The sequence below is a fragment of the Silurus meridionalis genome, chromosome 5 (assembly GCF_014805685.1).
Source record: "Silurus meridionalis isolate SWU-2019-XX chromosome 5, ASM1480568v1, whole genome shotgun sequence".
NCBI lineage: Eukaryota > Metazoa > Chordata > Actinopteri > Siluriformes > Siluridae > Silurus > Silurus meridionalis.
Genome location: NC_060888.1, coordinates 23,374,977 through 23,432,359, shown reverse-complemented (window position 1 = coordinate 23,432,359; position 57,383 = coordinate 23,374,977). Strand labels below are relative to the sequence as shown.

Below are 57,383 nucleotides of genomic sequence, written 5' to 3'. Positions count from 1 at the left end.
AAATAATAAAAATACATTTTGTTTAGATCCAGATTGAAGCCTTGCTTTCACACTTTAAATCAGACACTATACTGATGTGAAGTTTACAGACTGATGTGTAATGTATCCTACCTGAATGTTGAATTTAATACATAAGTATAAAATGTACAATGGCGCCCCCAAGAGGCTGTTGCTGATTACTGCAGCAAAAGGAAGTGTACTGAACTAACAACAAAAAAGAATTAATTCTTTTTTTCAATTAGCATATAAAAAGACATTTTATTTGTAATACAAATAAAAATATTATGATTTTTTTATATTTAGTGTGGATTCCAGAGCCAATTCAGGCCTGTTAAAGGACTGTCTAGAATATATTATCATCTGCTGTAGTGTTTTTACGGTAATTACTGTGTAGTTGGATTATTGTTATTATTAATATTGTGGGTTTCTTTTTTTTTTTTTTTTTTTTTTTTTTTTGCCATGTCCCGTGAAAAAAGAAGGTTTTTTTTATTTACTTATTTATAATTGGCTGGCGATAAATCGTCTACTTTGCCTATTGGGCATACAGGTATATAGGACATGTTACAAGCCTGCAGGTTTAGAGAGCATTTTATAAATGTCTTTACTTAAAGATTTCAATAAATAAAACAAAACATATATAACCTGTTCTTGAACTTTGAAATTTAGAGGTTAAATGCATTTCATTACAATAAACCTTCACCCAAGAACAATGGGGTTTCAACTTTTGTAAACTCTGTAGCTTATATTATCCAATTACTCATTGTGTTTCCTAAACAATATCCATGTAATTATTCATTGTGCTTCCTGTTCAAGTACATTATCCCGAACAATCAGCTATTATATATTTAATCCAGAAAAACTATACATAATGTTGACACTTGATATCAATTAAACTAAAAACCAATTAAACAGCATAATCTGCATGGTTTATATTTATTGCATTTGTTACAAAAAAAATTATATTCACTGTGTAGAACCAAATAACAAGAGATTAATAAAATTATGTAAACAATACAATCGATGCAGTGGAAGATACTATTCTCTAACTAAGGGGTGTGTAAAGGTGTAAAGGTATAGCGTTTGTTTTAAGTTTAGGATCCTATGAATTATATGTATATATTGTAAATGTACAAATATCGATAAGTGATTTACTTTTGTTTTTATCCTTACATTTTAAAATACTAAACGATTAATGGTAAATTTATTCTACTTCCCCTTCAAATGTGCCAAATGGTTTCTCCACATTAATTTATAAATTGGGTTAAAAGCAATTTAGAACAGTTGGATTTCTGAAAGGAGAAACCATTTTATTAAAAAGGTATATTACAAATTTCAAGAAAATAATGAACTAGAAAATGAAAATAATTATATATATATATATATATATATATATATATAGATAGATAGATAGATAGATAGATAGATAGATAGTTGGTAGGTGAACGGTCATGTTGCTAGCCAACAAACCATTAATGCTACATAATCAGTTACCTGCTTTACCTCACTCAGCATGTAGCTTTTACAATGGAGTCTTTTGGTGGAAGAGGAAAATAACAAAAGGTAAGAAACAGAAATGAGTTGAAATGTATTAATTCGGTTTTAAAATGCATGTAATGCAGCAATAATATCTGTCAACTTCATAATTTACATTTTTTAGACACAGCCCATTGTTTATACAAAAATGAGCTTAATGGTTGTTTGGGTATGTAACAATTATCTAACAAACTAAAAGCTACATATTTATTCTATAAATATTAGTGTATGTTAAAAGTAAGGTCATATAGACGTGGACAAAATGTTTGGTTCTCCTCCATCAATTCTTTCAAATAAATGCTGAAGTCATTGTTTTTTTTCCATATTTAATAACAATTAAATTGAATGAAATATTTGGAATAATAAAACAAATAAAAATAGCATGGACCTAAATGATAATATTTTGTTGCACAGCCTTTAGTTTAATCAATAAAATCATGTAAATACTGTAGCTCACTGAGATTCCTGCACCTGGCCACAGGGACCTTCTCCAGCTGGGTTGAAGGGTTGAAGTGCTTCTTCTCCAGCCTGCAGAAAGGTGCTGGAACCCTGTTGTTTTTTTGTTGGAATAATTTTCTATACTTTGTGGAATTGTGCAGCCCAGTATCAGTCAATATTACTGGTAGTACTCTATGCCCCTACCCAGGTGAGTAAGATGGGCCGAGGAGGCCTGGTGGCTCTGTAGTGCAAATAGGGTTGCAAAGCTCCAGGAACTGGAAACTTCTCATGGTATTTAAATGGAATTAATGGGAATAAACTGGGAATTTGCCTATAACAGAGAACTTAAACATAGTCTCATGAAGGATAAACTAGGTTTTTAGGATTTGATGCTATTTCAGTTGAATTTCTATCCTGCACATACGTCAGTCACATGCACACAGCACACTTACTGCACTTACTACACGCCCCCTACAAGCACTGTGCATTCCTCCATTACATATAACACACATCATTTCTCCAAACCTGCACACAAAATAATGTCCAAGAAATGTCCATCTTGGTGAGAATTCACATAAATTACATAAACATTACATGCATTTATTAAAAAACAAACTTCCTTGTGCTGTGTGTAAGCTATTGATATAACCCAAGATTATATTAACAATTAAATCAAAGTGTCATTTAAAATAAAATCTGTCTTAGTTTGCATGAATGTCAGCTTCTGACCAAACAAAATTTTTATATTTATGGTTTTTTTTTTAGAAGTTTCCCCAATTTTTTTTAAATTAATTTCCATAAATTCCAATAAATCCCTGGTTAGTTTCTGACTTGGAAAACTTCCAAAATTCCCAAGAAGGAGTTCCCCATAGAAAGTTTTGGAATATTACTATTATTATTTAGTTTGTTAGATAATTGTTACATACACTAAATTACTTTTTGCAACCAAAAGTGCAAACATGCCCCTTAAAAAACACCTCTTTGGGATTCTGTTTTCTTTATTCTTTGTGTTTATTTTTTGTAGCCTATTAATTTACAGAGGAAATACTTTTAGAATTTGAAAATCCGTATGGCATTACCACGTGACTCATTACCACATGACTCATTACCACGTGACTCATTACCACGTGACTTGAAAGCCTCAATGTGTTGGCGGAAAAAAAGGTCATGAAAAGAACAAACTTTCTGTGTGAAATTGGCAACATTAAATATGTTAATGATTTAATAAATTTTTATTTAAAATGAAAGTTATTTAAGTATCGTAGTGGTAGAGCTCAGCTCGGCTCGGTTCTATTTTGCTGCATGTTACATGGAATACAGACCATATGAGTGATTAATACATTGCTGAGGAATGTGTTGATAGAATATGAATTTTCAACATATTAAAAGCATTGATTCTTGAGTTGGATTTATTATTTTATACTGAACATTTAATCTTTATTTTTTTTATCATTTCCCTTTCTTTCATTTCACTTCCTTTCTTTGTGTGTGTCTATGTTTCCGTCTGTCTGTCTGTCTGTCTGTCTGTCTGTCTGTCTGTCTGTCTGTCTGTCTGTCTGTGTATTATGACAAAGAAATGGTAGGCTGTAGGACCCAGAGGATGCCACCAGACGAGGCAAACAGAAGCGCACACTCCTGTCCCACCCTAAAGCAAGGGAGGAGAAGTTGAACTGCATTCCAGCTGTTAACAATCCTTCTGCTGCTGCGACCACCGGTAGGGTTTAAGGGGAAAAACTGCACTTTAATTTGTGTCGTGTGTGTTTTTTTGTGTAATCCGGTCAGATTGCAATCTCACTGCGGACTGTGCATCTGAGTTCGCCTGCTTTTATGTTTGTTTTCAGTAAACAGTAGGAAGGTGGAGTCGTGTGATCGAATAAAACAGGACCAGGCATCCACGAGGAGCATTAAGTGAAAGCAGGTACCCTTTCTGCACCTAAATTTCCTCTTAACTGACCAGTCTTCTTCTCCTCTGTGCCTCTCGTTCTCTCTCATTGTTTCTCTGCTGCTGTTTTTCCTGGTTGACCGAGTTGTTACATTTTTGGATAATGTAAACACTGAATGCACATGCACATGCACACCCAGGGCACACGTACTGTAGCAGAAGAGTGTGTTGCACTTCCGGAAACGGTTCTTTTCGATTTCATTTTGAGCCAAACACAGGCATTGATTACCATTATTCATGGAATTGAACCATTATTTTATTTGGTACAAGATCTGACTCGAATCTCTTGTCTTCCATTCTTCCACACACTGAGTATGTGGCAGGTTTTTTATGTAATGCAAGTCATTAATGAGACAAAATCCAGTTTAAACACTTCTGTGCATTAAACAGGCATTGCACAACTGCTGCTGTATCACTTACAATTACAAGACTAGTTTAGCGAATTGCAGTCAGTCAGCCAGGAGGTGTGCAGGTGTGGGACTTATTTCACTAAAAAATAATAATGAAGTGCAAAAGTCAATGATTAAAGAGAGTTTAGCTTTATAGGAAGTTTTGAATAGGAGTGATTTATGGCAAATTATTATGTATTTTTGTAAGAAGAAAAGATTGTTTACAGTTGATTTTATAGCAAATTGTTTGATAGCTTACTACAAGGTATTTCATATTTACATACCCTGCATAAATATGAATTTATACATTTGCATATACATCCATATTGTTCTATATTGTATATACATGTACAATGTACAACAGTCAACACAGGGTGTTCGGAGGTTTCTTCTTTGGATGAAATCCATGGCATCTCATGGCAATTATTTTTTAGACAAATCGTGTGATGGATTTCAGTTTCTGCTGATTTAGATTTCAAAATGTCTTATATAATATTATTGCTTTAGTTCTAATTGTATGCTAATGTGCAAAACATTTTTAAAGATGTTCTGTTACATTTTTATTTGTATTTTAATTTTTTTGCTGATTTTCGTGTTATTGAGATTCTGAAAGCCTCTGAACCTTATTGATCTCCAGATTATTTTGTTTATGTATCTTATAAAGTGTTGCACAGGTACATCAGGATGTCTTCTCCAAAGCAGCAGGACACCATCTCCAGCATTGCAGAGGCAATGGCTCCTCAGTCGTGGTCCAAGGTTAGCTGTCCATGTTGTGTGTCATCCGAGGTAGAGCCGCTGGTTATAATTCAACTGGCCGATAATGTGGAGTCCAACACCAAAGAGTGGATCATGGCCATGATCTCGGCATCTCATAAGTCCGGAGGTAGGAGAAGACTGCAGATCGTTTACATGTACACTTTTTTGTCATTCCGATTAAAATCATTCCGATTAAAAGATTCGGCGGACTGTTCACATGAGACATTGTCTAATCCAATATGCTGTTTACACGTGTCGGTGCTTCAAATCGAAATGACATTAGCCTATGTCCTGTTTGCCACCTTTTATTCCTGTCGACATGGAGTTATTTTTATGTCAAGTGTTGCTCTTAATTAAGCAAAAGCGTGGATTTGTAGGTATACTACAGCTGGAAATATGAGGTATAAGGAACAGGCAGGAGCAGAAGGCTTTGTGAATATCTTCTGCCAGTAATCGGTTTAAAGCGTTTACATGGCAGAATGTTTATTTTGTTCGGTTTATAGAAGGTTCATTCGGTTTGGGCATTTTTATTACGATTGAGGTGCTTATATGGAGCATTTTCATTCTGATTGGACTTTTAAACCGATTACAATGCTGCATGTAAACACGGCAAGATTCTGCAAACAAACATTCAAATTCTGGATTATTATTATTATTATTACTATAACCATGCGTAATGTACATAGAAATACATGCGTCCTGAGGTGACGTCAAGGTTATAGCGGTGGGTCGTTTGTGAAAGATTCATTCATTTTGAACGAGTCTTTAATGTGACTCAGAAGAATGAGTCGTCTCAAAGAGTGATTCGGATTACTGGATGCACATGCACAAAGTTTGATCTTTGTGGCATATGTACAGGAAACAGAATCAAGTAATTTACCTCCCTAGTCCTCTAGTCCGAGTCGTTAGTTCTTTTATCACTTGACTCCCATATACTCTATGCTAATATATATATATATATATATATATATATATATATATATATATATATATATATATATATATATATATATATATCTGTTTATTGAAAATTTAACATTTTATTTTTGATTAATGGAACGAAATGAGAAAATTACCTAAAAAATGATTTGTTCATTGTGACGACAAGATTTAAAAGAACCAAGTCACTAAAATGACCTGATCTTCCCATCACTACAAGATTGGTACCAGTAGTCTAAAGGATGCTTGAAATTTAAGAATCACAACTGATACTAGATGTGAAATGTTTTTGTGCTTCCTTTGTCTTTATTACATTATCATTACAGAGTGTTTTCTGGGTGCATACGAGCATGCTATGGGGCACACAAGAGGGTGCTGTAGCCTTCATTAAATAAAAAAAACGTCAGGAATCCACCTGGTAAACAGTCATACCTTTTCTACAATGAACCCTATTATGTAAATTCTAATATCCATAAAATCCATCACATAATTTGCCATCAAACCGATATTATTATCGAGGTAACTTACACATAGCGAGGAAAGAAATGCACTGACGATCAGCATCAACCAGTGAACTTTGAATGCAAATTCCAGGGTTTTACAGAAAGGTTCGTGGCAGACAAATGACTTTGTGGTAATCCATTACTGACCCCCTTACTGTGGCCTGATTACGCATGGATACCGCGTAACCCTAACTTTTCACTCTTTTAACCCAGTGTTTAAACAGGGAGTCATGATTTTATCTGCATAACATTAACTAGACGTCTGGTATGGTTGCAGTTTGAGTTATATATGTAAATACGATTTATAAAATACAAATTAGCACATAAAAATATGTATTTAACAGAAATTCACTCTTGAATAGTAACAGCAGTATAAAATCTGTAAAAAAAAAAAAAAAAAAATAGTAAATTTATAGTAATTATGCAGTAAATAAGTACTGCTTTAAATAAGTGTTTGAATGGAAATGTAATTTATGTACTGTATTTTTCCAAACCACTAAATATGTACCTATAAGTCATGAATTCATTAAAAGCAAAATAGAAATGTATGCACATTACTGTGGTGAGACCTGCGATGTTGTAGGGTTTAGAGACAGTGGCATTGAGTAAAAGACAGGAGGTGGTGCAGGAGGTAGCAGAGTTGAAGATGTTGAGGTTTTCGTTGGGAGTGACGACAACGGACAGGATTAGAAATGAGTTTATTAGAGGGACAGCGCATGTTGGACGTTTTGGAGACACGGTGAGGGAGGCGAGATTGAGATAGTTTGGACATGTGCAGAGGAGGGACATGGGGTATATCGGTAGGAGGAGGTTTATGGATGTGGTGAGGGAAGACATGCAGGTAGTTGGTGTGAAAGAGGCAGATGTAGAGGACAGGGGGGTATGGAGACGGATGATCCGCTGTGGCGACCCCAAATGGGAGCAGCCGAAAGAAGAAGAAGAAGACTGTATATTCTACATAGATTAGTGTGTTTGGTTGTTTTATGTAACAAGGAAGGTCCCTTTCTCTCTTCTCTGCTGTATGTTTTAGGAGCACACCTACTCGCACATCCTGGAGAAGATGCCAGCTGGGGTCGGATTGTGGTTGCGGCGCCTCGCTGTACCTTACTCAGGTCCACTGAAGAATTAGGACTCTGTAAAGCTGACAAAGAGGGGAATATGTTCTTGTTTTCCTTTCATGACCGTAACAACTTTATTAACATCGGTAAGTAATACAAGTAACAATTAAGTCATTAACAATACGCAGCAGTTTCCTGAAAAGGGAATGTTGGCTATGAAACTATTATATCGATAATCCGCCATGGTCATTGGATTTAGAACACATATTAAAAAAATAAAGGAAATCGTGGTGAGTTATAGAACAATGCACAGACAGAAGAAAAAGAGATGAATGCACTGCTGCGATACTGTAATTAAAACGTTATAATTATATTTGCATTATTTGGTATTTATAGCTGCAAGGCTGTTTGTGAAGCAGCTGTGTTCTGTGTGTAGATGACATGCAGAAGTTCCTGACTCTGGCTGAGAGACAGTACATCGTCCAACATGAGCTGGAGTCCATGAGAGCTGTGAAAGACCAGCGCATACCTGGAATACCTGGAGACAAGGGCATCCTTAAATCCAGACAGAATATAAGTGAGTTACAGTGTAATTGACAATATAAAGAGAGAGGGAGAGAGAGAGAAAAAGTGAGAGAGAGAGATACTAAATGAATAAAATACTGGGAAATTTGATACTGAAGTTCATCTTGTACCAGCACCAGTGGGAAAATAACTGAAGAGAGCTATGTTCTGATGGTTATTAGCACGGCATGAAAATGTGAATATGCGGATTCTGGATGGCTGCAAGTTTAAACAAAGCCATTATTGGTAAAGGAATGCAAATAATGTTCTGGTGTGTGTGTGTGTGTGTGTGTGTGTGTGTGTGTGTGTGTGTGTGTGTGTGTGTGTGTGTGTGTGTGTGCGCGTGTGCGCCTGTAGGTATTCATCTGCCTTCAGTCTGTCACTGTGAATTGCAATATAGCACATGCGCAGAGTGAAGACTGAAACTGAAAGAGTGTGTGTGTATGTAAATCTGTAAAGTATTGTATCTCTCTTTTTAAAAAAGTGCCATCCATAGACTTATAAATAGAATGAAGACAGACAGGGAGAGTATGTATGTGTGACCTTAAGAGTCTCTGCTCTTTCTCTCTCTCTCTCTCTCTCTCTCTCTCTCTCTCTCTCTCTCTCTCTCGCTCTCTCTTTCTGTCTCTCTAGCTTTCACTATCATTGAATTGCTTAGTCATGCTGTGCCCAGTCCCCTCCTGCTCAGTGCTGCTAACATAGTCATTCTCTTCCCCTCCCTCTTCTTTCTCTTTTTGTGCTGTAGTGCAGAAGCTGCAGAAAGCAGGAGTGATCCAGGATGTGTTCCCCCTGTGTGATGAGAAGAAGTTAAAAGCTCTTGGCAAAGAGTGGTATTTAAAGAAAAGCTTATGGGGACAGCCTTTAGGTACACACACATTTCATTTACTGACGTTTTAGGACAGAACATTACATATGTCACACACAAACACACACACACACACACACACACACACACACACACACACACACTTTTATAAAATGCAATTTATAGGTAGAAGTAAGTATTCGTTTTTTTGTTTAATATTTTTCTACTGCAAACAAACACTCATTCATACACTTAATGTCTATATAAGTATATATTTATAAATATAAAGCAGGTAGACAGAAAACAATAAGCACAAAACACAATCTTATCGATTGCTACCAATCACGCAAACCTCCCCAGAGCAGATCAGAAGAAAAGAATCAAAAGACTTTTCACGGACAAAAGTCTGTACTCAAATAACAGTAGATTCTCTTTGGCAGTAATTCAGCTCTTCATATTTGGACAAAGAAGGGTTGGGCATGTGATCCCATGCAGTGAAATGGGATAAATGATTGCAAGAAACTGAATCTGGGGAAGGAGATGGAAGTTTTTAAAAGACAAAAATCTGAAAAAAACGTACAGTCCAGTTAACCTAAGATCGTGCATTGCCAGGCTCATTTACTGAATTGAATCGCATTTATATATAAATATAAAAATAAAAGAAATTTTAAATAGCGGCTCCATCAAATGGACCCTTTGGCGTTAATGATTAGCTGACGCATGAGTCGTACGAGCCAAAATGAAAGTATTTTAGTGCCTTCGATACTAATTATTTTATTATTTCTTACAATAGATATCTTATCATTGTAACTACAAACCAGCTGTGCAACAAAGCACTAGTGTTGTTCATTTGTGGTGTCTGGATTATGCAATGTAATGTTTAATTTAATATATTATAATAATTCTAACGATTTTATAATGGATTCATCGAGTAATCGAATTAAAAGTAAATTTTCTTAATTGAAAAGCAATACTAGATAAGAGAGAGGAAATAATTCAGACTCCTAAAAGTAAAGTAATTTCTTTTTCTTTTTAGAAAATTTTTATTTGTATTGCTGAAATTACATACAAGAATATCGGTGAAAACTAAATTAATGTAGTGCATTTAATTGCAATATTACATCAAAAAACAAATACAGTTGCGTTCAAAAAGATGAAACTCATAAGTTTAAATATAAATTAAAAAAATCAATTTCAAATGACTTTAAAAACGGTTTAAAACGATCCCAAACTTTGGAAACTTTCTGCTGTTTTTTTTTCTTTTTTTGGCCTGAATCTTTTCCTCACCCTTCGCTATTTTCTCCCCGTTCCTCCATTTTTCATTCTACAGCATCTTCTGTGTTAAACCTATCCAGAGCTACAGAGTTTATCAGGTGGTGCGTCAGTAATAATGGTCCTGGGGAAACAGTGCTCCGTGTTTAGTTAAATGTATTAAGCGAAGCACTTAGAAGAACTTGAGGAACAGTCTGGATACGTTTAGCACTTTTTTACTATTCTATTTCTTTCATTGTAGGTATATTAATATTTGTATTTCAATATATACATTTTGATTAACATTTATAATAAAATCACATAACATTATGTATTAGAGGTTGAAGTGGATACATGCACTGGAAGTATGTAAAATAAATTAAACAATTGTAAAAATAGAGTTTTTCTTTGCCACAGTCACCACTTGCTTGCTCACTAGGGATAAACTTATATTTGAACTCAAACTTCAAAATTTATAAGAATTTTAACTTATATTTAAACTTATATATAAATTATAAACGTATAATTATTATAAGGAAATAAAAACTTATAGGCACTAAACTTTACACTCTTTTATACAACTTCATAACCGCTTTATCTCTGTAAAGCTGCAATGAGACAATGTCTATTATTAAAAGCGCTCTACAAATAAAAATGTATTTAATTAAATAAAAAATGTCCCCTAAATGTTTTCTTTGTTGCCTGTAATTATGAAGAAGCTTAACCTTCTGGTCTGGACAGTTGACAAAAAAACGTAGTTCTATAGACATGATTACACAGCGTATACACACACCCATGCTTGCACATATGTGTAAACTGTCAAATAAAAACATGCAAATACTCCCACCAGGCGGAAGGGCAGAGGCACCTATTATCTTGTGCTGAAACAGAAACGGCCTTCAAAGCTTTTTTATCCTCATTTAGACTTTTGTTTAGATTACAAATACATTATGAAGAGTGAAAAGCATTCCGTTTATGGAAGAATTTTGTGGGATCATCTAATTGTGAAACAATATAAGCTCTACTGCAGCATGCTAGCTTAACTTCTTATTTTTTCGCATCTTTTTAAAACCCTAATGTGCCCTATTTGATTTTACGCTGTATTACGTTTATCCTATATATTTTTTTCTAGAGATGTTTTAATCACTCCAATGGAGAAATCCTGTGTCTAATTCCATCCCCTCTCTCTACCACAGACACCATTAATGATTACTTCGGTTGCTCCATCGCTTTCTACTTCAGCTTCTTGGACTTCTACACATGGGCTCTGGTACCTCCAGCAATTCTGGGCTTCTTAATAACTTTCTTTCTTCCTGGAACCCCACCCACTGATGAACCTAAAGCAGAAAATTCAACCTCTGGCCCAGGTCTCTTGAGTGCTGATGATGACCATCTGTCCGTGAGTTCCCACATGGTGCAGGCTGCGTTCAGCATGGTCTGGTCGACTGTGTTCATGGAGCTGTGGAAGAGAAGGAGCGCAGCGTTATCGTACCGCTGGGGTACACTGACACTAACCGAGCATTTCCAGGATCCACGGCCAGGTTTCCAGGGAGAGGTGGGAATCAATCCTGTGACGGGCAGAAGAGAGCCGCTCTTTCCCGATTGGAAGAGGCAAATGCGAGTGGGCTTAGTATCTATTCCTGTGGTGGGACTTTTCCTCGGGCTTGTTGTCCTCGGCATGGTGGGATTTTATTACTGCGAAAGCATCACGGCTTCGATTCACAAGACTTCTGGATCGATTATAACGGCCACATTGTCCTACCTGCCCTCCATCATACACATCGTTTACACCAACATGCTGGGGAATGCCTACCGCACTGTAGCACTGAAGCTCACTGAGTGGGGTAAAGCATATGAGATCTTTCTTGATGATATTGGCATGCATTAGGGGGGTGGTAGCTTAGTTTTTAAGGCATTGCACTTTGGATCTGAAGATCGTGAGTTCAAATCCTAGCCACACCAAGCGGCCACTCCAAATGCTGTAAATGCATCGACTTTTACTTGTTTTGCACACTATAACTTTCAAAGCCTCATAATCACTGAGCCTTTCATTTATTTCATTAGCTTTAATCTACCGCAGTCAGTTGTAAGGGTGGGAATGCTACATGATCACTCATGAAGATGAGGTACTAACACTACTCATTTTTTCACCTGGAGAGATCAAGCACACCTAAACTCCGAAAATAAACTTGCGCTCAGCCTATGTGACTTTGTTACTTTTGAGTAAATAAATGTGAGGAAAAGATCGATTGACTTTTGAAGTGCAAAGCAGGGGTCAGGTCATATTTTCCCTTATTCTTGCTGTCCCGAACAGCCATTTGGTGTGACATTGATTTCTTCTCAGGCTCTCATTGACTGTTTTCTCACTGTACTTCACAAAACTATTCTCAGAAGGGTTCACAGTATTCATTGGCAAGAAAATCGAACATGTTGCAAAAATATCAGAGCCTCAGAGAAAACTGCAACACTAAACCTGAGACACTGAATGCTCAAATGAGGGCACACAGGTGTGAAAATCCGGTAGTGTGCACCAGGATCAGGAACTGGACACCAGAACCTGATCACATTAGCTTTGGGTGCAATGCATGTATATATAAGTAAAAAATGTGTGATTATAATATAATCAAGATAATTGTTGAAATAATGATTAGTAGTGATGTTTTAACACATACGTTCGCTCTCAATAACCCTCTCTTTATGTATCTCATTACTCAGAGAACCACCGAGAAGAATCTGCTTTTCAGACTAATCACACAACTAAAGTTCTGGTGGTGAGTCACACGTCTAAATTATCACTCTTCTCTCACAGTCAATGTTTTTCACTCTCATGAGTTTAGGAGAGAGAAAACAGGAGGCGGGTGACAGGTTTCTTTATAAAAAAAATAGGCTTTATTTTGGTACATTCAATTTTCTTTTTTTAAATGTTTAATTTTAAGGCGCAGATACACACACACACACACACACACACACACACACACACACACACACACACACACACACTCAACACACAGACGTACAGTACAGACCAAAAGTTTGGACACACCTTCTCATAGAGTTTTCTTTATTTTCATGACTATGAAAATTGTAGATTCACACTGAAGGCATCAAAACTATGAATTAACACATGTGGAATTATATATGGAATTATATACATAACAAAAAAGTGTGAAACAACTGAAAATATGTCATATTCTAGGTTCTTCAAAGTAGCCACCTTTTGCTTTGATTACTGCTTTGCACACTCTTGGCATTCTCTTGATGCCTACTTTGAAGAACCTACAATATGACATATTTTCAGTTCACTCTTTTGTTATGTATATAATTCCACATGTGTTAATTCATAGTTTTGATGCCTTCAGTGTGAATCTACAATTTTCATAGTCATGAAAATAAAGAAAACTCTTTGAATGAGCAGGTGTGTTCAAACCTTTGGTCTGTACTGTATATATAATATATATACAGTACAGACCAAAAGTTAAACTTTTGGTCTGTACTGTACGTCTCATGCATTTAATTTTCTCTCTTGCGCATGCACACGTGACTTTCGTCTCCCCCCTTATCATCACTGCAACAGAACACATTCATTAATAATCCTATGCACAGATGTGTGATCCTTAGCACTTTCCTCTGGCTTCCCCCCCTTCATTCACCAACTGACGATTGACCACGCCCTAGCCTCCATATTTTCTCTTTCTTTACCTCTCTCTCTCTCTCTCTCTCTCTCTCTCTCTCTCTCTCTCTCTCTTTCTCTCTCTCTCTTTCTCTCTCTCTCTCTCACACACACACACACACACACACACACACAAATGCTGAGGCAAAGAAGATTAGTTTTCTGTCCTTTCGTTTTCACATTTATATCTTTCGAGTTTCATTCACAAACTTAATCCGTAATTGAAAGAAATGAAAGTTTGTATAATGCAAATTCTAGATTTAAAGTGAACACTGACCATAATACAGCTTAAAGAAGAAGGCTGTCTGCAAAAACTGTCCAGAAAAATATGTCAATCCCTAAAAAAGTGAAAATCTTCGAGGAGCAAGAAAGATCCACAGCACATGGTGTAGCTGTTTGCAAGGGGAACAAAAACCCCAAACATTCCTCTCATGTTGAATTCATGTTGCAGTCTATCAGACATGTGGAAGGAGGTTCTTTAGTGTATTAAGTCTGAAAACTGTCAAGTCTACATAACTTAGGGGGGGAAAACCTACTTATCACCCTGAGAACACCATCCCAGTAAACCCTGGTAGTCTGCATGCTTTTTTATTAAAAGAGTTTGGGAGACTGGTCAAGCTTGGAAGCAAGATGATAGAGCTAAAAACAGGACAATTGATGCTTTGAGACGATGTCCATTGTAAGAAGCGCTATACAAATACATTTGAATTGAATTGGACAATCATTGTAAGTTTTCTATAGAAGCTAGTGATACCTACCAGGTGTATTTTCCTTTCATAAATACACTTCTACTAAGCAGTTATTACAATCAGTTTTTCGTCTCTAAATCTCCGATTGAAACTGAATGCCAAAACTCAAAGGACATTACAGGGACATCCAGAGCAAACGCATTAATTTCCCACTCTCTTTCTTCCAGTTCACCTTTTTCAACAACTTTGCTGTGCTGTTCCACATTGCCATCTTCAAACAGGACCTGCACCTCCTACGCAAGGTACACAAGACGAGTCCGCTGTTTTTTTTTTTTTTTTTTATGTACCGTATTTTCCGGACTATAAGCAGCTACTTTTTTCCCACTCTTTGAACCCCGCGGCTTAAACAATGAAGCGGCTAATTTATAGATTTTTCCGGGTTTTTTCCCGGTTTCACAAACTTCAAGCCAAAAAACTGAGCCCCATAACATTAGACCAATGAAATTGCTGTTCAGATGAACCAATGAAACTCTTTATATTAAATCAGACGCGCTCCCACTGAATCAGGCCGCACCACATCATAAATATGGATGATGTTTCTCTGACGTTTGACCTGCCGCTCACACGGATTGTCTACAGGAAATGCGAATCATTCGTCACGCTGAAAACAACCGGGCATGAAAACACACTTCACCTGTGTTCTGAGCTGCACGGCATCGGGAGAAAAGCTTCACTGATGGTGATTTTTAAACGCACAACGATGCCAAAAGATAAACTCTCGAGAGAAATTATTGTGAAAGGAAGGAGGAAGACAGTGAACAATGACTTTCTTGGTAGGCTACTGTTTAGATACAAGCTGTGTAACAGACACTGTCTTTCATTAAAGCCTGTGTAAAGTTCATTAGTTTCAGTGTAGACACCTGCGGCTTATAGACAGGTGGGGCTTATTTATGTTCAAAATAAAAATCTTTGACAAATTCAGTATGTGCGGCTTATATTTGGGTGCGCTTAATAGTCTGGAAATTACGGTAATCTTTGTGTTTTTTAAATACATGCATTATTAATATTAATGTGCCCATTTTCATGTCCTGTGTGTGCGCAGAGGCTGTCATCGCTGCTGATCTTGTCTCAGGTGGTAAACCAGTTCACAGAGGTGGTGGTGCCGTTTGTAGTAGATCGTTTCTACAGCTCTTCACAGAAAGAGCTGAAGGAGGACGACCCGGCCGCTGATCACATGCAGGCCGAAGGCAGTCTGCCTCCATTTCCTGTGAGTTCTTTCTCTCACACAATAAAACTCTGAATTAGAAAGGTATGTAGGCGTACAACCTCTTTTTTTTTGTACATATCAGCATTTTTTTAAAAGGCTGATTTATGTTGTATTTAATTAATCTATAAACTTTGGAGTATATACTTATTTAGTTATCAACGTTTTGCATAAATAAACAAATCTGCTCATTTAATGGCAGTTTTTGCTGAACATATTGAAGTTTTTCTGGTTTTTTTTCTACCGTATTTGTCTACAAATATAATCATTATTATTTCCCATTCATTACTTGAGTCTTTGTTGTTGCTCGAACCTGTTTGTACAGCAGTGGGTAGACCAAAATCTCCAAAACACGTAGGAAGCTGTCGCATCTTATAGAAATACTCTTCGTGCCATGTTATAGTGCACCTAAAAGCATTGCTGCCTCGTAGCTCTAGGGTTCCTGAGCTTTGGTTAGGTAGAATCTTTACTAAATTTGAGCAAATGAGTGTGAAATGCTGCCTTTCCCAATGTTCTCTGGGGTAAATCCCATCTGGGATGATTTCTCCCTGGATCCCCTGTGACCCTGACTAGAATTATAGAACATGATGGAATAAAAGCACTAGAAGAAGATACAGATAATTAGATTGACTAGAGGTTTTCTGTGCCCTAAGCAGAGAGGAAGGCAAATATGCTTTTTTTTTTAAACCTGTCATAATCAGAATCTTGCAGTAAGATAAAATGATATGCTTTACTGCATATCGTTGTGCATAGCACCATTTCTAGGCATTGGCAAACTAGGTGGTCACCCTAGGGCGCCCCCTACCTGTTTTACAGTATACATTTACATACTTGAATTCAGGCAATTTTGCATTGACACTTTTAACCTTTTTTATGGAACGTTGCGAATGATTTGTATGGTTTGGCGGTGGAGTGGGAGGTCGGAGCCATGGAGGGAGGTGACAAATCGAATCTCACCGAGGGTGCCGAAAAGTCTAAAAACAGCCCTGGTTGTGCATCTTGACATTACATCCATTTTTGTGATCACATGGACAAAAACGAAGACTGGAACTGTTTCAGGTTCTTCACTGCTGTTTGGGCTAAATATGTTCAGAACCATGACTGTGTGTGTATTTGCAGGGTCTGTTTTTGGAGTACATTGAGCTGCTGGTGCAGTTTGGTTATCTGAGTCTATTTTCCTGCGTGTACCCACTCACGGCCGTGCTTCTACTAATTAACAACATCACCGAGATCCGAGGTGATGCATTCAAGATCTGCCGCCTCTTCCGAAAGCCCTTCTCTCCACCTGAGGCCAGCATAGGCGTGTGGCAGGTGAACCAAACACATTCATACTTGGCCACAGGGTCTCGCTGCAAAGGACCTGAGAATCTTGTTTTTTAAAAACTGCTGTGTTGATTTAAGAAGGGGTGTGATTGTATCAGCAGAGCCACCACTTCCTCTTTTGTGTGGATATTTCTTGGTGTCTTTGCTTATTCTCCGTGTGTGTGTGTGTGTGTGTGTGTGTGTGTGTGTATGTGTGTGTGTGTGTGTGTGTGTGTGTGTGTGTGTGTGTGTGTGTGTGTGTGTGTGAACACGCCACAGGCAGCATTTGAGGTGTTGGCGTTTTTCTCGGTCATGACGAACTGTTGGCTGCTGTTTTTAGCTCCACGAATAAAAGCATACACTCAGGACGTCGGTCTAAACCCAAGCACTGTGCTGGTATTCTTCATCATGGTGGAGGTTAGACACACACACACACACACACACACACACACACACACACACACACACACACACACACACACAGACACATACTAGGGCTGTCAAATCTTATTATTAAAGATTGTGTTTTAGACCTAACAGATGGAACAGAAGGCAGCTTGAACATTAGCAGTAGAATTACACTGTATTCACAAAGCATCAAACATCATAGATGAACAATATACAGATAATAACATCATTCCAGCATAAACATTATTAGTGTCTCTTTATTAAATAGTTTAACTATAATTATATATCCTTTTTTTAATTTATATATTTTTTATTATGCAAGCTGGCATTGATGTACAAACCATCATCTTCAACTCATCTTAACAAAATTATTTTATTTATGGCTTCGCCAACAGGGTATATACACTGCTTTTATAGCCTGTTTTATTAGATTAGATCAAATAAATGATGCCATAATTCACACGTATTTACTCTGACTTTTTTTTTCACATCAAGCACCTCAGGAACATTCAGCAGTCTTATATTAGGGACAGGGTTCCTCCACATTAAGGAAATCTTTGTAGTGATTTCCAGGTCTGGATTAGTATGGGGAAAAAAAGAACACCAAATACTGAAAAAGATTTGTGTTACCGTACTATTGCCCTGTTCGGTTTTCTAAAATAAAAAATGAAGTATTGTATAAAGATATTTTGTAAAACAAACCATATGACCCTTCGACCTGCATTATTTCCACCCGCTGTTTGCTTACGTCTCGGCAGTATTTGAAAACGAATTTGTCCACTTTGGTGGGCGCTTTCGAAAAGCTACGTTTCCGTTGACTGAAAACCTCGTCTCAGTGTGGAAGGACGGTCAAAACGTAGAGAAAAAATATGCGGTTTTAAACAAAAACTTATTAATGTGGAGATGCTCAAAAGGTGTTTTTTTTTTATTGAGTTAAGAGCAGACTCTCAACGCTGCCAAAAGATCAGCACTAGACTGGATCTGCACAGCTGCGAGTGGTTGTTACGTTGTGAGGCAGCGGCCCAAACCTAAACACACAAACACACACAACAAAAATCTGAGATTTTAACATACATCAGAGATTGTAACATAAAGCATGTTAAAGTTTTGAAATTATTATTTCAGATGTTAAATATGATCTTAAAAATCTTTAGTCTGCATATTTGAGTGGGTAAAAGTATGGAATTTCGAAATGAAACGCTAAAATGGACTCCGCGTGTTAAACATTCATGCGGAGTTTTTGTATTTCTATTATACAACCAAAAGGTGGCACTCAAGATGACTAACTCGGGGGTTTGTTCCTAGAATATTTGTTTGTTTTTCAAAACCATTTTAAAGTAGTGACAATGTGCAGTAGTAGACTTTAAATAAGTTATACATTAAAACCCTGTTCCAGCATCCCATTCACTCGCAATGAAGTATCAGATTATTTTAATAGACCCCTAAAACTATTAGGACATATTTCTGTCAAAAGCTGAGCGTATTCACTACTGCATTCAGAGTAGCAAGTTAAACTTATCGAACGTGATATCTGCACCTGCTTCATACAAAGTACAGAGTAATTTGCTTTTGTAACTGAAGTGGAGAAACTGGAAATGTCATATCTGAATCTAGAAATCCTTCCTCCTAACACTATCCAAGATGTCAACGAAGAAACGGCTTTCACTGAATCATAAACTATTATAATCGTTGTCAAACCTTGGAAATCAAAACTCTTCCAGCAGAAACACACACTGTACACACACCACATACATTTCTGTTGACCTGTATGAAGAATATGACCCGAGACCAGGCTGACACTCATTAACAGTGTTGTGTTTTTGTTTCTGCAGCACGTTTTGATTGTGGTGAAAATGATTCTGGCTTTTGTTATTCCTGATGAACCAGACTGGGTCCAGATCAAGAGGCAACAGATCGAATATCGCACCATGAAGGCGCTCACAGGGCAGGTAATGCACCGCAGAACATCTCTGGCCAACAGCAGTTTTGTGGTCACAATCTGAATAAAATACGTTTCGAAATTGGAGAGAAAAATTATTATCAGGTGTAAATGTGGTGTATGTATATTGAAATTTGGCCGATATAAAACAATACAAATAAGAAACAACATTGATGAAAATGTCAAATGGACTGAAATAATGAGTCCCATAAAAAAATAATAAATAAAAATCGTTAACAAAAACATTGTCTAAAAACAATAAATGTTCCTGATGTAGTGTATTACAGTATATTACAGTATATTCTGCTTCTTTGCATTTAAAGGTTGTGTATATGTATATTTGTTTCTGGTCTGTGCTATGCCTCGGCTTGCTGATCTCAATAGCTGTGTTTCTGTTTCTCTTCCATCTTGCAGACAGTAAAACATTTCCAGACCACTGAACTCCCTCGCTCATAACAATGAGACAGGAAAACAGAAATGTGGCATCGGACCACACGTTCACTACACTACCTTTAATGATTAAAAACTTGGTTTGCTGTTGCACCATGAGGTATGGGGTTGCCAGATGGTGCCTGAATACGTTTGGGAAATTTGGACCACACACGGCGTCTTCCCCTAGAGGACAGCTGAAGTGGATGGAAAAGGTTTCTCAAAGAAGCTAGTAAGATTAAAAAAGGCTTTTTAAAGGCAAGTGGTATATAAATAGAGAGATATAGAAGTTAGCGAGCTTGGAGGGCAATTTAAGGCATGTCCATTTGCTAGCTCATAAATCTGTGTTCAGAGTATGCACACATATGCCCAGGTGTGGTAATTTACATATTTAAAAATTTTTTTTTAAATGTTTTATTATATATATATATATATATATATATATATATATATATATATATATATATATATATAAATATATGACAAAATGGCACATATGTAATACATAATGCTTGCACTGGTTGTCACAGTAAACAAGACAAATCACATCCCTTATGCAGTACATGCATAAGTACCGTTACACTGTATCTCAGATCGCATCATCTGACCTCCTATGTGTGCTATAGCGTTGGTTATATTGAATTTCCTTTTAAACGAGTCCTTCGTTAAATTTATGTCCGTGATAAAATTATATAAAATTCCACCTGGTACGATTATGTTATGGTCCAGTGTAAGGTAGGTTAATGCTAAAGGTGTAGATTTTACTATTGACTTAATTTGTTTAGTAAATGCAATCCAATGTCTGACTAGTTTCTCTGCAATTTTTCAGATATATCAGTGTAAACACACTAATAATTTATGCTTTCCCAAGATGTCTAGAATTGTAAATAAATATGCGTTCCGAGTCCCAACATATACCTTGCACTATAAACTTTTATCGTCTGGCAACCAAAGATTTTAGCTTGCAGCAATGACTACTTATATAAGGAATGTAATGGCCTTTGATGCCTTTATGAAACTTTTACTGCTGAGTGATGCTTTATTGTGCAGCTATTTTATATATATATATATATATATATATATATATATATATATATATATATATATATATATATATATATATATATATATATAAACCTAAAGAACCAAAGAGTAAGATTACTATTCTTGCCAAGATGTTGTGCACTGTACTGATTATAAATAAACAAATAATTCACAACAGAGACATTCATTTGGTTTACTCTGTTTTAATAAATAAATACAAAAATAAATTAATCTCATTGAGACAGAGTCATTGTTTTAAGAAGGGTCAATGGGACTCTAGACATAGCCAGATGTCATTCTACCCCGGTCGGTAAACTGGAGACCCGAGACAATGAGAATGCAAATGAAAAAGTGTAGAGTGAGTAAAGAATGATAATCATGATGTGTACGTCTGTCTCCTTTTCTAAAGGTGTAGTCGAATGTTTAGAGCAGGCCTGCAGTCAGGAAGTGTCTGTGAGTAAGTGCAGTACATGTTTGTGCTTTACAGACAAAAATCTAATGCACACAATTGGTTCATTATCGAAAAACTGTCATCGATGCTTCTCTAGTTTTTTTTTTTTCTTTTATACTTAATTGTAAATATAAAGGTATATTATCTCCCACATAACAACCAGCCTTCCAATACATCATGTGGCATTTATGTAACAGATAAAGGTCTTTGATTTTGCTTGTCCATGTTCCCCCCAGCATATATAGTTATAGTGATCACACTGTGTCCTTCACCACTTCAGTGAGTGGATGTGGTTCTGGTGCAAAACTATAAAAGCAAATGTCAGGATATGGAAAATTGTGCGCATTAGATTTTTTTTCCACCTAGCCATTCCTTTTCACTTTACAGCCTGAAGAACAAGTGATGACAAATTCTCCAGGCAAAGTTAATGCACTGACCTTCAATAAACTTTGTTTCACTATCGACATTTTATTTGCTCTAAAACACTTCATGGCTAAAGGCCGTAGTCAGGCTAGAGCTCTGTGAAGAAGATTTTCCTGTGCCGTATCTTGAATACAGAACAAAAAAGTTTAGTTGATGGATTAAATGAATTCTATAATATGTAGGTTTTAATGCACCGTATACGTTAGAGATACGCTGCACTATAGCTATTAAGCATTAGCTCAGATCACTGTGTCTAAGCTGAAGTTTGGCCGACTTGGGCATTCGACATGTCACAAAACAGCATCTATGTTTTTGTATGATTGATGAAACAGTACCGTATATTCAGGACTATAATTCATACTCCAACCTGTAATTTTGACTTCTTAGAGATAAAAGTCAATTTGCTTTTTGCTGCCACATTTTGTATACAGGATTTACTGCGTAACCTTTTGGATTCTGGCGTGCAGTTAAAAGTTTCTATGGAGCTTTTGAGAATCCTATTTTTTTCCCATTTTATAAATTAAGTGTAATAACTGATATTTTTGCTGTAATGACTGTATTTATATAAATAAGCAGACATTAAGTTGATGCAAATGTTTTAACAGCAATGCACCTTCAGTATTGCTCAAATTTTTTGTACTAAATATTCAATTCAACAGTGAATAAATAGGTATTCTATAAGACGTCGTAAGCATGCCTGCGGATATTTGTGCTTGATATGGACAGCAGAACACGGTTTGAGGCGGCAGTATGAATGAGATTGTGAATCTGTTCAATACGGACATATCACATGCGCATGTACCGTAAAGTGTAAAGAGAAACAGAATCTGTTTACTAAAAAATGTCCTATGACCAGCAGACAGCATGAAAATCACGCCAGTAATAGATATTAATAAACTCTGTTGTAAAATGACAACAACAAAATCGTCTTATAGTCCAAAAAAATACGGTTTGTTTCAGACATTTGCTTTTGTTAAAGTGAAATCATTTTTGTCCTTCATGCTTCAGAAGACCTTAATAACAACAACCGCTTTGACAACGTTACCAGTGAGTGAATGGATGTTATTTATATGTATAGTTAAGAAAGTTATTTATCATTCTACATGTGAATGGTCTAATATTGTAGTTGATTTCGTCTTTTTTACGCGATAGCACTACCAAACAGCAAAACACTTCTGCTTTAGGAGAACGTTTATACGTCTATACGTAGCCTGTCGTTAGTACGATTTCTAAACGTTTTTCTACAACCTCATCGTTTTTATTATTTAGAAATTCCACTTTTCTTTGCTGTTTGATGCCTAGAGCTAGTTTTCTATTTGGTTTGTTAGGTGAAAAACACGATATCAGGTCAATAGCATATACATACTGTAGATAATAGCACACATGCTCAAAAGAATATATATACACACTGTACATGTCCAGATGTGTCCCAGAGCTTATACCGACAGACTGCTTGCTCAGCAGTAAACGTGCACCGCGAGGAGTTCGATCAAGCCAGTCTCACTCTCTTCTGATGGTCCTCTTAAATACAGTTAAATAAAAGTGAAGTAAAACAAACATAAAAAAAAAAAACAAACAAAAAAAAAACACAAGAACAATGAATGATATGAAGTCACCATGTTTCCACCATGCCCCTAGTAAGACTCTGATATGATAACATTAATCAGAATGTACACCTTTTGAAACAAAAATAAAACAAAACATAGCTTCAGGAAGACCAGTCTTCTCTCGTCGGCTTTTTAAAAAAAAAAACCTCAGTCCAAGTTTCTGTATCACAGATACGTTCTGCATCTTTTCCATGGTCGGTCCATCCAGCGTGACGCTAATACTACTTTGATCAGTGCTGATGCAGCATGCTCATGTACTGTATGCGATCAAACGCTTTGCGCGTCTCTCATGCTTGGTGTAACCCGACACACAGTTCGGGTCAGTGGAACAGGGATGTACAGTATGTCGTTGTACCGGTGAGTGAGGCTTACTGTCATTTGTAAAGTGTAATAGTGATGCTATGAGGCTCGACCACAATACACAAATTGGTTCAATTTTAGTATGAATTGTTAGTAAAATGAAAAGTCTATTAGCTGCTAGTTAGCAGTATTTGGAGTAACTACTTTGTTTCCATTGTTAAAAGCACTAAACTACAGTATGATGTTTTAGAGTTTTGCAAGGTGTGCATGTTCTCAACCGATTTTTATCTGAATTTATGATCCTGTGATTTACAGCAAGTTTTGATGCAATACTACTGAAATTGCCCTCGTATCTTGCCCAGGAAACACAATTTTGTAGCGGTGTAGCCATATTGTAAATACCGAGAACAGTGCACATGTGGTTACTTCACTGTTAGTCAATGAAGAACTTTAATATACTGGAGAATTTAGAGCATTTGGGCAGTTTTGCAAACTAACATCCGAGTGTGGTAAAACATTTCATATTGATTTCTTATTGTGAATAGATTATAAATACACACACAGATGATCACCAAATTACGATGGTTCGACTTTTACGAATTACGACTTTTCTCGACACAATTGTAACAATATTTTAAGTTTCGCACGGCATGTAAACGTAGCAGCGTGTGTTCCACCCTACACTCTCGCCTGCTGCCACATACATATTTACTTAGCAATTTACACTACCATACTGTAATAATTCTGTTTTTTTTTAATTATGTACTGAAATTTGTTAAATTATTACTAAATTACAGCATGCAACCCCATACTGATCACAATACTTTAAGACTCCTGGGTAGGGAAGGCCATGTCCCCACAATATTATAAAGTTACAATTAGGTCATCAGAAGGCATCTTCATCGTAAATTGGGGACTACCTGTATATATATATATATATATATATATATATATATATATATATATTATATATACATACACACAACGTATTAAACAATTGTTTAGATCTAACAGCTGCTGTGTGTAAAATAAATGTGAACAACAGAAACACGATTCTTTGGAAAGGGAGGATAGGTTTCTAGTAATTCACGTACCGGTTGAGCAGTGGATGCAGAGGTGCAGCACTCACTCAGTTATGATTGCAAAAAACTTTCTATTTATATACTGGATCATATCAAATTTTCATACGGGAGCTTTCTTAACGTTTGCCCTACGTGTGCCGCACAACGCTTCGCATCTCTTTAAAAGCTCTAGAGTAGCTGCTACGGTGCAAAACGACAAGCGACTGTTTTATACACAGGGCTTCTACACTCTCGAGACATAGGCTAGTTCTAATAAAAGGTCACTGAGATCGCACAAATCGCAAGTGGATATAGAGTAGATGTTTATATACACAGCAGCGCTAAGACGTTAGCCGCCACACAGGAAAGCGTTAGGGAATGCTGGGTAAAGGGCAATGCAAGCTATGGGTTTACAGGGACTGTGTGTGTGTGTGTGTGTGTGTATGGGCAGAGCACCTCCGAGATCACAGTAAGAGACAAGGACATGTGCCTGGTATTTTAAAAACCCATTACAGGTAAAGAGGCAAAGAAAGCAGGAACTCTGTTGACAAGCTTTGGGAAATGCCAAAAAGATATAAGCAGCTTTTAGATGTTTCTCCTAAAGCACATGGCAGCAGTTATACTGAGCGAAGGGGATCAGTTTCTCTTTGGATGTGGGCTGGATGTTGAACGACAGCGCTTTCTCACAGAGCGGGAACTGCAGCAGACGCTCGCGCAGATTCACGTTTTTGTTCTTGTTGGAGTCTGTGCCGGCGTCCCTAGATCCCGGCTGACCTTGCTGAGCTTTGCCCTGTGTCTCCTCCGTCCTCTCTGCTTCTCCGGGCACCTTGCGGGTTTCCACACCGTCTGGTCTGAGGTCCACGCAATGATTCTTGGGTAAGAATCGTGGAGACACACAGGTGGCTGAAATGACGTTGGTGTCATGCAGCCTAGGCTTGGACAGGGTGTTGTTGTTGTGCTCCAGACTGTCGCTGGAGACTTCGCTCTGGCCCCAGCAGCACTGCACAGGATCAAGCCTCGGAGGTGCTGGAAATCTGTCTTGCTTCTGAAGGCTCTCATTCTTACGTCTCTCATCTTCAGCTTTGTCTGAGATTCTTCCAGCTTGTCGGGGTTCTTCAGTGCTGTTTTTATCTTCACTCATTGCTGCTGGTAAAGATCTGTCTTTCTTTTGAAGGTCCATATTTCTTTCCTCCTCAGACCTGTCTGAAGCTTTTTGTGTTTGGATCTTCTCCGTCCTGGCTATTGGACAACATTTGTCTGTCTTCGGAAGGTCTTTCTGTCTTTCGCTTTTTGCTCTTTCCGAAGTCTTCATTGCTTTCTCTGGTTCTGCAGTTTCAGCCTCTGCTGATGGTGGTGAAGCCAGATTCTGTAGACTCTGGTGCTGTTCTTGATGTTTAGTTGTTCCGGATTCCCCTGTGTGATTCTTCTTTTCAGTCATGCCATTTGCTCGAGGCACCACAAGCTGCTGCTTATGGTCCTTCATTCTTTCATCTACAGCTCTGTCAGGAGCCTTTTCTGCTTTTCTGGTTTCCTCAGTGAGGTCCTTCTCAACATTTGGTCCACTGGGTTTCTGAAAGCTTTGGTCTATCTGTTGTTCAAACGTGTACGAGTGCTCCTCTATCTGCGATGCCGTCTCTTCATTTTTTGTCGTTTTTTCATCCCTTTGACACTCCTTTGTGACTGTCTCTTCCTCTTCTTGAAGCTCCTCGTCCTCTGCTAGGACTTCACAAGGTTTATGTCCTTTTAGGATCTCCTTTCCTCTCCCTCTGGGCTTCTTTGGGGCACTCAGAGCTTTCATTAGTATACAACGTTTTGGAGAAGTGTCCAGAACAGGTGCTCCTGGTGGCACCAAGCTGACTTCGCTACACTGTACAATTGGTTCCGCTTCTTCTTCCTCATCCTCTTCTTCCTCACAAATTTGATGTAAAGCTCTAAGATTTTTGAACACTGGAGGCGGTTCTGGAGGTGCAGAGCGGAGACTGAGCCCTAGGCAAGAGCTGGGACTGCTAAAATCGCTGAAGGATGTGTCCTGACGGCTGGGTTTGGGAGCCAGCAGGTCTCCAGACTCACACACTAGCCGTCGGGAGAAATTCGGAGACACTGAGTCCACCTGGGTGATGGGAGCCAAAGAAGTGTCTCTGAGAGCGTCAGCCTGAGAGCTCCGGCCTTCCACCAGGTCCAGAGGCTCAGAAATAGACCTCCTGTTGAAGAAATAAAAAAGACGTGTTAGATGTAAAAAAAAAAAAAAAAAGGTAAGCAACACTTTAATACAGGAGCTTTGATAATCTAAGACTGGATCTGAAATCTCTAAGACTGGTAATTACATTAGTGAGATCCTCTATTTGCTTGTGAGAAGAAAGCTGTAGACCACCTTGACAAAGCATTATAGAACAATTCTTCAAAAAATGAACTCTACAACCACAGTTAAGATCACAGTTACATTGTGACCACAAACACAACCCAAAATTTGAAAAAGAAACTTTCTAAGATTTTTGACACCAAAACAAATAAATGTTATATGTTCACACTCAACTGCATTTGTCTCGTTAGGTAATTGCGTATGTGCCACTACAACGCTGTTAAACAGGAAACTACAAATAAAAAAACAAGTAAATGTTACGGCTGCACAATATATCGTTTATTAATCGTTATCAATATGTTTTCCATTAAAATGAAGCACGCTGACCAGAATCTCGTTACCATGATGCATTACACGTGAAAAATGACCCGGGCCGGCTTTGTGTATTTACAGTATGATTGTATGTGTGTGTATGACTCACGGTGTGTGTCTTTGCTCTGGATTAAGACCATTCAGCTCCTGCTTGTCCTGTAGGATACGTTCTCCCAGCAGGTAATATGTGGCTGTGATGTGATTATAACGGTCAGCCTCCAAAGCTCTAACACACACACACACACACACACACAATGAAAATTATTCACACATGAATCACAGTCTCTAGAGGTTATTGGTATCATTCAGTAAGTTGGGATACAAACAGGTGCATAGTTAAGCATCAGTTAAGTTCTAAAACAAATCTTAGATAAAATAATATTAATATTTTATAATCATTTTATAATATTATTTTAAAAGTACTGGTCATTGACTAATTACTGAATCTAAACTTTTTACAATTAAATCTAGAATCTAGCCTATACCATGACAAAAACATTTCATTAATTCATATTACTATTATATGAATATTGAATTCTACATCAAGGTAGCAGCTGAGACATAACAGCTTAGACAAAACCACTAGGACATAAATGCTAGGACAGAACAGCTAAGACATAATTGTTTAGTCATAAAAGCTAGGACATAACAGCTAGGACATAAAAACCAGGACAGAACAGCCAAAAGAAAACAGTCTGGACATAACAATTAGGACATAAAAGCTTATCACAAAACAGCAAAGAGCCTAAAGCATATCAAGTCTTGAAATATATGTAGAAATTTGCAGTATGCTACTACATGGCTGGCTATACTCACTCTCGTATGGTGTCTCGGTCAGCGATGTTCCCAGAGCTCATGGCCTGCAGGATGAGTTCGTGCTCTTGAGGCGAGAGGCTGCAGTGAGGGGAGACGGGCGACGGAGATGCATTGACACCCTGCAGCCACGGGTGAGACTCGATCTCCAGCAGAGCGGCTCGCTTAGACGGATCTCGCTGCAGCATCCGTGAAATGAGACTAAAAAGAGCCAAAAGGAGACAGAGGTATAAATAGAATAATAGAGGCTCATCATGTCATGGCTATTGTTCATGTTTTATTATATGATTGACAGTTGTGTATTTAGAGCGACTGTAAATCTGAAAGCACTGGGATTGATATGCACTTGGAGGTGGGTCTGGAAAAATGATAAATACAGGAAGAGATGAAGAGAAAAGAAAGAGATGGATTTGGTTAGAGGAAAAAGAGAAGGATCAGCGGAATTGAGCTTATTGAAGCAGAACAAATAAAAAACACATCAAAGATCTCTCTTTCTCTTTTTCTCTCTTTGATTCTCTCTCTTTCTCCCTCATTCACTTGCTTTCGTCTCCTTTTGACTTCTGTTCTCGTGTCTCTCAGTCTGACTCACTTTTTACACTTTTTTCCTTTCACCGCTCCGATAAATATTCATCGTCTCGTTGACAGGTGCTGATATTTGCATATGCACATCTGGCTGTGAGCGTGCGAGCAAATGAAACAAAGTGCTTATCTCACGGCTCATTAATATTCATGAGCACCTGCAGAGTGCGGGAATGGAAATGGAGGGATCGTGAAAGATGAGCTCTGACCGAGCAAAAATTGTGTGTGTGTGTGTGTGTGTATGGGGTCCGTCTATCTCGCTAGCCGGCTGGCTGGCTGGTATTGTATACCCTGCACAGAAACCTTACCCCCACCCCCCCTGTGTTATAACAGTACAGACTGATTCCAGACTAGCATGCAATCAGCACGGCCAGCAGAGGGAGCCATACGGCAGTGTGTTCTTGCGTTTTGAAGTGTTGGTGTTTGTAAATGGGTGTGTTCAGATGTGTTCCTGTCTCTATGGGTACTTAATGTCCGCATATTTGATCTTGTAAGGACTTGATTTTTTTTAAACGGAAACTTTGCTGAGGTTATTGTTTTGTGTGTGTGTGTGTGTGTGTGTGTGTGTGTGTGTGTGTGTGTGTGTGTGTGTGTGTGTGTTCCCAATGGTTAATTGGTATAATTACACCATATGTTCTCTTTTTGTTCCCTAAATTTGCAAACGTGCAAGAATTCTTTCCCAATCAACACTCACTTGAACTTGAAGAATCCACAAAGTTCCTACTGATTCCGGTTTTAAATATGACACAGACATCACCGAACTATGCATTACCCAATACTACTCTGATACAGACATAAACGACTGCAGGTTTATGACAAGCTGCATCTTGTGTTCAAGACCAGTTCAGCTTAAAGTCTTTTTTCCTCTGTTTATATTTCACTCTATCTCACCTTGGTTCAGATAATTAGTTACATTTCTTTTATTTCGTACTATTAGCTGGTGAGCTTCACTGTATGGCCAAAAGAATGGCGACATCTGACTTTTCTAGTCAAATGTGGATCTTCCCCAAAACTGTTACGACCAAGTTGGAGGCACACACTCATATAGGACGTCTTTGGATGCAGTAGCATTACTTTTTCCTTTCAGTTGAACTACAAGACCCAAACCTGTTCCAGCATGAAATGTTCCTGTGCACAAGGCCAGCTCCATGAACATAAAATGGGTTGAAGGGGAAAATCTTGAGTTGCCTGCAAACGTCATCACCAGGCTTCCTCACTCTGCGGCTGAATGAGCGCAAACGTTTGTCCATTTAGTGGATTTACATAGTTATTTGTTTTCGATAAATAAAACATAGATCCTCTTCTCCTTATCGATTTCTTGATAATGATCCAAAAATTCCAATATTCACAATACTGTACATCGTCTTAATCCACACTCTGTTTACCCACAAAACCTTCTCATGACATGATTTATTCAGCGATGTCGCTCTCGCATTACAGAAAACAACAGACGTGTAAAGATTCTTGCTCTGGAAGCAAAGAGAGCGTTCAAGAATAAAAGAAACACGAGCATCAGAGCTCCCAGAGGAAAGCACCGTTCTTACTGAATGCTCTTCTTACTTTTCTTACTTACACCAGAAATATTTTCCCATTAAATAACTTTTTGATTTAGATCATGTGACCGAATCACTATGTTTAGCAGTGCAGTTCATCCCAGATGTCATGAAACGGCACATAGCCTCGAGCCCAGATTTTCTGCGGCACAATCAGTTGATTCAGATCCATTCTGTCCTTGGACAGCCATGTTTGAGGGTGTTCTCTCCGCGAATAGCCGTGCCGTATATAACTCCGACGGGCACCACCTCATAAGTCTTTTGTGGCTTTGAGGATTTCAGAGGAAGTGGGTTCAAATACGGATTACTTTTCCTTTTGCATGTGACTCATGTGAAGGAATGTTTTAGTCTGAAAAACATCAGCCAAGACATGTTTTGTTGCTTCTTTAGTTTACTCTCGACTAATGTTGCTAATTAGTAAAAGAAAGAATATACACTATTTGAGCATAAGTGTATTTGTTCCAAAAAAAAATGTGACTAATGATTCAATTAATTTTCAGCATTCGTTCCCACCATCGGCACTGAACGGCACTAAACTATGTGCAGAGAATGAGAGTGATTCATTATCACCATGGTGCCTATGATCCTTTTTTTGCTCTGTGATGTTCTTTGTTCATAAATGAGTCTTCCTGCAAGAACTCGACAAACTTTAAGCAGTGTGTTATCATTAAGGTTTGCCGTTTGCACGATGATAATCTCCAGGCACAAAACATGAATATTATATTTTCTTTCTTTTTTTTTTTTTCTTCCTTTGAAGGCACCACTGAAAATCCGTTAACTCAATCAGTGTTCTGCTGAAGCTGAATTTATAATGTGGAACCGGAGACATTTTTATAATGCATTTAAGACTTCATTCGTCTCCTGTTGTTTTTCATAAAAGCTCAAAACAGTGGGAAAATGCTGTCTCGAAAGGCTTAAAGCTGAAAGGAGGATGTGCCTTGATCTGCCAGCATCCTGATTCAAACCACATCGTTTCTTGGCTAGTGACTCAAAATTCCAAGTGGACCTGGAAACTTATTTTGTTTTCAGGGAAGCTTTGTGCTGAACCGCCTCCCAATGGCCTTCCCTCGCAGGCTTCTGATTGGCTGATGCCCTGTGATTGGTTGGCAGAGGTCAATTGCGGGTAGTACAGCATGTTTAGTTCAAACGTTTTCAGCTCAAGGTTGATAAGTGTGTGTAAAGTTTGGAGTGAGGGTGACAAGAACACACCATGTGCAGAGGTTTCAACTGCCTCTCACACTCAAACACCAAGGATCAACATTCTAAACGATAATAAGTGGAGAACTGGACCATTATGCATTTTACACAGTATATCTCCATTTAAAATACTTAATATTTTAAAGAAACCCAATCACATGACATTATCAAAAGCTCACTAGCTAAACATGTACAGAGCTGGAGAAAAAAATCCTATATCGTTTTTTAACAAAATGTTGAATTTCTACAATCTAATATTGCAAAAAATTTGCTGTTATAATTCCCTCCACTCTTCTGGGAATTTAATTTTTTATAGTGTGCTTGTGGAAATTTGTGCTCATTCAGCCACAGTGCCATTAGTAACATCAGATACTGATGTAGGTGAGGTGAGGAGGCCTGGGGTGCAGTCAGCATTCCAGTTCATCCCAAAATTGTTCACTAGGGTTGAGGTCAGAGCTCTATAGCAGGCCAATCGAGATCTTCCATTGCAACTTGTGTAAAGCAACCTTTGTGCACAGGTGCACTGTCATGCTAAAACAGGTTTGGGTCTCCCAGATCAGGTGAAGGGAAAATCTACTGCATCAGGAGACATAGAGTCAAAAACAGCTGGAAAAGTCGGGACACCTGGCAATACTTTTGTCCATGTAGTGGATTTCTTTTGCGAACAATCGGTGCAATATCCGTGGGCAGTTATCGGGGAAGTGAACGCTATGTTTAGTAACGTGTGTGTGTGTTTGTGCATGTGTTTGGCATATGCACTGGAATGGATGTGTTATGATACTTGTAGATGTGTAATGAGATACAGATGTTGATTTGCATTTACGTTGTCATATTTTGCACGTACAGAAGCGAAGTTTGTATTGTTGTGTAATGTCGTGTGTATGTGTGTGTGTGTGTGAGCGAGCGAGTGCGTGCATGCGTGTGCTTACTCTTTACACTCCGCGGAGACGTGGTCCGGGACGGTATATCGGCAGTCCATGATCATGATCAGAGTCTCGCTGTCATTGGCCTCCTGGAACGGTGGGCGTCCACACACCAGCATGTAGAGAATCACACCCAGAGACCAAATATCTGAGGAACACGAACACGACTTCATCAGATATACTATACATGTAATATTACACAGTCATCAAAAGTCATTTAGGGTGCACATAAATATGCACATGGGAGATGTGTGCCTCTGTGCATCATTTATGAGTCTGTGAGAGAGCGGTAGACTGGGACAGAGGAAGTGACCCAGCTGTGAGCTTACATAAAGCACACACACACACACACACATAGACTACACACAATACACTACAGCACACAACAGTGATGTGAACTAGACTGTACAATACAGGATCGTAAATACAACCCAATGAATATCTCAGGAATTTCATCCCATACATTTTAGGTTCGTTGACTACAGTTCCATAACCAAACACCAGAAATCCAGAAATAGCTCGTAAACAAAGTGTCCTTTGAGCATAGTAGAAACCTCAACATAGAAGAACAAAGAGAGCCCACATTGAACAGTGCTTACAATGCAAAGAGAAAACATGTCAAAGAGAAAAAGTTCTCCCCATCATAAGATCTATATGAGCGTTTCGAACATCGCATTCCACATTTAGACCCCGTTTGCTTATATAATAACCTTCACCTTTCTGGGAAGAAGTTCCACTAGATTTTAGAGTGCGTTTGTGGAGATCATTCAGCCACAAGGGTGCTAGTAAAATCAGGTACTGATGAAGGTGAGGTGAGGAGGCCTGGGGTGCAGTCAGCGTTCCAATTCATCCCAATAGGGTTGAGGTCAGAGCTCTATGGCAGGCCATTTAGGATTTTCCAGTACAACACATCTTCAAGGAGCTGGCTTTGTGCACAGGGGTATTGTCATGCTCGAACAGGTTTGGATCTCCTAATTCAAGTGAGGGGGATATTTAATGCTAACATAGCCTAATACATCCTATACACATTGTGTGCCCTCAACTTTGTGCCAACAGTTTAGAAAAGAGCCACGTACAGTAAAAAGATAAGGGTCCCAATACTTTTGGTCATATAGTGTATATTTAAAAATGCTCATTGAGATAGAAGTTATGCAAAGAGACTCTTCAGGGCTTGAGAGAATAGGACACACACACACACACACACACACACACACACACACACACAGACCTGTAGCTCTAACTGTAGCCTCGAGATGGAGAGTAGAGAGATAATCTAAGTGGATTAGCTCCGTATAGAGGACAGTGTGGTCTGATTACACGTGCACAATAAGGAGCTGAAGACAGAATAATGGCTCTATAACAAAATTATTTTGTGCATAATCTGTGGGATCTGTCGCTACTAGAATCTGTCAGATTGCCACTTATTCTCATGAAGGTATCCATGCGATTCTCACCACACCAAATTGAGTCGAGAGAACACAAGTGGACAAGGATTGATCTGAGCAAATGAAGCTGTTCATTATATTCAAAACTAATTTATAACTATATTATAACTACTCACATCAAAATCTCAAATGCCTGAATCTTTGCTCTATGTAGGAAAACCTACGAATGAAATTGTAGCCGGTCACGCTTTCTACGAGGGACATTCTCCACGCCCTTCCCTTTTCCTTCATCAGCTCTGTTCTGGGTGACGAAAAATTGATTTATGTCCTGATCCAAGATGGCCGGCAAAGAAACCGGGCTTTCACAATGAGCACGGTTGTGTGTATCAAAGGGACATGACACATAAGTGTGAGTGTGAGTGTGTGTGTGTGTGTCTGTGCTAAGGGACACCCAACAGACCCAACTGTTGTCTCATCTGAGCTAACAATATCTCAGTGTTCTTCTCTACACTGAACATTTGGTTCCCACTGATTCTCTCTCACACACAGTTCCGTGTACAGGCGTTACGTAACTGCAATTTAATGGGTCATCGAAGCTTTATCTTGCCTTTGTTTACACACAACGAGGATGATCATGAAACCGTACACACACCATACACCACACACAGTATTTCCTTTATCTCAACTAGATTTTTATTCTTGTGCTGCTGCCTTGTTCACCTCGTTACACAATCTCCAATACAGTTCACATAGAGACCGGTTCACTGTATATCCTGTTTATTCTTCAATGTCTCGAATGCTGTCTTTTGTCTTCCTCCCTCCCTCTCTCTTTCTTTCTCTCTCTCTCTCTCTTTCTCTCTCTCTCAAAACACTCACCCATCCTCTCTCCATCTGCCTCTCTTCCCTGCTGTATGTCTCTCTTTTGGCTTATAAAATATTGCAAGCTTTCCGTTTGTCTCTTAAAGAAATATACACTGCTGTTCAGAGGAAATACTCCAGATACTATAAACACATACTGTGTGTGTGTGTGTGTCTGTTTTTCCATCAGTGTGACAGTGTATTAAGGAGGTCACTTGATCACCTCACTGTATCTGCCCGAGGCCTTGACTGACCTGATGAATATTCACACACACACAACATACACTTGATACAGGTATAGCGAGTGACCTGCATGTTCATGCTCGGGAAACAACAGAGCTCAGCTTTTCCACAACCTGACACTGTGTTTAAACAGAACACACTCTCCTGTTTCCTGTCTTCATTTTACCATCCCTTCTTCAATACTCAGTTGTATAACAATTTCGAAATGTAATTAAAAAAATTAGTTAAAAGAAATTACTTTAAAAAATAAATAAATTTATAACGATAAATGTTTTCAGTTAAAAAGTATATCCTGAATCTATATATGAAATAGTATGAAAACGTTTTGAGACTCACTCTTGTTTACAAGAAAGTACTTCATTTAATCTACGTTTACACACTAACACCTTCACAATAGTCCCCTTGCACAGCAATACAGCGTTCCCAGCATTCCCAGTGCACCTCTGAAAAGTGACCTGGAAGTCTCCTTTTCGAAGCGTGTCAAGCACCATCTGCGATTCGTAATGGAACTCTGCAATGGTGAAAAAACAGTGCTCTTTGAGCTGCACCTTCATCTACAGGAAGAGGGCGAAGTCCGCAGGAGCCAAATCTGGCGAGTAGAGTGGGAGCGGAAGCGAGATCGTCGTTTCCGTAGAAAAACTTGCGTGTGAGGAGAGCTCGGTGACGGGGTGCGCACGTGGTCGGTATAGCACCGGTTTCACAGCTCCCCATGTACACAGGAAGATGATTTTTGGCACGTTGACTTATGAAGGTTGGTGCTTCCTGTGACTGTGCGTGCAGCCTTGTGCTGCCATCTGCTGGTGTGTTACAAAACTAGTCTCGAAAGTTTTTTATACCACCTTATTTCTGTAAAGATTGTATAAGGCAGAATACAAATAAAATTAATTGAATAGTCACCTGAATTGATAGTCACAACAATATACTGACTCGTCAAAATGTGTCACCAAAGTGACCTGAATATGCGTTCCTTTGCTTTCGTTAAATTTTGGCCTGATATAGCCGCTTACACGGGAAGATTGAGAAGAATAAAAGGCAGTTACGACTATAGAAACCAGAATAAACACGATCAAGAGACTTCGCTACCATACAAACACACATAGGGGTAAAAATAGATGAATTAATCAAAGGCTAAACTGTGGACAAAAGGGAAACATTTGGGGGAAAAAAACAATGACAGGGTGGAGGTAAAACTAAAGGTGAAAACCTGACCATGTGACAAGTCGAGCTGATCAGGTTATGTTGGAGAAAAGCGGGATGTCTGTTTCAACCGTGTAAAAAGCTTAAAAAGCTTCATCAGTGAGAAGGTGAAAGAGATCGAGCCTGAGATCTATTTACACTAATCATTACCTGAGAGGAGCCAATTAGCAACATCGTTACGCCCAAGTGTAAATAACATGTAATAAGTGTGGTGTAGCTTTAGGTGTGTTAAATTATTAATAAAGACCTCAAGAAGCCATGAGCTTTATTATTAACATCAGGGAATCAAAATTAACTTCAGAACGTAAGCTTGGAATTTGCTGAAATAAAATTGAGTGATCTTGATCTCTTGACAGAGACCAACACAAGGTCAGACTCTATATGTGTATATGTTTGTGTTTGCGTTTTGGAGAAGACTGACCCACTTTTTTGTAGCTCTAATCCTGGCTCATGGGTCACTGTGACAATCACAGTGAGCAGGAGAGATGATAAAAATATTACATTACTAACAGCAGAAGACACACACATACACACACACACACACACACATTTAACAGCCATGTGGAAGCAGCATATGGAACATACCTATGCACTAACAAGCTCCACTGAGAGTGAAAAGTCTCACATTAACACACTGGCAGGTGAGAGAGAGAAACTGAGTTTGTACAAATGGAAGCTTCATTTAATTACCATTTTATTTTATTATAAACTTCTGATTAATATTAATTTGCTGTTATAATAATCTCCGCTCTTTTAGAAAGTTGTTCCACTAGATTTGTGGAGATTTGGGCTAAATTCGTTTACGAGGTAGAAAAGTGAGGTACCTCTACTGATGTAGGTAAGAAGGACAGCAAGCCTGGGGTACAGTCACTGTTCCAATTCATCCCAAAGGTGTTCAATTGGGTTGAGGTCAGTGCTCTGTAGCAGGCCACTCAAGATCTTCCACTCCATGTAACGCATATTATTATATCATGGAGCTGGCTTTGTGTACAGGAGCATTGTCATCCTGGAACAGGTTTGGATCTCCTAGTTTAAGTTAAGGAACACTGTTATGCTTTCGCATGCAGGGATGTCCTGTACGATTGTGTGCCTCCAAATTGGTAACAGTTTGGGGAAGAAGCACATATGGCACAAAAGGTGTCCCAATACTTTTAGATTTAATATTTATTTCTTGTGAGGTGTCTGGACTTTAAAGGTGTGATCATTGAGTTTTATGTTAAAATAAGCTGTAATTTGCAATCTGCCAACTTCAGTAAAAATGTGTGCTCAAAGCAGAAACTCTCGTCTCTGAGGTATCATTTAAAATCAAATGCTCTGGACTACCAACATTTAACCAATCAGGATAAGAAGACATTCTAATATAGAGATGAAAACGGAAAAACCAGGTGTCCTGGTAAGTCTAGAAAACACACCCTACAGAGGTTGATTCAAACTACCTTTATACTAATAACTAAATACTAAACAGGCATAACATTATGACATTATAACATTATGAGTGGTGAAGAGAATAACATTGATTTTCTCTTCATCATGGCACCTGTTAGTAGGTGGGATATTTTAGGCAGCAAGTAAACATTTTATCCTCATAGTTGATGTGTTAAAAGCAGGGAAATGGGCGAGCGTAAGGATTTGAGTGAGTTTGACGAGGGCCAATTTGTGATAAGCAGACGACTGGGTCAGAGCATCTCCAAAACTGCAACTCTTTTGGCGTGTTCCTGTTCTGTTGTGGTCAGTATCTTTCAAAAGTGGTCCAAGGAAGGAACAGTGGTGAACAAGACACAGTGTCAGCTATGATACAGTGCCCCTGAAGCACTGGGGGTTTAAGGGCCTTGTTCAGGGGCTCAAAGAGGGGCTGCTTGGAGATACTGGGGCTTGAACCAACAACCTTCTAATCAGCAACTCAGAGCCTAAACTACTGAGCTAAAACCTCCCCTTGTATCAGGCAAAATATATAGTAGTACCCTGCTGAAGGAAGTAACACTGGAGCCAAGTAGGCCAGAGGGTTTCACACACACACACACACACACACACTCACACACTCACACACACTCACACGTCCCCTTTATAGAGAACCTTGCAATTCAACCCAAATTCTATCCAAAGCCAAGTGAGTCAGAAAGTCACACATGGCCACTCACACATTAACAAAACTCAGACATGCACACACACACACACACACACACACACACACACACACACACACACACACACACACACACACACACATACCATCAATTACTGATTTCACATAATTTGATTTAATGATAATATTTATTTAAATTTAATCAAGTCATCATTAAATCATTCATCCAAAATCTTGGATGAATTATTGAAAAATAAAATCAGATATAAATAATAAAAGATGGACTCAGCGCAACGGAGACATTACACTCTGTAAGCTTTAGTATTTAAACACTACGCACTCTTATAAAGACGTCGTCCCCTTTAAGACACACACATACATGTATACACACTCACCTACAGCAGGGGCATCATACTCCTCTCCCAGCAGTATCTCCGGAGCCGAATAGGCCAGAGATCCACAGCTGGTGACCAGCATGGTTCCGGGCTGGAAGTGGTTGCTGAAGCCGAAGTCAGTGAGTTTGACGGTTCCTTGCTGGCGGAAGAACACAACATTCTCGGGCTTCAGGTCTCGGTGAACTACGTGCAGTCGGTGGCAGTATGCGATGGCGTGTACGATCTGAGCGAAGTGCACTTTGGCGGTGTGCTCGGCGACTCCACCCTCGTGCCTCAGGATGTAGTCGTACAGATCTCCGCCGTCACCCAGCTCCAGGATGAGGTAGAGTTTGGTGTGGGTGTCGATCACCTCGTAAAGCCGCACCACGTTGGGGTGCTGTACCAGCTTCATGCAGCGCACTTCCTGCAGCAGGTGGCCCATGGCGAGGCTGTCTAACTTGGTCTTATCGATGATTTTCACAGCCACCAGCTGCCTGGTGAAAACGTGGCGCGCGAGTTTAACGACGGCGAAGTGGCCTTTCCCGAGTGTGCGATCCAGCTCGTACAGGCCGGCGATTTTGCCCCCGGAGCCGCTCTTCGTGGCAGCCATCTTGAATGTGTGATGGTCTATGTTGTGCAGGTACAGGGTGGTCAAAACGAATGCAGCTTTAGTGAGACATCACCTAGTGAAGATCAGAAAGAGTGGTTAATCATACAATCCACAAGATATTATTATATTTCTCAGTTAAGCACTATATCCAACCAAAGAAAAAAAAAAGGCTCGTTATTACGCCACATTATTCCGAAATGCACTGTCTGCTCTTAGGTTTGTTCATTTCTATTCTTTTGTTGTAAGCGGTGCATTCATGTTATAGAGTTATGAAGTATGTTTACTTTCCCAATCATCTGTTACTTACGAGACTGTGTTAGAGTGAACATAAGGAAGAAACCTTGGGAGGATCCAGACTCAAGATGGAGCCCATCCTCATCTGGGTGGCACCGAATGTCCTTTTATTACAGATAAACGATGTTTCAGGGTGCAGTGTTGGTCATCAGAAGCAAACTGTAGTCCTGAGTCAGTGTAGCAGACTGTTGACATTAACTACAGTCCAAAACTCCCCTTCTTACTCCGTACCTTCATATCAAATCTCCAGAAGCACACTCCAAAATCTAGTGGAACATCTTCCCAGAAGAGTGGAGGGAATTATAACGGTAAATGGGCACTAAATGTGGAATGGAATGTCCAAAAAACATGTATGAATCATATGGTGTGGTGTCCTCCAACTTTTAGTCCATATAGTGTAGATCTAAATATTGAGCACTCCTGATGGGTCCTTGAAAGATATACTTGTCTTGTAACTCATAGTAGCACTCTGTCTGATTCTTTTATCTGCAAGACTAAGAGTTTTACCCTTCAAGTGCACCTGCCTTTTAGCGTACTCTCAGGGTTCCATTAGTGTGTTATTAGTGTTAATAGCAGCAGGTTAAGAAGTCCTCAAATACATAATGTATTCTTTGAGAGTTCATAGGCCGCTACCTGTTCTACATACCAGACGATGACTGGCGCGTTTAAAATGTTGCTAAAAGGCTGACACATTGAGTAAAACGCCTTACTACACGCATTCAAGGTTTTATAATGTCCGATTGTTCTAGTGCAGACTTTTTTGTGACGCCAGATAAGACTGTAAATTCTTTTAAGGGGGAATGTTAATGTTTGATTTGAGAGGTTAATATCTAACACTGATCTAAGTACGCAAGCGGGTAGTAGAGGAACAGTACGTCATCCGGGTCTCAACTGTCTTTCAGAAGAACAAAGCTGTTTTTTAATGGTCCATATTGACATGCTATCGGTGGTTAACTGGGCCCTTTGACTTGCATTGTACAGTTGCTGAATGTGTTTAAATGTCAGATGAATCTTTGCGTTGTGTGCGCTACTTAGCAATGTTTTGTCCTCTTGCTGCAGGCTTGTTTGTCTGGATAATGTAACAATAGTGTAATGAAGTGTACTTTAAATATATGAGTCCTTTGTTTGATCGGAATGCCTCAAAAAACATTCCAGTGCCCCACTGGATTTTCCAGTTTGTCTTTGTACACCATACTGCCAAACGTTTTTGCGGACACCTGGTCATAAGTATGGTATGTGCTCTTTGAGCATCGCATTCCACATTGAGTCCCAATCTTATAATTCGATCCACTCTTCTGGGAAGATGTTCCAGATGTTTGGTGTGTGCTTGTGAAGATTTGTGTGAGATTCATTCTGACACAAGGGTAAAGTCAGGTACTGATGTAGGTGAGAAGAGGCAGCCTGGGGTACAGTCAGCTTTCCAGTTGAGGTTAGAGCTTTGTAGTAGGAGTAGGAGCAAAGCATATCTTCATGGAGTTTGCTTTGTGCACAGCGGTATTGTCGTGCTGGAACAGGTTTAGGTCTCCTAGTTCAAATGAAGCGAGAATTTCACGTCCTATACAATTCTGTGCCTTCATCTTTGCGACAACAGTTCGGGAAAGAGCCACATATGTCTGGGAAAGTCTGGTTTCCCAATACTGTTGTTTATATAGTGTATCCATGTGTGTGTGTGTATGTGTGCCGATGGAGAACAAACATTATCATCACTGGATGATAATCATTTCAGGTTGAATAAATCCCAGGAACACTGGGTGTAGTTCTGGGAACTGCCTAAGATGGAGCACAAGGACATCCCAGGGCATGCTGGGTAGTAATGGGGGGAGTGTTTGCACAATATAAGTACCGTAGTCTTATGACAGAGAATTAGGTATGACTTATTTAAGCGTGTGTGTGTGTGTGTGTGTGTGTGTGTGTGTGTGTGAGTGTGTGCACTGTTTCTTATGTAACTGTTTAAACAGGCTTGTGTGTGTTTCGGTGTGTGTGTGTTGTTGGTAAAGTGGTTATATGTATTTCTTTGCACAGATGTTCAACTTAATAACTTACATTTCAATCTAATCTGAAGAACAGCCTGTGACACACAGATAGGCGTGTAAACTTCATGAAATGTGTTGACTAACCCTTCTGTCCTTCTACTGGCCTGTCACTGGAGTATGCAGGTGGAAAAGTAGAGGTGTGACCGAGAGCGGTACATTTTTTACATTACGTTTACGGCATTTGGCAGACGCCCTTATCCAGAGAGACTCACAACTGAGCAGGGAAAGGGTTAAGGGCCTTGCTCAAGGGCCCAGCAGTGGCAGCTTGGTGGTGGTGTGACCTTCCGAGCTAAAGTCCAATGCCTTAACCACTGAGCTACCGTTATAGCCATGGTACATAAGGACATACATGCATAAACACTCATATTATGTGTATGTGTGTGTGTCCTTTCACTCTTTAAATAGTATGTACATTTTCATAATATTTACATATTCAAAAGCAAAAATCAGCATTTAAATGTTGAAGTTCCCACATTCTACTGTCAGGCGTCTAACGTACTTCGATTTACATGATGGAGGAACATGACTCGTAAATGCACATCAATTTAAGTACATTTCTGACTGTCAATTTTTCCAAACAAACAGACGATATTTCGAAAATATTTTGAGGAAAAAAAACTGCAACTAATATGTTAATTACATCTACCTCATTACACAAAGTAATACGAGGGTATTGGGACACTACTTCCCCATACTGTTAGCACAATGATGGAGGCACACAATTTGTGTTTTCATACATTTGAACTAGAAGACCCAAACTTGTTCCAGCATGACAATGCTCCTGTACACAAAGTCAGCTCTATGAAGATATGCTTCACATGTTTAGGAGAGGAAGATCTTCTGCTATAGAGCTCTGACCTTAACCCGACTGAACACCTTTGTGCTATACTGAAATGATCTAGTGGAACAACCATACAGTATGTGATTCTTCCCCAAACTGCTACCACAAAGTTGGAGGCACACAATATGTGTTTTCATACATTTGAACTAGAAGACCCAAACTTGTTCCAGCATGACGATGCTCCTGTACACAAAGCCAGCTCTATGATATCTAAGATAGCTTCACATGGCTTGGAGTGGAAGATCTCCTGCTATAGAGTTCTGCCCTCAACCGTACTGAACACCTTTGGGATGAATTTTCACGCTGACTGCACCCCAGGCCTCTTTACATCAACACCTGACTTTACTAATATCCTAGTGGATTAATGAGCACCAGATTCTCCAGATTCACACTCCAAAATCTAGTAGAACATCTTCCCAGAATGGAATGTTCGAAAAGCACATACCAATCTCATGGTCATGGTTACTGGAACGTTTTGTCCGTATAGTGTATATAAGTGGTGTGTACTGTTTTGTCTAAAAAGCCCTGGTGTTTCTGTGGATCCTGCTGCTGCTGCTGTTTGTGCTGTGGGGTGTGAGAAACTGATTGGCTTGTTTATTTAAAGCGTCTGCCTGGTGTTCAGCAGATGAATAATGTTCAGTGGACATTACTGGCGATCGGGTTTGCTCCTTAAAGCAGATATCTCAGTCAGGAGCTGTAATATCATTTGTAATATCATTTCTAGGTTATTGGTGTCACATGTTCACAAGAGCCTTGAGCAATAAACCGAACTGTAATGTGCAACCATAGAGTGTGAAATGTCCAAAGCGGTCATGTCACAGCGTCCGAACAGGACGGGATGGAACAGGAAAAGGAAAGGAGCAGAGATGTGGTGTGTTTCTGTGCATAATGCTGGAGGAGTCAGATGACAAAAGCACAAAGCAGATGGTGCAGATCAATATGTGTAACAAGATATCATAATTAGTGTGTGTGTGTGTTAATGGAGGGGCAGAATAGTTAATGAGTTGTATCCAGGGTAGAGAGAAAGACTAATGCCATGTAGGAGTGATGCACTTGATCTCTACTGGAGACCACACACACACACACACACACACACTCACACACACACACACACACACAAAGAGCACTGTTTGTCTGCAGAAAGCCTGGCCGCTAATTATTGATGTGATGCTTTTTTTTTGTGCAATAACTGACCACTGACCACAGCTGAGTGTTTCTTCTCAACACACACACACACACACACACACACACACACAGAGTCAGTTATTGTTCTGCAGACACATATCTATTCCTCTATCTTTATTTCTCTTTTTAAAAACACAAGTTGAAGTATGCACAAGAAAACTATTTTGAGACTTCAGAAAGAAAGAAAAGAAAGAAAGAAAGAAAGAAAGAAAGAAAGAAAGAAAGAAAGAAAGAAAGAAAGAAAGAAAGAAAAAAATGTTATGTGCATGTATATGTATGTATGAATATGTGTGTATGTGTATATGTGTACATGTGTATATGTGTACATGTGTATATGTGTACATGTGTATATGTGTGTGTGTGTGTGTGTGTGTGTGTGTGTGTGTGTGTGTGTGTGTGTGTCCCGGAGGAAGGATAAGGCTTTCCCTACCATAGTCCGAAAGTCAGACTGTTTCCTACTAAGGATGCACTGCATCCTACTGATAACACACACACACACACACACACACACACACACACACACACACTCCCCACCACATAAAATATCACACAAAGAAACAGTTACCCACAAATACAAATAGACACAAATCCTCCACTCATTCTGTGGTTCTGCTTCATGAACTACACAATATGGCCGCTCTGCAGCATGCATACTTTACACACACACAAATAACATGATGCACATGCACACACCTACACATAAACACACACACACACACACACACACACACACACACACACACACACACACACACACACACACATATATATATATATAAACCAACTAAGATGCATGCACACAAAAACACAAATCCACACAAAAGCAAAAAAGCACACACACACACACACACACACACACACACACACACACACAGGCTCGGTGTGACAGGCGGCATCAGGGGAGAAGTGTGAGGTGATGACTCATACTGTCTCACTCACCGCGAGAAAGAGAGAGGGAGTGAGAGAGAGAGAGAGAGAGAGAGAGAGAGAGAGAGAGAAAGAGGAGAGGATTAGAGAGAAGGAGCGAGGAGAGGAGTGGGGTTTCCTCTACAGGTATGATCTCATCGTCAGCGTTCCCATCATAAAGTATTGATGATGATGAGGTCAGGGTGGTGATGGGTGAGCTAACAGCGGTGTGCATACTGCATTAACACACACACACACACACACACAAACTTACACACACACGCACTAAAACCCTTCCCTCTTCTAAAGAGTCTATGCTTCCTAACTATGAACTCTAAACAGATAAAAAAGTGATGGTTAAATGAGTTCACCACCTACACTGGACAAAAGCAGAATTAGCAGCATTTTTATTAGATATAAATCCTTTTTGTGGTGGATGTGGAGTTGAGCTGATCATACACATGTATTGGTCATGCCTCGATATGAAATTTTATTTCAGATGTTCTGTATTTATCTATTAATCCTTCTCTTAATCTTGCAATATTTGGCTTAACTACAGATCTTTGTTTAGATAATAATACAAAGAAATATTTATTTTTCAACTTTAGTAGCGTCTCATATTGCATAATAATGGAAGGACAAATCTCCACCTATTTGTAATCACTGGATGGAGATCCTATGCATCATCTTGCACTAGAGAAGAATCTGTATTCCACTTTTTTTTTTCTTCTCATCGCATTGATAAAAACTATATAAATCGTATATCAATAAAATAAAAAGAACGAAGAATTTTTCATTACATTTATCAGATTGGATATTAGATTGTTAGAAATCAACTGCTGGATCTCCTGCATCATTGTAACCTTCACAGGGAGGAAAGGAAATTTCTGTATTGTTTCTGTAATTTACAGTACCGTATTGTATAAACTATAGAGTATATATGTATATATGAGCGCCGGTTCTACAGTGGAGGGATGGAGCACACACTGCTACGTTTGCCTGGTGCACGAAAAAATGTTGTCATATTGCTATCGTCGTTGTAAGATCGAAAAATCGTACTTCGACTCATCATAACTTGGGGGACCATCAGGGAGTCAACAAAGTAAGTAAATTCTTAAATTTGCCTTGTAAATTTTGATGTCAACAGTGAAATATACTGTATGAATGAAATATGAAGACAGGTTTGTTTAATGCTACTGAGTAAAAAAAATTCAGCTACCCTGACTAGCTAAGACAAAGACAAATATATAATGCAATACAGACGCTCCCCACTTTACAAACATTAACTTTACGGACTTTCACGGATACGAACAAACCTGTCCTTAAAGTGAAATTTGTTCGGAGTTGAAAAAATTAAAAATGGAGGAGAGCCACCGCGAGCTAGTCGTCGATTTTTTTTTTATTATTTGATTTTTTATTACTTACTACAAAAAATTGTATACAGTATTTCGATTGTTTATTTGATAGTATTTTTAGCTCTTACATCATTAGGAGATATGCGTAGTCAATAACCAACACAGTAACGACTTACGAAACTCGTAACTCGTTCGTAAGGTGTGAAGCATCTGTATAATTTAAACTTACACCAACATTTTACGCAAACCGTCGGCTATCCGGACGCCTAAAATATCTCCTAGTTATGTCTTTGTATCATTTGATCTTACAAGTCCCTTTAATCCGGTTTCCACCTACTGGATATTTAACTTCTTTTTTTATTTCTGGGCAAAGTCATCACTCATCAGAAACTTTTTTTTTCCCCATTATATTTTTTATTTAGAAAAAAAAACATAATCCCTGGACTTTCCTCTAAAACAGCGTCCTGCTTACGCATTCCCAATATCCCAGAGTGCATTATGGTTTATTTGCACCACCGAGGTTAAATCATTCGGTCGCTATCTGTAAGCGGCACGCGGATGACTTTTATGAGCTGCCCAGACTTTCAGATGCGTCTTCAAAATGGCACACCTCTGGAAGTGCACTTTTCAGTACACCGATCTCTAAATGGATGCATTCAGAATGCTGTCAACACCGTTCCTGTTATTCACTTCCTTTTTCTGTCTTCGCTCGCTGTGATATTTTAGTCTCTCAGCATCTTGAGTGCTATGTGATGAAATTGCAGTGAGAGCTCTCTTCACACACACACACACACACACACACACACACACACACACACACTGCAGCATGCTGCTCTCAGCAGCAAAAAGGGTTGTGTGTCAGGACGTTGTGTCCATACTGCAGTCACACACACACACTCAGTTCAAGGCCTGCAGCTGCAGAATTATGTCCTAAACATCGACACACACTTCCTGACTGAGGCTGTTATCAACACACACTCACACACACACACACACACACAAACACACACAGATGCTGATGGTGAGAAATGGCACGCATTGCTCAGATGCAGCAGCAGCAGCAGCACACAATGTGACCTCTATCTCTTTTTTAAAAAGCTTCAGCCTGCAGCATCCCTACGGATGTAACTACAGCCACCCCTACAGCCACCACTACAACCATTACAACAATCCCTACCACTGTGCCATCAACTGCCACTACAGTCATCTCTGCAACCACTGCTCAAGCCATTCCTACTATCGCTACATGATCGCTACAGTTTTCAGCTGTCCCCTACAACCTTCCCTACAGCCATCACTAAATCCATGTCTACAACAGTCCCAACAACTGTCCCTGCAGATACCACCACTCTCGCCATCCTACAGTGGTAAGGTCCCGGCTGTGTTCTCTACATCTATAATTTACACTACAGCTTCCCAACCATACCTACATCCTTCCCTGTATTCCCTGTGTTCACAACCATCTTAACAAGCATCACTACAGCTGTCTCACTAAGGGACCTCCCTACAAAATGTCCCTACAGCCATGACTACCGTACATACATCCTTACAGCTTCACTTCAGTTATACCTAATATCTTCCCTACAGTCATCTCTACAGCTGCCCCTAAAACTTTCCCTTCAGCCGTCACTACAGTTGTAACCATAGCTGTCCCTGTTCATCTTTAAAGCTGTCGTGTGAGGAGTGCTCTCTGGACTTTCATAGTAGCCTCCAAACAAAAGAAACACAGTGGTAGTGATGGCACCAGGACTTCTATTCTCTAAGTTCATCTAAAACTACATGGACACATTAAGAGTAACACGAGGTATTCATTTAACACTTGGACATTACTGTAGACGAAACCTTCCACTGCTGCACCTTAACACCTACTGTGTTTAATTACCAGATCATTTCACACACACACACACACACACACACATAATGAGTCAATCATTCTGAGGGTTTTACAAGTTACAGCTGTGAGAATCTTCAGAGTTAATTCTCGCTGTGTCCTTGTTGTGCTGTTTAGGTATATTCATATTATTTATTTCATAGTTTACATTCGTCTCTCATTATTTATTTATATCTATCATACACCATAGTCTTACCAATCTGTACATACGCAATTATTTTACACTGCTACCAATGCACTTGTGGTTAGATGCTAACTGTATTTCGTTGCCTTGTACCGTAACGTTTGCAATGACAATCTAACAATCCAATCTAATTCAACATTATATGAATAAATGAAATACTGCTCATTGAAAGTTTCATTAGATTTGTAAGCAGAAAAAAAAACCTTATAGACAATTTCAAGGATGTAAACAATAACAAACGTGTTGTGACGATACTGCGCACTTCCGGTCGCACTGTTTTTAAAGCGCGGAGCTGTCAAAACAAAAAGACTAACACGTACGTTTTTAAGTTTAGCTAAAACAGAACAGTTCAAGTATTTATATAAGCTAAAATTAGAAATTAATGGAGCCCTAAATCAGACATCGAGGCGACAACTTTTCACTTTGAACATTAAAGGTTGACCTGAAGTACCGTATCCAGACGTGTTTTATAATCTGGTCGAGACTACACGAGATAAGTGGATGTGGATGAGGTTTATCTTGTGTTTGGTGAGGGTTTGAGTGCCAAACGTGGTCAAAAACATCCTCTGTTTGGTTCGTTGCTAAGGGAGGTTATTATTGTACTCGCATGGCACTCTCATGGCCGGGTAAGTGTGTATGTCCCTGCTAATAAATCACATTGCTAACTGAATTCTGTTCAATTGTAGGGAGTGAAATTTTTGATTATAAATAATGTACTACAACTTTAAATAGTCTAAAAACTTAAAGATCAGAAGATAATAGCGTGAGAACTCCTTCTGTTCAATAAATCAGGTGTTGTAATCTCTGAGCTGGTGATAAACCGATCGGAAGAACAAAACCAAGAACTCACGAACTCGTGCACGTGAGGTAAGAACAGTGAAGCTAGCGTAAAACACCAAAAAATGAGTCACAACTTATCGCAAACAAACCTATTTCATACGTTTTAAAAGGTTTTCGATTTGGTGAAGTGTGTAGTCATGTTGCTGTGATTCATGTTGAGGTGGAACAGTTCACGTGAGAAGGTTTGAATGCTCCATCTGGCACATCGGAGCCCTGTGTGTGATCACAACTGAACAAGCAGCTGCATGCAATTCAATGCTGGCTAACGTGTCGGGTTTTTTAACTAATTCATATTAAATTCTAATTCATCACGTGTCTTGGTTTTTATATAACAGTAGACGGTAAACAATTTGTTTTTCGAAAAAATCTAAACTCTTTTACGACAGCAGGTTATTTCTTGGTCTGAACAGCACGAACAACATGGTCCTAGTTTTAATTTTGATATTTTAAATCGCAAGAATAAGAAAACTGACGCGATATCAATGTGTATAATCCGTCTTTCGCCAATGTTTTGAAATGAATCGGAAACATACAAGGACCAAAGACTTCACTTCTTACATGAACGAATGTCTGTTGAAATGGTTTAAATCCCATGTATTTACAAAAAGCCTCCTGTAAAAAACTTTTGTTCAACAAGATTGTTAACTATAGTTACCTTTACAGTCAAATACTTGAAAGTCAAATAACAACTCAAACCCATAAACATGCAACTTCTCCTCATAATGATTTATAAGGATTTATTTTATATTTATATATATATATATATATATATATATATATATATATATATATATATATATATATATATATATATATAAATTTATTAATTATTAGCCTTTTCATACTTTATAGTCACATTATATTTTTATATATTTTTATACTTTATTTGATAGATTGTTATGTTACTCTACTCTTTTATTTGTATTTTTATATTGTATTTGTTTTCATGTTTACTAATCGGACAGTCAAAAAAGCATTTCACTATATGTGATATTAAAATTTGAATTTTTGTCTATTAAAATGATTGACAAGTGATTAATATAAATGAATAAAAAATGTTTTCTAGCTATGTAAAACATTGGGTTGCAAAGGAATGAAAAATTTTGGAAATTTTGGAAATTTTACAAGTTGGAAACTTACCAGGAATTTATAGGCATTAATTAGAAATTTGGGGAAAATATAAACAGTCTGTTTGGTCATAAACTGACATGCATGCAAATTAATACAGATAAAAAAATGACATTTTTTCCTGGAATTTAATGGTTAGTATAATTCTGTTGCACAACACAACCTGATGTAATATTGATGTAATTTACGTGAATCCTATGACATTTTTTTTTACATTATTTTGTGTTCAGGATTCAGGAAATGTTATGGACTAAGTGTGCTGTGTGCATGTGATAAAAATTCAACTGCACAAAATCTGTTTGTTATAACCGAGATTATCCTGCCAGATTGTTTCTTCACCCACATTTAGTTTTCACCTATAAAATTCCCAGTTTATTCCCATTAATTCCCATGGAAAATTTCCAGTCTTGAAAATTCCTGGAATTTTACAACCATTATTAATACATGTGTTCTGAGAAAATGCCATACACGATTCTACTGTTTGTATGAAGCATTAATTTCAACATCGTTTACTACCTTCATTACACTAGCAAGAAATTCATTCAATTTAATTGTACAATTGTAACAATGTACAATTTTCCGGAATTTCAGTATTCAAAATATACATTTTACAATCGAATGACTAGAAGTTTATTCCTAATGAACGACCCAGTGGTCAGCAAGAAAGTCAAGAAATATTAAATACAGTCGAAATCCATCCTCACGGTTCTTCACCATCTTCAGTAACTTCATGGATCTTTAAGCAGCTCAGAAGAACATTGTTGAGTAATTTTGTTGAGTTCTTGAAAGAGCAATTTTAACATTAAACACTCGATTTTTATGCTTTAATACAGCATTAAAAGCTATTTTTAAGATTTCATTAACACTATTAGTGCATGTTATCAGTAAACTGGTTATACATGATGTTCATGTTTAAGGGGTTCATTTACATTATATGACTTAAATGAATAGAAATTAACATCAGTGTGTGTGTCACACACACACACACACACACACACACACACACACACACACTTTCCCCACAAGAGCAGAGCACTGAGAGTCCAAACTGCGCACATTGGACAGGACAGTGAAGAAGCCTCGGAGCAGCCATACGGCCATATTGAACACAATGTCCGCATGTTTGCGCACAGAAATAACGGGATTCGGTTGGCGCGCGCGCTCTTCGGGAGTAACTTACCGGAGCGACACGAAGGCTGTGGATGTGTCCAGCATCAGTCTTCTTCTTCTCTCCAGCTCGCAGAATGTATACAATAAACTGCTCGGTAACCGACCGTCTAACTGCTCCTCTCTTCCTTGTCTTCTGTGTCCAACCAATGTTTGATAAGAAGGTGAAGCAGAAGGCAGTGGAAATGGCTGAGATGTCCGCTGAGATGTTCGCTGCGATCCTCTCGCGCTCTCTCCGGCGTCTCCGCAGTGCTCGAGCGCTTCACCTCGAGGCGCGCTCTTACGTCAACGCATTCCCGTCTCAGCCGCGCGAGCGCTCCTCCGCCACTATGAGAAGCCAAAAGAGTCAGAAAGCGTCCAGACGCTGTAGAGAATAAACATTGTCTCAAAGCAGCTTCACAGCGAAAACTAGGTTATAAAATATGAATTTATAAGTTTAGTGACTATGAGTTTATCCTATAATGAGTTTATGACAGTGGCAAGAAAAAGGTCCCTGAGATGGCATTAGGAAGAAACCTTGAGAAGAACCAGACGCAAAAGAGAACATCATTTTTATCTTATTATAGTTTTATCATTGTTCAGGTAAACATGTAAACTGCAGTCCAAAGCCACTGTAGAAAACTGTTGATATTAATTACAGTCCAAATCCCTCTTCATAGTTTTTGAGGTTCTCAGTAACTTCATAGGCCTTTGGGATGTTCACGTGGAACCATCCTCAGCTCACACGGTGGCAATAGTTTGAAGAAGAACCACACATAGGTGTAATGGTCAGGTGTCCATAAACATTTGGCCAGATAGTGTACATTTCAATAACAGTTTTTTTATTGTTGTATTGTGTTTTTCTGATAACTCATCTCCTCATGAGGGGGAAACGTTTTAATATAGGGTGGGAAGTAAATATCAGATAAATTCACTCATTTACTTTCAGTACATGCTTTAGATAGATAGTCCATGCTGGAAACACTGGATGTGAGTTTAGAATACATCTTAGATCCTAATCTGTAACAGGGTGTCATGTACACACAGATTCACACAAATAATTCACACCTAGGGGAAATTTATGATGCTCAAGTCACCCACTGGCATGTTTTGGAAGAGGAGAAGAAACCTGAGAACCCAGAGGAAATCTATACAGTCATGTGGAAAACATGTATACAGAGAGTAACGTGGCCACAAGAACAAACCAAGGACCCTGGAGTTGTGTCGTGGCAATGCAACATCATAGTGATACCTATCTAATAAACCAATTTGCCTAACTGCTAAAACTAGCAATGTTTCCTGTCATTTCTCAGATGTCTCATGTAGAAACTGAAAAATGTAGAGGAAGTGATGTAATAAAACAAAGCTAAAGTCAATATGACGGGAAGATTCTTCTGCACTGCTGCTTATTGAAGGTGTGTTGTTTATAATTCTGTGAATTAATGTGAATTAGGAAGTCACTTAATAGTTATGCATGAAAATAAATCGTCTTAATGATGCACACACACACACACACACACACACACACACACACACACACGCACATGGACGCACACACAATAACACTGAAGCACTTAGTCCTCTTAGTCCACTAGTCCTAAGCGGGTGTTATGTTGTCACATGAAACCCGAGGATAAGTTTCACTGTAGCATTGGGAGATTCTCTGCGCACAGAAAAGTTGAATGTAAAATATTAATGAAGGTTCTATTTTTGCAGGTTGCACTGAGAAAATGCTGGTAAATAAAAGTGCAAAAATGTTTATTATTCTATTATATATGTATTCTATAACAATAAGTGCATTTAGGACATACATAAAGATCGAGTTATTTGTATTTTATATCTATTGTAGGTGACATGATATTAAATGGCAGTTCTGCATCAGGAACTGTACATTTGTTTAATGTGATATTTGTTATTTATAGACCTTTTCGTCTTGTTGGCCCTTTTGGCCTTTCATAAATAATTTGGTAGCATTCTTTAAATAATTCAAAAGAAAACAGTAGAACAAGAATTTCTTTTCATGCAGCAAAACCCATCTGGATTCTGACCCACAGTCAAAGTAACCAAAAACCTCTGGGTTTTGACTGAAATTATTATCTTTTGATGCCCCAGCTTTAAAAGAAATCATAATTAGACTACAAACAAAAGTATTGGCACACCTGACTTTTCTAGCTATATGTGGTTCTTTTCTAAATTGTTGCCATAAAATTAGAAGCACACAATTGTATAGAAAGTCTTTGAATGCAGAATGAAAATTTCCCTTCACTTGAACTAGAGACCCAAACCTGTTCCAGCATGACAATGCCCCTGTGCTCAATGCCAGCTCAATAAAAATATGGTTTACATGGGTTGGATTGGAAGATCTAGCAGTGGCTCGCTGTGTTCTGACCTCTAACCTATTGGGATGAATTGGAACACTGACTAAACCCCAGGCATCCTCACCCTACTGTACATCAGTCCATGACTTCTAATGCCCTTGTTGCTGTATGAGCAGAAATCTCCACAAGCACACTCCGAAATCTAGTGGAACATCTTCTCAGAAGAGTTCAGGTTATTACAACAGTAAATGGGGAATAAATGTGGAATGGAATGTTACATACGGTTTTATTTAAGCGGTATTTTCTAATCTTGTCATTCAATTAATATTTAATTGAATACGGAGTCTGCTAGCAATAAAGTTTTCAAGTACCGGTTAAGTGCAAACACAAAAACAAATTTTTATAACTTTATAACTCATTAAAGAATACAGCAGATTACAAGTGATAAAAAATATATGCATGAATGAATGTAGACATTTTTTTCTTACTTTTTTTGTGCTAATAATCATTATAATATATTCTTTTAATGCATAACTGAATATTATACATTTAAATTAGAGCTTTGATACATTTTAGCTGCTTTATGTTGTATAATATTAAATCAAAACAATGAATATTTTTAATTTGTTATATTTATCACATCACATTAAAGATAAAGTGTATACTATTATTATCAGACAAGCGAACCTGTACAACCGAAAGCAAAAATATTTTTTTACACACGTGATTACATCAAGAGCTTTAAACACACTATAAATCTTTTTTTTTTAATGCAATGGGAATTCAGAGTATTTTTTTATGGGGCAAAAGTCATAGGCACTAAATCAAAACTGCTCTGAGGAGGAAGTGAAAGCAGCTTCTGGCTGGAGTGGAGAACATTCTGAACATACTGCATCATGGGACACCTTGATCACAATTCCGAACACACACTCCTCCTAAATGGAAAGGCAGATTGAGCGAGGCTGTGTGTCTCTCTTACTTTCTTTTTTGTTTCTCAGCCTGTGTGACTCAAGCAAGCACACACGCTCCTTCACACGCATACACACCGAAATCGATTTCAGACTGAAAACCAATCACATTCAGTCTGTTCGCTGTCACTCAGGATCTCTTCGAGATTTGGTGTTGATTAAAGAAGTGTGTACAGCTCATGGCATAGGTGTAAACACATAACATAGCATGTGGTAGCAGTTCAGCCCTCACTTGAGCTAACCTGTTCCAGCACGACAATGGCCATGTGCACAAATCCAGCTTTAAGAACATATAGTTTACATGTGTTGAATTGGAAGATTTTAAATGGCCTCCTACAGAGCTCTGACCTCAACTCTATTGGGCACCTTTGGCCTCATCACCTCACCTGCATCAGTACCTGATTTTACTAAAAATGTATGGCTTAATGAGCCCAAATCTCCATTAGCACACTCCATAATCTAGTAGAACATCTTCCCAGAAGAGTGGAGGTTATTAAAACAGCAAATGTGGACTGGGATGTTTAAAAAGTATATCATTTTTGTCAAGTGTTCATACAGTGTATGTTGTATTATTTAGACTTGTTCATGTGATTTATGACACTGTATATCCTCTTGTAACCTACAAACACAAACAAAACTACACAGGGCACCTGAAATCTGTCAAATTCTGCTCACAGAGGACCAGAATCATTCCCCCCCATAGGACACTTCTTTATTTGTACCCTGATCTGAACAAACTCTTATAGAACAGCCACATGACCTTTACACGTAGAATCCACACCTGTGGCTTTCAGACATCAGGTTTTATATTGGCATGTGAATATTTTCAGCACGATTTCATACTTTTAAGTTATGATCCCATTAGTCACATAAGCATTATCGTGACTGCACCATGAACGCATGAAATCTGTGTCCAATGTGGCTATAATAGTCATTTTTCAAAATGAGACTAGGAGGATTAATAGTGTTTAAAGCAGTTGTATAAAGGTTGAGGAAACTGACAGGAACGTGAATCAACGCTTACATGTTCAATTAACTATCATTCTTGAAACAGAATGTATAAATAAATGATTTTCTAATTAGCTTCAGTGACTTTAACCCCTGAGGTGAATATCCACTCCCACTGAGACGATTAACATTTACGGCATTGAACTAACAGAGTAGTACGTTAGCACAGTGTTTTACATGGCTCCTAAACTCCAAACGTAAAACACCATACAATACTGTAACAATCACAACATTTTAAGACCTAATTCAAAACTAAAACCTGTAAATGTAACCAGCTTCACTGTGTAGCTATAATTAGCATTATTACACTGACAGCATCCACAGTCACATCATTTATTTGACTGCAATATCTCAAGTATTAATCCTACTTTATTCCGATGATAATATGATAATATACCCGGGTTCCTTTATGAATTTTGAAATGTTTTATCTACCCATATTTATAAAAAAAGACCTATTAGTTTAAATATGTGTTTTTTTGGCATTAGTTTAAAAATTAGAAAAGGATTTGCGACAGACTACATTAATCCTAATGTGCACCATATTTAACAAAATTGTGTTTTTGCTTGGTGTTCCACTAAAAGAGCTTCAAGACTAAAAGCGTCTGGTAAACCAGCACAGTGAAAACCAAACCCGGTTTCCACTTTATGCCCAGATTCATGCGTAATACTTGGCTCTATAAAGAGATTTTTCCACAAAAGAGAAAGAACGCCTTTCTCCCAGAGGGAAGTCACTGACGCTGATGACAGAAAATACCGGGGTTACTATGGGAACCACTTCCTCAACAAGCTGATTCAAGTGAGGTTAGGAATCTCATTACTCAATCGTGAGAAACAGAGGAATCCAAACAATAAATTCATATTTATATGAGTCAGGTCTTGTCCTAGTAATCATAAATACCAGACACCAAAGCACAGGTTTGAGCTGGAGTTAATGGAGACCTAGATATATACACATATCTTATACACATTCCAGTGATTTAATGATAGGATCCGGATCCTATAGCACAACATAGCATATGCTCTGTGTTATGTACTATATTATGGCTTTTTACAATCTTATAACTGTGCATATTCAATTTTACATGGTAAATTAAATATGGCATCAATTTGACCTGATGCCAAACAGCCAACAGTCAATTTCCTTTACTTACACATGTCTTGGCAGATCGAAACTATTTGGATTAAAGGGAAAATCTTTTCGGATTTACAAAGACACCATTATTTATATTCTTCCATTTCACTTGCTTACTCTTAGGATCAGGACATCCAGAACACTCCTTCGTTTATTTATATAGTTTGTTATTTTTGTGGGTTTTTTTTGACTGTTTATATTATAAATATACAAATATATAAAAAAATGGAGTATATCAGTGATATTGTCTCTTAAATTTTTTTTTATATTTTGTGATTTAAAAGTATCATGGAAATAGTTTGTGTGCTTTTTATTTATTTTTTATTTTCTACACTTATTTCAGTGGTTAAGATTCTACGTGACTGATCATAAAGTCAGGGGTTCAACCCTCAGCATTGCCAAGCTGCCAATGTTCCACTGTGCACTAAGCAGAAGGTGCTTAGTCCTAGAGTATCTGCTCCAGGGGAACAGTATCGAGGCAGACCCTGCGTTCGATATGTGAGTTTGGGTAAAGTGGTAGCTCTGTATTACTGATATCGAGGTTGAGGATTCAAACCCCAGTATTGCAAAGCTGACACTTTTAGGCCCTTGAGCAAGGCCCTTACCCCTCTGTGGTATCATGGCTGACTCTGTGCTCGGACCTCGACTTCTTAACATTGCTGGGATTTGCAGAAGAAAGAATTTCAATGTGGTGTAAAGAAAAAAACTCTGATCTTTTAAAAGAAAAAGTGTTTCTTTGCAATTTGTTAGTTATATTTGTTAGCATTTCTGAATGAACACATCTTTAGCATTGATGATGATATCATATTTACATTTGTGGCATTTAGCAGACGAACCTTGTCATATCATGTAATAAATCATGTAATGAAAATGTGAAGCTCTGCTGTCTTCAGTTGCATAA

General features: G+C 38.4%; 2 protein-coding genes across 3 annotated transcripts; one reads left to right on the top strand and one right to left on the bottom strand.

The window, feature by feature from the left end:
- Positions 1-1,459: 1,459 nt before the first annotated feature.
- Positions 1,460-23,372, top strand: ano10b (anoctamin 10b). 2 transcript variants are annotated; one of them, XM_046849388.1, is made up of 15 exons: positions 1,460-1,560; positions 3,546-3,685; positions 3,813-3,889; positions 4,967-5,185; positions 7,531-7,704; positions 7,995-8,135; positions 8,868-8,987; positions 11,375-12,022; positions 12,894-12,949; positions 14,765-14,839; positions 15,640-15,804; positions 16,921-17,112; positions 17,383-17,520; positions 19,344-19,456; positions 19,865-23,372. In XM_046849388.1, the coding sequence occupies exons 4-15, from the start codon at positions 4,987-4,989 to the stop codon at positions 19,869-19,871; spliced, it is 2,028 nt and encodes a 675-aa protein (XP_046705344.1). In that variant the 5' UTR covers positions 1,460-1,560; positions 3,546-3,685; positions 3,813-3,889; positions 4,967-4,986; the 3' UTR covers positions 19,872-23,372. The 2 variants fall into 2 exon arrangements, with proteins under 2 accessions (XP_046705344.1, XP_046705343.1); XM_046849387.1 differs by having other exon boundaries at positions 1,461-1,560; positions 19,344-19,460.
- snrkb (SNF related kinase b) lies at positions 21,111-51,383 on the bottom strand. Its single transcript, XM_046849386.1, has 6 exons — positions 51,089-51,383; positions 38,663-39,324; positions 32,508-32,649; positions 28,253-28,450; positions 27,546-27,662; positions 21,111-26,966 (listed from the first exon to the last, which is right to left on the bottom strand). The coding sequence occupies exons 2-6, from the start codon at positions 39,249-39,251 to the stop codon at positions 25,364-25,366; spliced, it is 2,649 nt and encodes an 882-aa protein (XP_046705342.1). The 5' UTR covers positions 39,252-39,324; positions 51,089-51,383; the 3' UTR covers positions 21,111-25,363.
- Between the last annotated feature and the right edge of the window lie 6,000 nt (positions 51,384-57,383).

What these genes read in the sequence shown, in the direction of transcription:
- ano10b (XM_046849387.1), top strand. Translation starts at nt 4,987, where the DNA reads ATGTCTTCTCCAAAGCAGCAGGACACCATCTCCAGCATTGCAGAGGCA. An exon ending in GGCATCTCATAAGTCCGGAG is followed by an intron (nt 5,186 to 7,530) that starts GTAGGAGAAGAC and finishes TGTATGTTTTAG; the next exon opens with GAGCACACCTACTCGCACAT. An exon ending in ACTGAAGCTCACTGAGTGGG is followed by an intron (nt 12,023 to 12,893) that starts GTAAAGCATATG and finishes CTCATTACTCAG; the next exon opens with AGAACCACCGAGAAGAATCT.
- snrkb (XM_046849386.1), bottom strand. Translation starts at nt 39,251, where the DNA reads ATGGCTGCCACGAAGAGCGGCTCCGGGGGCAAAATCGCCGGCCTGTAC. An exon ending in GTCTCCGCGGAGTGTAAAGA is followed by an intron (nt 28,451 to 32,507) that starts GTAAGCACACGC and finishes GGCTCTTTTTAG; the next exon opens with TCTCATTTCACGGATGCTGC. An exon ending in GACCGAGACACCATACGAGA is followed by an intron (nt 27,663 to 28,252) that starts GTGAGTATAGCC and finishes TGTGTGTGTTAG; the next exon opens with AGCTTTGGAGGCTGACCGTT.